Source organism: Triturus cristatus, chromosome 4_1, assembly GCF_964204655.1.
Source record: "Triturus cristatus chromosome 4_1, aTriCri1.1, whole genome shotgun sequence".
Classification (NCBI taxonomy): Eukaryota; Metazoa; Chordata; class Amphibia; order Caudata; family Salamandridae; genus Triturus; species Triturus cristatus.
Genome location: NC_140585.1, coordinates 1254988221 through 1255060309, shown reverse-complemented (window position 1 = coordinate 1255060309; position 72089 = coordinate 1254988221).

Genomic DNA, 72089 nt, shown 5'->3' with positions numbered 1-72089 from the left:
CCAAGTAAAATGATACCTCACTTGGGGTCCTTTCAAAATAGGAAATTTTGATGTCTCCACAATACGTTTTGGGTCATTCCCTGCCGCGGGTACTTGGCTCACCCACACAAGTGAGGTACCATTTCTAATGGGATACTTGGAGAAATGTTGGGTGGTAGGAAATTTGTTGTTTCTTTCTGAAGCATGAAAATGTTGGCGCAATAATGCAAGGAAAATGTGAGTCACATTTTGAGGTTTGCAGGACATTGTGGGTAAGATAACTTGTTGGGATCCACAAGAGAGACATCATCATGTACTCCCATTGGTGTTTAGTTTACGACAATATCTATAGTTGGTAGGTGTTTCTTAAATGGAATGTACACCTTAGCCGAGAGACAAGACAAATATTACTGCACAGCCATCTAATCCTCAAGCACACACACATACTGGTTGGATTTGGCACAAGGGCGAGTGATAGTTCAGTATATAGAATTTCATTAACAAGAAATTTCACAACAATGAAATGCACTGTCAATAATTGAAAGGACAAAAAAACGGAACCAATGACTCCCAGCTCGTGAGCTATAAAGCCGCATCAAGGCCCCAACAGCTTTACAGGCCATTCATGCACCTTTCATACGTGATACACAAAAGACCATTCACACCACCAGGCACGAAACCAACACATTACAACATTCACAAAAAGGTACAAGGTACACCCTTGACAGAAAAGATAAATATTTCTGCACAACCACCTATTCCTCAAGCACACATACATACCGGTTGGATTTGGCATGAGGGTGAGTGATGGTTCAGTATATACAGTTGTATTAACAAGAGATTTCACAAAAATGAAATGCACTGTTAATAATTGAGAGGCTGAGAAACTGAACCTTTGACTCACAGCTCGTGAGCTGCAAAGCCACCACAAGGCACCAACCTCTTTACAGGCCATTCATACACCTTTCATACATGTGACACATACAAAACCATTCACACCGCCAGCCACGGGCCCAGCACATTACAACACTCACACCAGCAGACAGCGCCATTCAAGGGCCCTTCACTTTCACACGCCCACATTCCTGCTACAGCAAACACACCAGCTGACGGATTGCGTGGAGTCGCGTTTGGCTAGCAGTGTGTGTAGTGACCAGCAGCAAGTCACTACTCACACACCGCCAGCCGAGCGCCAGTCCACGCACACCGCCAGCCGAGCGCCAGTCCGCGCACACCGCCAGCCAAGCGCCAGTCCACGCACACTGCCAGCCAAGCGCCAGTCCGCGCACACCGCCAGCCAAGCGCCAGTCCACGCACACTGCCAGCCAAGCGCCAGTCCACGCACACCGCCAGCCAAGCACCAGTCCACGCACACCGCCAGCCAAGCACCAGCCTATACACACCGCCATCACATTTAGGATTTTTTTATACTAAAAAGAAGTAAACAAATTGCAAATAGATACAAATCTACTTATACAAAATCTGAAACTAAATACATTGCACAAATGCCAACCTTGAAACTGAACAAAAAATATAAAACAATAGAGACCTGGCAGTTCACTTTACCACTAATGGATGTTCCCAAAAATTATTTTGCGTGTGGTACATTCTAAAACAAGCAGGCACATACAGCGCATGGTTAGAAGGACACTCGGGGCAGTACATACGAGTCTCCTTCCGCGTACCTCTTCGCCAACAGACTCTACATCGCCTACTTTTGAGGGTGTGGGAGGAATGTGATCAGGAAAGTGGCGATCTTTCAATCTACAATAATAATAATAATACGATGTCTCAGAAAGAGTGAGGGTCTTAGGGATGAGTTTAAAGACTTGAACAGTTTCTAATCCCCAAATCAACGTATAATATATATAATGAAAACGGTAAGTCTCGTATTCTGTGTGACCTTTACACTACTACAAAACATGAACTGAGTATCAATAGAGTCTGGCTACAAGCGTATATATATCAGTATATATACATATATGTGTGTATGGAAAAAGGGTTCCCATCACCCACTGGAAGTGGCTCGCTTCATCATCTGGGAACCAGGAGCTAACAAAGAACCATATTCTACTTGAATTATGTAGATATTGGTTCAGTGTATGTCCCAGATGTATATAACTTATAGTGAAGGAGACAAAGTAAGTAGTAGTTTAGGGTGATGTTTGCAGTGCAAATGATGAAAGAAAAAGTGCTATTTAAAATTGACTAACCAGGCACAGTTAACATTATAATAGCGCAATAAGCTTGCTGAGACTTAATGAAAAAAATGGCAAAGGGCCTAGTCCGTCATAGTGAAGTCCATGGTATTTCATCATTCAGCCCATGGCAGTCACTTTGAAGTTTAAATACCCATTTCTGTTCCTTCACAAACAGAAATTTAGTGATATCTGTGATGTGCGGTGGAATGAAAGGTTGTTCCAATATAAGCCATCTGAGATCTTCTGGTTTGTGATTGGATGTCAAAAAATGGTTGGTCAATCTGGTAGCTTGTTTGTTTCGCCTGATAGTGCTTTTATGTTCACTGATACGTACTTTGATCTTGCATGTTGTCATTCCTACGTATCTAAGTGAACAGGGACACGTAATCAGGTAAATGACTTTCTCTGAATTACAATTTGTATGTTTTCGTAAATTCCCTAAACAACTGCACACTAGTGTAGAAGTTAGCTACATATAAATGGTGACCTTTGATAATAAATCCTCTACCAAGTTCCCACACAATTTTCTCAGTCACTCCAAAAGTGGACGGACAACCAGGGGGCTTAATCTTGGAATCCTGACCGGTGTACACCCTGAAATTAGATACCTATCCAGTCCTACTGTCACACAGCATATACATCTTAATTCCATATCATGCCCTCTTACTAGGAATGTAGTGCCTAAAAAACCAAGCGGCTCTTCAACAAGACCAAAGACTCATCCACTGCTATTTCTTTCCCTGGAGCATAGATCTCAGAAAATCGATCTACAAAGTGATCAATGACAGGCCAAATCTTAAAAAGACGGTCACAATCAGGGTGATATCATGGCAACGCTAAACCATTATCAACAAAATGCAGCATACGAAGCAGAAGCAAATACTTATCATGACTCATGACTGCCGATAATATAGCCATTGCCATCAAGGGACTAGTCAAGGGACTAGTAGACCAATATGAAGACATTGATGGCTTCCTTAGCAAGCCCATCAAAAAAGTTAAACCCAAGAACTTCTTCATCTCTTCCAGATTTGTGGGAGTCCACCGGGTAGCTCTTGAGTCGGGCCTAAGGATAGCACTGTTGTTCCTCAAAAACTGTTCGGCATACAAATTAGTCTGCTCAACAATCTCTGCCAAAAATACATCGTCATAAACAACTGAAAAAAATGTATCTGCAAAAAGTTTTCAGTATTCACTCTACACCCTGAAACACCAGTAAAGTCTGGCAATGCCGGCTGCACCATGCCTGGGGCAACCCAGACGTCAGCACTTCCAATGGGATGCCTCGCAGTCCCAGGCTGCAGCCTAGATGCCTCTTGCTGCACTATCGGCACATCAGTGACCTCCTCTAAAACAGGCACTTCATCCACACTAAGAGTAGCTTCATCCGCACTGAGAGTAGCTTCATTATCCGATGAATCCTCGTGGACAGAAAACTCACTGCCTGAATCTTCCACTCCCTCCTCTGCCTCAGATGCAGAGTCAGTCTCTGAACCATGGTCAGAGGAAGACTCAAAAAGCATACCAACAACTTGCTGAGCAGTAATCCTGCGGCTAGCCATTATCCTTACTATGAAAGAAGACTGCACAAACAAGTCAACAACAACCAACACTGTGCCAAATAAGTAAGTAAAAAAAGTGTGTGCCTTTATCACAAAGATCTATATACTCAAACACTATACGATTCACTTGCAGGTGACAGCTACACTCACCAGCACCTACTCTGCAGAGACACAGCAAAAACCAACGATATCCCACTAAAAAGAAAAAAACAAAACCAAATGCAAAAAGTTTTTGACACTCAAAAAACAGAAGCCAAACATACTGCTATTACACCATTTGCAAAAAACGCATTCATGCAGGGAAATAAAGCTCATTTACAATGTACAAAAAAGTCTCTTACCAAACACATGCAACGACAAAAACAGCAGAACCACCAGTAAAGAAACAGCAACCTGGAACAGTCGAAAGAGCAAAAGCCTTGAACTACAACAAAAAGGGAGAAATAAAGCATTAACATTGCAATTCACAAGAAATAAAACAATTAACATTATAACACGCTATGTCACTACCCAAATGGTCAATCTGCCAGATGGGCCTTCAAATAGGGCTGAGAAAAATGGGGGGTGATCTTGCCCAAGGGATTGGGTGAGGTTGTTTGCCAGGCTGATCTGTCCCCTAGGTGGGGCAGAAAACAACAGACAGACATGTGCCCCCCTTGAAAAAGAAATAAATACCTGGTAGGGTTTTCTGCCTCCCCCTCCCACCTAGGGCAGAAAGGCCAAAAAAAGGGGCAGATCTGTCCCCAGGAGGGGCAGAATAAACATTAATCAAATTTAGCCCCCTTGGAAGCAACCATGTTGCTTCCATTACACACAAAACAAAATCCCTGGTGCCTGGTGGGGTTTTCTGCCCCCCCCCCCCCCCCGGGACAGAAAGGCCAAAAAAAGGGCAATAAACATACAACAAATATCTGCCCCCTGGAAGCGACCCTTTCCCAAGGGGTCGCTTCCATTTTAATTTAAAAGAAATCCCTGATGTCTAGTGGGGACAATCTGCACTTTAAACAAGCATTGGCATCGCCAATAGGTCTCGCTTTTGGGACCTTATAAGTATTTAGTTATGCAGCACAATATCCTTGGTGCAACAACATCAACCGTTGCATGGCTAAACACTTAAAAGGTTCCAAAGGCGAGACCTATTGGCTATGCCAATGCTTGTTCTATCTCTTGATCTGGGTCAAAGTCTGATGTGCAAAAATGAGTGCGGGTGGCCCCCACCAGTTCAAATTAAGCAGTGCCGGGCTCTTTAGGTATTTCAAAGCTCAGAAATGACAGCGACGCTGTCTTCAAAAAAGGTGGGTGGGGGTGGGGGGGCTGACTGTAATTGTTTGGCTTGGCATAGAGTAAACACTCTTAGCAATGAGCATTTGAAGAGCTTCGACCCAATCTGGTAATGTTTGTTTAAAAGTTATCAGTGTTACAATCAATGACATTCTTTATCTCGAGAAGTGATCAGCTCGATCTACAACAAGACACAGTGGCTTTTGGAGCTCGTTGGAATGAGTCTAATAAACATAAGACGCCGCTTCACCAGCCCACGGGGCACGACCGGACACAGGACTTTTATGTTGACTTTGAATAAGGGGCAAGAGAGATATGTACGAGGGTGAGGAGTTAGAAGGAGCAAAGAAGGAAAGACAAAGGGACGAGGAGGAGAGAAACGAAAGAATACAGAGAAAAAAGGGTGGAGGGGAGGGGAGAAGAGAGAGAAAGTGAGAATGGAGACAGCGGAGGATGGAGGAGAGAGTCCGAAGAAGATAAGGCGCAGAGGAGGAGAAACCAGAGAAAGAGGAGGAGAAAAGTAAGGTAAGGAAGGAGGGAGATGGGTGGTGAAGAAAAAAGTGATAAGAAAGTGATTGGAAAATATTCTCAGTGCGTTAAGCAGTACCAGCCATCCTAAGCTAGTTAAATGATGTGGAAATTAAATCCAATGTATTAAAGTGGAAACATAGAATGAAAAAACTATAATAAGTTATTATAAAAAAGAGTGATGGTGGTTTGGTGCACGAACATCAAAAGTATGGGTAGATGACTGTACGAAGTCGGTTAACAGACCGTAGATAATGTAAGCTAGAAAGTAAAGCGTCCCATGTCCTACTGGTCACTCTCATGCGGAAAGATGGAATAGCAATTTAGAAGTAACCTCCATGTCGGGGCGACAATCACAGTGAATGTAATAGAATCATGCACTGAAATAACCAGAAATTAGTGAAAGATTATAGGTTAGTAAAAAATCAAAAGTGCCAGTATACACATACCTCCTTGAAGGTTATCAGTGAGAGTGCTTCCATCAGGAAAGTAAGCGGCATGTGAAACGGCAGGTTCTACGCGGCCTGGGGTAAAGAGAGCGATGCGTGCAAATAGAAAGAGGCTAGAGCGGAAAGCCCTGGTAACAGAAAGAAATTAAGGCGCCATGTTGGATGAGAGTGAAACGAACTGTAATACAGGGCTAATCTGTATGCGGTCGTATTAAAAAAGCAACGTAAGCAAGAAATAAAGAAGATATGAAAGAGCGGGTGTCATAACTTTTAAATGCAGCGAAAACAAACTCAAATCGATAAGTTACACCAAAGTGAAAAATACAAAATAATGAATAAGAATAAATAACATAAAGTAAAAACAATGTAGGGATCAGAACAAGAGAAACTGAACTGTAGATATCATGAACAAGCAATGGCCCCGCGGCCGTGAAAGTGACACGGCCGCGCTGCGCAAAAGTGTAAGGAAAGAAATGTCCCGCTTGAGACCGCGCATGCGCTGGCTCAGGCGAGATCTAAAAAGCTGACGAAAGCCAGATGGCAGCTGTGAACATCGCGCGCACTTTTGCGCGTACCAGAAAGCTGGTGGCCGGCAAAAGCCTCTGGGTAGCACTTTCAAAACCTGCTTACTAAATGTCTCGCTTGAGACAATGCATGCGCTGGCTCAGTCGAGACCTAAAAAACACCTTCAGTTAAAGGTGTGTTATTAAATTCTGAATCCAGTGAGCCTAAACTCCAAATCTCTATCTTGTCCCAATAGAAAGGTACACTTGTAAACTGTTACAAGGCAGCTCCCGTGTTAACCTATGGGACAGACAGGCTTTAAATAGTGAAAAAGGAAATGCACAATATTTCACTTACAGGACACGTAAAACACACCAGCACATGTCCTACCTTTGACATACACTGCAGCCTGCCCATGGAGGTACCTTGGACCTACCTGAGGGGTGCCGTATATGTAAGAAAAGGGAATGTTAGGGTCTGGCAAGTGGGCGCACTTGCCAGGTCAACATGGCAGTTGAAAACTGCATGCAAAGACACTGCAGTGGCAGGTCTGAGACACATTGAAAGGCTACTCATGAGGGTGGCACAACCAGTGCTGCAGGCCCACTAGTAGAATTTGATTTACAGGCCCTGAGCACACACACTGTACTTTATTAGGAGCTTACCAGTAAATCAAATATGACAATTATGGATAACTAATCAGAAGCACTATTTACCCAGGGAGCACTTGCACTTTGGCACTGATCAGCAGTGGCAACGTGCCCAGAGTACCTAAACCAGCAAAAACTAAATACAACACATAGTCAAAAAATATCGGAGGTAGAGGCGAAAAGACAGGGGAAACCACACAAAGGATGCCAGGTCTAACACCCTCCGCAGAAAAGATAGGTCTGTATCTGTTGCACGTAATGATTACGGGCGTAACACAGTCCCCCGCATCACCCGCAGTGCGGGGTGGCCCCGACTTGCAGGGGGCCCCCTCAGCACAGTACTTATGCCTGAGCGCTCCGGAATAAATCCAGAGCGGGGGCCCCTCCGTGTATATTGCAGGGGGGCCCCTTAAACTTTCGTAACGCCACTGGTAATGATCGTCATTTGATATGGACGAGTTTGCAGTGACTGACTACCATGTACTTTCACAACCTGTAAAACACTTCATCAACTGCAACTTATTAATGTTTTGTTTGTATAACCACTGCAGCTTTGAAAAAGTAGCAGGCTTGCGCTCTAGTAAGCTGCGAAATGTGTACTGGCTGTACATCGCACACCATACCAATTAAACAAGATAAAGAAAAAAAATGAGCATATACGTTTTTCTATCAAAGAATTGTAGAAATAAACTTCTCTGTGTTTTGTAATATGCACATAAGCAAAAGATGATGATGGAAATGTATTATCTGTTCTACCCTTTTCTGTCTTATTAAGTAAACGTATATATATATATTCCTTTGGGCCAGGGGGACTTACCCACCTTAAGGAAATGCCAGAATATCATGTATCTAATTAGAGCCCTGACTTAGAGGTTTACAATAGCATATTGTATTACCAGCGATGTACACAGATAAACTGACATACTATATTGGTTTATCCAGTAAGTGCATTTTCTGAAAGAAACAAAACATAAATGTATCTTTTAAATAACGTATATTTTTCTGGGACTAATATTAAGCAACACATTGTATCGCAAGATACGTTTGTATATCATGAAAGTTAAATCCCAACCTTCAACTTTGCTCTTTTCCAGCTTGCGATATTTCGGGGGGGGTACACTCTCAATGTCCGCGGTGTGGGGGAGAGGGCGCGGACTTTCGGCACATGTTTTAGTCCTGTACGCAGTTGGGTGACTACTGGGGTGATGTTATGGATTGTTTGAACCAGGTGACGGACCGCTCCATTGCCCCGGACATGGGGGCTTGTTTGTTGCTTTGGTTTCCCCACACTCGCCGTACGAAGGTTACTAGCATGGTTTATGATCTGGGGTTGATAATGGCCAAGAGGGAACTGACTATGCACTGGAAATCCCGGGGGGGGCCTAGCTTCCTGCGATGGAGGGCGGCGTTGGCGCGATGGGCGGGGGCTGAGGGTACGCTCCGGGTGCAATTGGCCCTTCAGAGGGACGATGAGAAGGCACTAGCGACGGCCCGGGCATGGTAAGCGTTGGTGGTGGAACTTCAGGGGTTGATGTCTGATGCTGGGGAAAGGGGAGAGCACATCTGACAGGCAGGAGGTAGCGGGGAGCGGGGAGTAGAAGGGGACTGGCGGTAGGCCCTGGCCGCCCGCACCTTGGCTCGGCATGAGGGAAGGCTCTGTTTGCTTAGGGAGAGGTTGGGCTCCTGTCTCTTATTTATCAGGGAGGAGGGGCGCATCGGAAGTGGGGTAAGGGACGGGGGCACACTGACATAGGGTGGGGGAGGGGGGGTAGGGGACTGGGTCGGAAGGTTGTTCCTTCTCCTGGATAATTGGTCTTGATGATAAATATGTGGTACTTCCTGGACGGGTGGAGGCAGGGGGATGTTTGTTGAGTTGTTGATTTGGAAAACAATAAAAAACGTTTCAACAAAAAACTTTGCTCTTTTCCAGACGTACATAAAACTCTTGCGCACGTCCTTGGTGATGCTGTATGAGTAAAACATTAGCAAAACTAGGAAACAACGTCTGATGATGTACTTTACACTGAGTCTGACTTGTGAGATGTTTTTGTTTCATGTACGCATGTGTTTTTCAGGTTATGCGTGTGAAGCAGTTATAGGTAAAACCTAAGGCACTGTGTCTATTTTGGGAAATATAAGTTTGGTTCAGGGTCACGAAACGTGTTACTGTAGAAATATGGTGACTGGTAACCACAGTCCACCGTGTGTAGAGCAGCGCATGCTCCTCTAGGGACAGTATATTTCACTCTGGGACATACAACTTGGACAGGCCAATGTGCATAAACCTTACATAACGTCCCCGGGTTACACCCACTGAAGACAGGGGAGGATAACATGCATTTTACCTCTAGAAACAGTACACCAGGCCCGACTCAAATAGGGTTTTAAGCAGTTATGCTTCACCCGGGTGCCTAAAAAAGGCAGTTATGATGCTACACTCCACTGTGGAAGACAAAGATCGCAAAGGCAGAAAGTCTTCATGGGTTTGGGATGTAGGGTGGGAAGGGAGAAGCGTTGGCTGAATGGGCCTGCAAAATGCATGGATCACTCAAAAAGAGGTGCAGTAGCTGTGCCTCCAGGGTGGGAATGGGAGTGGCACATCTCCAGGTTTAAAGGGGCTGTAGGGGAGGGGGGGGGGAGGATGTGCAGGTGCTTATTTCCATCACAGTCAATCGGATTATTCGTACAGTGGACAATCCGTCAAAGCAGGATAAAAGCAGAACTACTCCTGGAAGACTTTGCTGTGGATTTCCAGTACTGCACCATGCATGAGCTCATGAGAACGACCTCTCTGGTATGGGAGGAAGGAGTGGAGAGAAGAATAGAGACATGGAGGATGTTAGATTGATGGATGCAGAGATGGATGAATGGATGCATAGATGGATGGGGAGGTGGATGGAGGGATACATGGAGAGAAGATGAATGGATGGAGAGAAGGGTGAATGTATAGAAGAGTGAATGGAAGTAGAGAAAAAATAGAGCAATTAATAAAAGTAAGGATGGATAGGCGGGGGATGGACAGCAAGTAGAAGGATGAATGATAGATGAAAAGTTAAGGAAGGAATAGAAAGGTAACGAAGGACGGAGAGAAGAAAGGCTGGATAAAATAAAGAAAGGTGGAGAGAAGGAAGGTGAGTGGATCGATGGATAGATGAAAGAGCATGGAAAAAAGGGCAGAAAGGATGGAAACAATGAAGGAAAGCAAGACGGAAAAAGACAGAAAGAAAGATGGAAAGGGACAAAAGCATGGAAAGAGAGAGGGAAGGAAATCTGAGAATTTCAGAATCGCATCAGGGGCGCAATCTCCTGAACAGGCGCAAAATTCACTTGCCTCACCCCTTCACTCATAGCTATTTGGGACATTGTTCAAAGTGGGAGGTATTTTATTTTTGTGGCTACTCCCTTGCCCACAATCACTTTGTGATATTTGTAAGGCATGTGCGTAAAGTTTGTGTTATGTAAATAAAATAGATACTCTTTTACAAAATGTAAGCAATATTGCACTATGGGGGTGTTAACTGCTGTTAGTTGCTCACCTTGGGATTATGGGTGGAGAAAAAAATGGAGACAGTATAATGTGGGGAATGAGACTAGTAGCAGCCGATGGCTGAATTGCATGCCATACTGTCAGAGAAGATAACTTTCCCAGTCACGTCCAGGTTTCACACACTTTATAAGCTTAAAATGAAAGTAAACAACATTGAAAACCTTCTGATTGGCTGTGCCGCACTAGATGCTAATGATTTAGCTTTGATTGAAAGAAAGCAAACTAAGTAACCCGTGGTTATATCCGAAACACACAATACCATTCAACGCACAAGTTAAGACATTACTTCTGTGTATAACAAGACGAAATATAATTCAGCTAATCTTTCAGTGTACCTTGCTATAGTCACCTTTGATCATTTGTGAATCGGAAGCTCTCGCTTCACAGCTATATATAGTGTAATTTGACATCTGAAACGTGGATTTTGAAAAAGTTTTAAAAAACAGCTGTGCTTATAGAAAGCCTTAGTTGAGTACAGATAGTTGGAAGGCCGCTTGCTTTGAATGTCTCTGTTTCCCATTATATGCTGCTTGCATATGCTCATTAGAAGAGCGAATTCAAGGCTCAAGCGATCCACCCCTAGAAGCAGCAGGAGTTAAGACAAGGAAAAAAGACAAGCATTGGCTCAGGGAGAGCATCAAAGCGGCCGTGTGACTGCGAAAGTGAAAGAGATCGCGATCGTGATCAGGCGCGGCGTGCGCCCATGCACATGCACTCAAGCTCTAGGCCGGCCATGGTAGCATTTTTTTAAGCCCTCACTAAAAGTCTCGCCAGACTAGCGCATGCGCTGGGTCAGGCGAGACCTATAAAAAATATGACCCCTAGATGCGACTCTTGCCCAAGGGGTTGCTTCCAATTTTTTTTTTAATCCCTGGCTCTAGTGGGCTTTTCTGACCCCGACCCCCCGGGCCAGAAACGCCAGAAAACCCAGCCGATCTGTCCCCAGGGGGGGCAGTAAAGTCTTAAAAATATTATGCCCCTTAAGGAAGAGAACCTTGCCCAAGGGGTCGCTTCCTTTAAATAAAAGAGAAATCTGTGGTGCCTAGTGGGTCATTCCTGCTGTATGATCGCGACGCCATGCACGATCGTGCAGCAGGAAAGCCCTGCATTGAGACATCAGGGGAGAGGAAAAACTCTCTCCCCTCCCCCGATGCCTCAATGCATCGCAATTCCCCCCCCCGCCCACCGGAGCACGGAAACTTACCTGTTTTCTGCTGGACGCACTGGAAGCAAATTCCTTCCAGTGCGTCCAGCTGCTCCTGAAGTCGTCCACGCTCGATGAGCTTGCTGACGTCATGGGATTGCCTGGGGGGGGGGGGGGTCGGGGGTGGCAGCGGAAACTCTTCCGCTGCCATCCCCCTTTGTGGGGGCTAGATGGGCTTCCCATGGGGTAGCACCAGTGCTTCCCCCATGGGTGGGTGCCATGACGGAGCGGTTCGGTCATGAGCACACGCCCACCTTTGCTCATGACGGAACCACTCCGTCATGAGCATAGAAAGGGTTAAATGTGGCATGTGCAATAGGAAGATTTTTAAATGCAGTACAGGAGTTGTTGAAAGAATTGGTAATATAATCTAAAATGGGCTATGGGGCAGAAATGTGATCTTATCCACCCTTTGAGGACATTTTGGAGCTCTGGAAGTCCGTATGCATGCAGAAATGTATATTTAATGTATATGTAACTCTTTCCTTATTTGGTCATGAATTAGGAGCTATTTTATAGAGTGGTACTGCTCCCACTGTATGTGTTAACAGGTTTCTATTGTGTTTTATATAGTTTTTATGGCTGCACTTTTTGTACTATTCGTATTTTTAATTGTACGCTGTATTGTGGTACTTTTTATGGCTATATTAGCCGAATAAAAATATATTGACATTTTAACCAACATGTTATTTTGTTTTCCTGTTGTCAGCAAAACATATAGGAAATAAAATAGAAACAAATTTTTAGCAAAGCTAATAAGTCATGACTATTAACATAGGCCAGCATCAATCAGCAATGGGTTATACCCAGCCTACGACCCAGGATAGAGGAACATCATACAGAGTATATTGAACTCACACTTCTACGTTCTACATGCGTACGTTTGTTTATCACACCTTTAGGCACCCTTGTCCATCCTTCTCATTCTCTTTTAAGTATGGATCAGCACACTGTACGTATTGGTTCTTGTTTATCATCAAATGGTCTACTATAGATTTCATATTTCACGAAATGCATGCCTTATTCCTCATGTCATGTGTAAGCATTTCCGTTACCATTATTGTCCAGAGTCGTCTGGAGTTAATGTCTGTCCACTTGATTCCAATCTGTTGTGTGGCACCCAATAGCATATGGGGTATTCATGTCCATTTGTTATTGGAAATCCCATCCATCCATTGCAGATGCAGGCTCAGAATCACAATCGCCAGGTCACATGGTATTGGGTAAACAACAACCCTGTTTACGTGACTCAATAATTCCTTCCAGTAAACTTGCCACATGGGGCAAGCTCTTCAGATGTGCAAGTCATTGCCTACCATAACACACTGTCTCCAACAGTTGCCTCAGTAAGGAAGCATCTTTTCAACATCTTCCAATTTTTCACATTTCTGGTAGTCTGCGTAATATTAGCGACAATGTTTCCATTGTTTTAGTGATTTTTCCCTCCCCAATACCGCAATATACAGCCTTCGGGGTGGGGCACGCTTAGATGAAAGAGAGTGACATAAATAAATTAGAAATAAAGCATTTGGTAGAATCATAAGTCCTTGTTATACCCGGCTTCCTGGGCAGTCGGGTGTTACTGCGCTCCAATCGCATTAACTGGAGTGTTCCCCACTAGTGTCCTGGGGCCTCAGTACCAGTGTACCCAAAACTGGAAACCAAGTACTCCTCTCCAGCACTTGACTCTCTCGGGGAAGCAAGACAGAGCAGTCCAAGGCTTACTCAAGGAGGTGGGGAGACATTCAGAATACAGTGCACACCGTACTACCAGCTGATAAAATCAATGTCCAGTCAGTGCTTTACTTTTTTTAATAAAATAAAGGTACGTTAATATTCACAAGAGAATTATATCACACAAAAACCTGGGATAAACAGTGAAAAACAGATGTCTCTACAACCCTCTGGGCCGGAGTTCTGACCCCAAACAGAATTGTAGTGCCTATACGCTAAGCACCATAAAACACAGTTAACATGAAGACACACAAATGGGAGAGGGGCAAAGGAAAGGCAGGGGCTAGCCTGGCAGACACTCAGCATACCTCCCTGATGCCAGTTACGGGTACTAGACCGCTAGATAGAGCACTTCGAGAGGGGGGATTAGGGACCATATCCTCAGCTCCCCCCGATACGAGGCCCAACTTAAATCAAAATCAACCCAGAGGAAGAAAAAAGTAGGTTATAAATGGGGGAGGGAGCCGTGCGCTAAATTAATGTAAATATGGTTTTTTGATGAAATGGAGCTTAGCAGTTGGCTAACAGAATAAATCTGCAGATAGGATTAATGGATAAAACTTTTAAGGGTGTAGGAAGGTGTCTTCAATCGATTATATTATTGCCTCAGAAAATCTGATACCCAGCATCAAAAACATGCAGGTACAGTCTACAGAGTTTAGTGATCATGCCCTACTTACCTGTGAATTGCGTTGGGGAGAAAATACCAAATCTGTGGAAAAGGCAGCCCCAAAACCGATCCCAACTAGATAAAATGGGTATATATTAAAAAGAGAGAGAGTGGATGACACTATTCTATTTACCTCCATTCTTACATGGAATAATTTGGAGGTCATGATGTGCCTAGATGATATTGCTACTCCGACTCAGGTGGTGGGGCATTTGAGGAAATTCTAAAAGGCATTAAGTAGTATCTAACCTGCCCATTGCCCAATAAAGAGTGTCCATCGATGTGGTGGTTTGATAAAAAGTGTTCAAAGGTACTAGCAAACCTACGTAAAGCTTTGAATAAGGTTCCAAGAGATAACTGGCTGTATGGACCCCACGCACAAGGTATAAAGAAGTAATAGATAATAGGATGAAACAGCTAAGAGAAGAAGCATGGGGGAATCTAAGGCAAGTTTCTGAGAGAAATGATACTAATGCAAGGTGGTAAATGCTCCATTTTTGAAAGATGAAGGGGAATCCGCCAATAGATGTTCACATTGAGGAGGATGGTTGGGTTACGCATTATCAAAATATCTTTCAGTATAGTAATGGAGCAATTTACCCAACCGACAGTCCGGAGTTGGTAGGCCACCCACTTTTGAAATGGCAGAAATTCAACTAGCCCTACAGCAGTCATCCCCCCCCTAAGGCCCCTGGACCTGATGGGGTTCTTGTCGATATCCTTTCTACTAATAAGACAGTGTGGGTCCCATTACTGGTAAATGTTATCAATTCTATAGCCAAAGCTGCCCCGCAAACCTCTTGGAAGCATTCAATAATTATACCAGTTTTTAAAAAGGGAGATAGATCCAATCCAAAAAACTATAGACCCATCTCCCTAGTTGATTGTACAGCCAAGTTAATGGGTCGTCTCCTACTGAACGGGCTTGTTGAATGGGTACAGGGAAAGAAGACCCTCTCTAAGGCCCAGTATGGCTTCAGGAAGGGCAAAGGAACAATAGATCAGTGCCTAATTTTAATAATGGTGGTGGCAAAATACTCCATGGTAAAGAAAGGGCAACTTTGTATTGCCTTCATGGATCTCTCAACGGCATTTGGTTGCCTGGTCCACAGTAAACTGTGAGCCATTGTGGAGAGTATGGTAGTGGATTCATCAATAATTACTTTCATAAGGCAGCTTTATGAGGGAGCAACGGCAAGTGCCTGATACGGGAGACAAGGGAAGAGCTCAAAATCCTTTAAAATTGAAAAATGCATGAGATAGGGCTGTGTCCTTGCCACAATTCTATTTGCTCTTTACACTAATAAGTTGGAAACGGTCCTGGTAGAGAATGCAAAAAATACTCCATATGTTGAGTCTCTTCCCCTATCGATACTCCTCTATGCAGACAATGCAGTGCTATTGGCTAGAATGCTTTAGCACTGCAGAGTCTCATACAGAAGTATGCGACTTTTGCGTCGAATCTTGACTTACATCTCATTGAGGCCAAAGCATTCATATTAACCACGGGGTAGACACCAAGAAATCTATGAGATTCGCCATAGGAAATAGAAAAATAGAAGGGGTCGAGAAATTCACAAATTTGGGAGTTCTTTTTGATTCCAGATTAAACTGTAAAGACATGATGCCTAATAGAGCTAACCTTATAGAAAAAAAGCATAGCTGCAGTTTATAGATTTTCAAAAGAATTTGCCTCAAAACCCATACCATAAATGTTAAAGATGTATGTAGCCAAAACCATTGCAACATATTGGGCAGCTATTTGAGTTATGGTGGATGTTGGAGCTTTGCAGCATATAGAGGATGCATTCTGTAAAAGATTACCACCTGTGTCTGCACCTGACCGAATCACATTTGCCATTCTAAATTAGGGCTATTGTATATTAGTGATTCGATCAAATTGGTCCCATATTGTTGTGGCATTCAATATGGAAAAGGGACGGTGTGAAATTGAATCAACTAGTGTTAAGAGATTGTTTAAAAATTGATTATGCACTTAGAATCCCATGGTTGAGTTATGTAAAGACCCCTCTCTTATCCCTGGGCTTACGCGATCTTTATGATACCCCCCTGTTATGCGATAACTTTACTAAGACTAATCTAAAAGAAATGTTCTTGGCTAAGGCAACAAGTGATAGGTGTGTAATAAATAAAGACAAAAGTACAGTAGTACACCATGCTTCATTACCCCCTGTGAAGAACAGTGCACTTTCTTATTTGACATATGTAGAGAACTCACAGCATCAGTTTATTCTATCATGGTTTCGCTTAAATTACATACCACTCATAGTGGGCTACCCTGCAAATTCCTAGTCACTGAATCATTTGTCACCTTTCCCTTGTGATAAAAAGTCAATACAGTCAAATTTGCATATTCTGTTTTTTTGCCCCTTGCATAGCCAACAGAGAAAAAGGTACATTGTTCCTTTATTACGTAAATATGAGTTTAGACATATGTATGTTTTACGCTTGCATCTTTTCTCTGGGTAGTTCTGAAAAGCCGACATTTATCCCAGCTGATGTGATCTTGATTTATTGGCTGGTTTGTAATCGCACTTCGAGACAACCGCGTGGAACATGTTTGCAATGTTTAACACATATCTGTACTGTATGAGATTTAAACAGATTAATTTAATGATGGCATATATGGGGTAGGTTTTGAGTCTGTTAAATACCGTACAGATACAGAGTTAAAAGCAATGGATTTTTACTCATTTTTCTAAGCTATGAATTTATGAACTATGCATGGATTTTAGTAATATAGAATTATGGCTTAAATTGTGTTTTTACCCGTTTTATAATTTTTACTTATTAGGTGGTTGTAATAATTAGCAGATAGTGTTTTACGAGTTTTTATATAGATGAGTTAATTGAGGGATTGGAAGGGGACCAAGTTGTGGGATTGTCTAAATATTGTTAAATGCTGAGTCTAAGGTTATGAATTTATTGAGTGTTTAATTTAATTTCATGATTGATGTAGGGATCTTAGCAATATAAAATTTATCAAATGGTCCCTATTATTGTTATATGCACTTTTACGCATTTTAATTGATGCAAAATAAAGTTTTCTGACTGACTGACACACAATTAGCATTGCATCTTACAGACCATGTTGCACAGGATTGCTCTCATTCGCTAGAGCCATGATGCCAATCTTTGTATTGAAAGGATATAGTTTCAACATATGGTGTGAAGTCTAAGGTTCTCAATCAGCCCCATAACGGCCACTCAAAGCAACAGAGGTGCCCTCATGTCCTGAGTTAGGACACTGCTCTAGGGGTGTCAGGGATCTGATCACAGGTGCCTGATGTGTTGGCACAGTTTACTTGAGTCCCACTAGTCCAGTAGTGACTGGCTAGCTATAATAGGGTTGTGACTGGACAGAGTTCCAGTTCACCCTGATACCCCCAGATATCACAAAAAGAAAGGTGGTGGGCCTGTTCCACCTGACTCTATTCCCCAGCTACCGCTTGTAACTGGAAGTACCACACAGGCTCCCACAGCACAGGGGAGGGGTCTGGGCAACGCAAGCTCACCTTCAAGGACTGGGATCAAGCTTCCCCGTCTCTGTCTCCATCTCCCTTGATGTGCTGCAAGCTTCCTTTCCTTATCTTAAGCAGCTGTCTGCAATTTCCTTGTTTAATGCGCCAGCTTCACAAGCCTCACAGAAACAGCTGATTCTCTCCCTGATGCTGCTAAAGCCTTTGCTCCTCTTAAAATTGCCACATTCCTTTGCAGCAGAATCCATCAGTCATTGAGAAAACGTCCTCAAGTTCCAGACGCAGTGTGCAAGCGTCTTATCTTGCCTTCACACTGAGGGTCACAGCTGGCTTCTTTGGATGGACCCGTGTGAGCCACCTCTTCAGAATCATAGACCAGTATTGAACAACAACTGATCACTAAGGCCAGACTTTTATCGCCTCTGGTTGATAAAAGTTGATCCAATCAGAGAGTCTGCTGCTTTTGAATTCTGGTTTCCCTTCCAATCACAAGGCATATTTATGGGTGGTCACAGCGTGAACAAAGCATGCCAAGGATGACCTACTGTCTTCCCTTGTACCAGACAGTGCTATTCCCTAAAGAGGAATTTTAATTAACTCCAGACTAGGAGGCACTGACCAGGGGGAAGGGTCCTCTAAGCAGAGTTAGAATAGCTAAACCCAGATAAGAGATGAGTGTCTACCCCAGCCCATCAGGCCTCTCCAAGGAATCGGAAGGGGCATGGGGGAGCTGTCCAGGAAGAACAGCTCGTGTTGCACACAATGGCTCTATTCACCATCCTTCCCCAGTGCACCCATTGGCTCTCAAACACACATCAGGTATACAAAGGCAACAGGACCCCAGGCAAGGGGGAGACTGGACGGGCTTGATCAGGAGGGTGACTAGTAACTCATCTCTCCTGACTATAGATTTATTGCTGCCTCCACTGTCATTCTACCACAGCCTGGGTAGAGCGGGCAGTAGCCACTTTCTGGAAAATAGGGGTGCAGTAGGCATACCCCCTCGACATCAGCGCCAGCCAGAGACATGCAGGTTTGTCAGGTTCACAAAGGTAGGGATCTAGAAATCATACAGTAACTTTTAAATGGCTTGCCGGGAGATCAGCATAAGGCAGGGGGAGCATTCTCTCCAGAGACATGCAGAAGACTTCCCGTCCCAACAGTGGTGAACAATTTTTCAGAGGGTGTCAGTATAGTGCCTGCCTCCTTGTTGCCAAGAGGTAACACCTAGTGCCTTATCTACAAATATCAAAGCCTAGCCTTCTGACTCAGAGAGAATTCCTCTTACAAGTATCAATGACTTGATTTTCCCCGATGAAAGAGATTCCTTAGAATTCTACATTCTCCAGCAACCCATTTTACAAACAAATTGCCAGACCTAGCAGGTGTAAAGCAGAATTATCATGTATGAGCATTTAAGATGATGGAAATGTAGTTATTCCCAACAATTGTGACACCCTGCCTCACACCTCCATCAGGGTATGTATAACATCAGACACATAATGCCACCTCTTCTCTTTCCTTCTTCAGCAGCCATAGAACATCCCATCTAGCCTGTTTCAGAAATAGCTCACTCCATATGGGGCCCATGATTTTCATTACCCTCAATAACCATCCAAATGCTATCCCCTATTGTCCTGATTTATAATAGCTGGTCTCGGTTAGTGTAGTGGGTTCGGGGCACAGAGACGTCACACAAGGCGGTTGAAGTCTGAGAAACGTAGGTTTATTTGTTAGATGGTACACAGTCTTTATCACACCAGGAACTGTTGGTGATCTGAGGTAGACTGGAAGGATATCGCCGTACGTCGTTTGCGGGCTTCGGACTCGTCGTCCCGGTCAAGGCTCTCGGTTCGGTCTGGTCTCTCGTCACCGTTGTTCCGAACAGAAGGAAAAAGGAAAGCAAGTATTAGGCGTGCTGCCTCGCTTCCGCGAATGAAGGGGCCAGGAGTGAGGGACACCGTGAAACAGGGGGGCTGATAAGTGCTCTAGTGCTCGAGGTGCTACGACAGGAGTGAGGCCGGTCGAATTTTAGCTGTGCCGGTTTTACAGGGATTTTCCCTTCCCCACCCAGCCTGCGAATTTCCCCCGTACCTGCTCCAGCCACGCTCCTCCCCCGGGAACGTGGCAGGGCGATTCGCCGGACCGTTGGCCTCCTGGCTTGTCGGGTGCAACTCCTGCAGCTTCTTCGATGTCCGCTCTTGGTCCTTCCGTCTGCTCCGGTCGCCACTCCTTTCGCCAGTCTGGTACGCTCTCCTCCGCTTTCCCGCAATCCTCCTCTCTCACCGCCGCTCTTCTCCTCCACTCCAACTCGTACTCCAACTCCGAGGAAACGCCGTCCGTCAACTTCCTGATGCGGCTCACCTTTGAAGTCCCGCCGCAGGAAACGTCATGCAGGGGAGGAGTCTCGTCCCACGGGATTCCTCTCTTAAAGGCGCCGTGTCCCTCTTCAGGCATCCAGGCTCGTGACGGGTAGGCAGACCAGTCCTTGGGGTTATCGGTTACCTCGTCAGCCTGTGTGAGGACAAAAAGGGGTACAGTGGGGTCTTTTGACCAACAGGGCCAAACAGGTGAGTCCCTCTCTGCCACATCCCCAGCCCCGTCACATACCTCCCCCCCTTGCGTCTCCCGTTCGGGGAGAGGGAAGACCCGAGAGACAAAGTCCGCATTCCCATTGTCCCGACCCTTCCTATGCTGCACCGTGAATGAATAAGGCTGGAGGGAGAGGAACCAGCGCAATATCCTGGGATTGAGGCTCCGATTTTGATACATCCAACGTAACGGGGCATGATCTGTGTATAGGACGAAGGAAGTGCCTTCAAGGTAGTACTGCAATTTATCGACAGCCCACTTGATGGCCAGACACTCTCGTTCCACCGTGGGGTATTTCATCTCCCTGGGAAAGAGCTTTCTGCTGACAAATAGCACAGGATGTTCCAACCCGTCCGACCCCACCTGAGACAAGACAGCCCCTATCCCCACGTCTGAAGCATCCGTGGCCAGAATGAAGGGTTTGTTAAAATCAGGGGAGGCTAACACCGGCTGGGACGTTATGGCTGTTTTCAAGTCTGCAAAGGCCCTTTCGGCTTCGGGGGAGGGGTGTATGAGGTCGCGGGTTTTGGCCGATTTCTTAAGCAAATCGGTCAAGGGGGCGGCCACATTAGAAAAGTCAGGGATAAACCGCCGGTAATAACCGATCAGTTCTAGGAATGCTCTTAGATCTCTCCGTGAGTGGGGGAAGGGGGTACCCTCAATGGCCCTAACCTTCTCCGTCTGGGGTGTTATGGTACCCTCCCCCAACACAAACCCCAGGTACTTTACTCGATGAAAAGCGGCTCGAGACTTCTTCGCATTGACGTGCAGCCCTGCTTTTTTTAGCGCCGCCAAGATGGTCTGGACGTGCTGTAAGTGTCCCTCCCAGTGCGTACTGTGAATGACAATGTCGTCCAGATAGGCGGAACAGAAGGATTTGTAGGGTCGGAGTAGGGTGTTCATCAGCCTCTGAAATGTGGCAGGTGCCCCATGCAGTCCGAACGGAAGAACAGTGAACTCGAAAAGTCCCTCTTCCGTGATGAACGCTGTTTTCTTCCTGTCCTCCTTCCTAAGGGGCACCTGCCAATACCCCTTTGTTAGGTCAAGCGTGGTGATATATACCGCGTCTCCGAGTTTCTCGATGAGCTCGTCTACTCGCGGGATAGGGTAGGCGTCAAACGTCGAGATAGCATTTAAGGCGCGGAAATCCATGCAAAAGCGCCTGGACCCGTCCGGCTTTGGGACCATCACGATGGGCGAGGCCCAATCACTCATTGATGGCTGGATTACTCCTAACTTCAGCATCTCGAGTACCTCGTTGCGGATGGCCTCCCGTCGTGCAGCAGGGATCCTGTAGGGTCGTTGTTTTACTCTTTTCCCAGGATGGGTCTCGATAGTGTGTTCTACCAGCGTAGTTCTACCAGGGAGGTCCGAAAAGATGTCTCTATATGGTAGCAATGCATCTCTGAGCTCCTTCTTCTGTTGTGGGGTTAAACCTTCGTTCACGACTAGCTCTTCGATCTTGTTGGTCGGGCTATGACTCGTCGGTATGAGAAGCTGTGCGGTTTTAGGGGGCGGACCAATCCATTTCTTCAGCAAGTTCACATGATATGTTTGGGTTTTGGTAGGGGACACTCGTAGCCGGTAGGTCGTCTCTCCGATCGTTTCCAAGACCTCATAGGGTCCTGTCCACTCGCTTCTTTGTTTGTTGGCTATCCCGGGTAGGAGTAGCAGGGCCCAGTCCCCTTTCTGTAGTTTACGGAGCTTGGTTCCGCGATCGTAATACTTCTTCTGTCGGGACTGCTGTAGTTCCAGGTTAGAACAGGCGAGAGCCCTCAACTTCCCTAACTTGGATCTGAGTTGCTGTGTATAGTCCAGGAGCGTCCTTTGTTCTTCTTCTCCCTCCGATTCCCATACATCTTTTGTGATCTCCAGCAGAGATCTGGGTTGTCGTCCGTATAAGAGCTCAAATGCCGAGAAGCCCAGACTACTCTGCTTTTGTGCTCTCAGGACATAGAGTGCGAGGGGTAACAGCCGGTCCCATTCACGGCCCTCAGAGGTGAGCATCTTTTTCAGCGTGTTCTTTAGACTCTGATTATACCTCTCCACGAGGCCGTCTGTTTGTGGGTGGTATACGGAGGTTCGTAACTGGTGTATATCCAGCGTCTTGCAGACCTCTTTCATAAGTTTAGAGGTGAAGGGGGCGCCTTGGTCGGTGAGGATCTCTTTCGGGAACCCCACCCTGGCGAACAACTCCACGAATTTCTCCGATATTTGTACCGTAGTCGGGGTTCGTAGCGGAAAGGCTTCTATGAATCTGGTAGCATAGTCCACTACTACCAGCGCGTACACGTGCCCCTTCGCTGTTTTTGGCAAGGGTCCGATCAGGTCCATCCCGACCCTTTCAAAAGGCGTGCCGATGGAGGGTAACGGATGGAGAGGGGCTGCAGGAGGACGATGTGTGTTCTTCCTCTGGCACGTCTCACATCTCATGCAGTAGTTGTATACATCCTTGTACACGCCCGGCCAGTAAAAGAAATGGGTTATGCTGTCCGTGGTCTTTTCTTTCCCACTATGGCCGGCGGTCAGGTGCGCATGGGCAAAGAAGAGGACTTGCTCCCTAAAGGAGACGGGAACCAACAACTGAGGAGTAGCCCCTTCTGCTCCCTCCCGGTATAAGAGCCCGTTTTTAATGAGAAAACATGGATACTGTTTAGTCCCCTGGGTGTCGGACATATGGGCGCTTTCCCAGGCATTAAAAAGGGTGGTGTCGTTGGCCTGTGCAAATCTAAAACTACGGTCCAGGACCCAGGGTTCGGGAGACATGAGGGCTGTACTGACTTCCCCCTTTCTCAGAGGTGGCACCCGACTAGACCCCGTAAATAAGGACAGAAACTCCGGGTTGTCTACCCCTAGTAACATTTCTTCGGGCAAGGACTCCACCACCCCTACTTTTACGGTACAGGGTTTTATGTCCCGGGGATGGAGAGTGACTTGAGCCAGAGGGTAGGGCCTCACATCCCCGTGTACACAGCGGATGTGTACTACAGCCCCGGGTATATACTGATTGGGTAATACCAGATGTTTTTGTACCACCGATTGTCGACAGCCAGAATCAAGCAATGCCCTGACATCCCTACCGTTTACTCGTAAACTCACATAAAAGGAGCTCCCCATCTCCGCTGAATATAGTATGGACTTGGGCAAATATCCGACCTCCATCGGTTCCTCTGCGTTGCGTTTCCGGGGACAAAGTCTGGCTATATGCCCCCATTCTCCGCATTCAAAACACTGGGGCCCTCTGACCGGGGGTCCCTCTACGCGCATCGGTCTGGGCCTAAGCGGCTCGGGGATGCCCTTCGGTCTCTTGTCCCCTTTTCCGAGATTCCCCCCTTTGGGTCCCTTCTCGCCCTCCCATCCGGCGACTCTGGGTTGGGCTCTGGAGTAGTTGGTGGCCATTTCTATGGCTTGTTCCGGTGTCAGTCCGGAGTGTTGTCTCAGCCACCTCTGGGTGGCGTATGGCAATGCTTCCATGAACTGTTCGAGGTATATCTTCGTCATTACCTCTTCCTTTGAGCTCGTCATGGGCTTCAGCCATTTGTCGGCTGCCATCTTGAGCCGAAAAAACAGAGTCTTGGGATTCTCCCCTGGCAACCCCTGTGCTTTCCGGAAACGTACTCTATATGCTTCACCGTCCAGGCCCAGGTGATCAAGGATGATTTCCTTCACTGTGTAGTATGGTACAGTTCCTGTCGGGTTAGCCACCTGATAGGCGAACTGGGCGTCGCCGGTTAGTAGGGGGGCCAAAAAGAACGGCCACTTTTCCTCAGGCCACCCCAGCGCTCTGGCGGCTCTCTCGAAGTTCATCAAATACACGTCGGGGTCATCCCCAGGAAGGTATTTTTGCAGGGCGATCCCTGACGGGCTCGGGACAGCATGAGGACGCTGTTCTACGGGCATCGTGAGGGGAGGAACAGCGCCGGCTTTCTGTAGGTGCTCCAACTGGGCATTGATCGTGGTCTGAAACACCTCTCTGTCCGCCTGGGCCGACGTCATCTGTCTTTGAATGGCCCACTCCAGTTTCTCCTGCCCCTGGACCAGGTGCTGGATGAGGGCGTCCATCTTTCCCATTCAGATGGTGGAAATCCCACTTCTGACACCAGTGTAGTGGGTTCGGGGCACAGAGACGTCACACAAGGCGGTTGAAGTCTGAGAAACGTAGGTTTATTTGTTAGATGGTACACAGTCTTTATCACACCAGGAACTGTTGGTGATCTGAGGTAGACTGGAAGGATATCGCCGTACGTCGTTTGCGGGCTTCGGACTCGTCGTCCCGGTCAAGGCTCTCGGTTCGGTCTGGTCTCTCGTCACCGTTGTTCCGAACAGAAGGAAAAAGGAAAGCAAGTATTAGGCGTGCTGCCTCGCTTCCGCGAATGAAGGGGCCAGGAGTGAGGGACACCGTGAAACAGGGGGGCTGATAAGTGCTCTAGTGCTCGAGGTGCTACGACAGGAGTGAGGCCGGTCGAATTTTAGCTGTGCCGGTTTTACAGGGATTTTCCCTTCCCCACCCAGCCTGCGACTTTCCCCCGTACCTGCTCCAGCCACGCTCCTCCCCCGGGAACGTGGCAGGGCGATTCGCCGGACCGTTGGCCTCCTGGCTTGTCGGGTGCAACTCCTGCAGCTTCTTCGATGTCCGCTCTTGGTCCTTCCGTCTGCTCCGGTCGCCACTCCTTTCGCCAGTCTGGTACGCTCTCCTCCGCTTTCCCGCAATCCTCCTCTCTCACCGCCGCTCTTCTCCTCCACTCCAACTCGTACTCCAACTCCGAGGAAACGCCGTCCGTCAACTTCCTGATGCGGCTCACCTTTGAAGTCCCGCCGCAGGAAACGTCATGCAGGGGAGGAGTCTCGTCCCACGGGATTCCTCTCTTAAAGGCGCCGTGTCCCTCTTCAGGCATCCAGGCTCGTGACGGGTAGGCAGACCAGTCCTTGGGGTTATCGGTTACCTCGTCAGCCTGTGTGAGGACAAAAAGGGGTACAGTGGGGTCTTTTGACCAACAGGGCCAAACAGGTGAGTCCCTCTCTGCCACATCCCCAGCCCCGTCACAGTTAGATAGGTCAAAACCACTCCCATTTACTCGCTGACATCTCCTTTTTTGAAACTTATGGGTTTCTTATACTCACAAATATAAAATAATCACGGGCCTTCTGTAATGTAACAATTCAAGATTATGAATATGAATTGGTAGAGCTTAAAATAAATAAAGCAACCTGGGAAGAATATTCATTTTAATCTTGGTCACTCTACCCCACCAGGTGATGAACAGAGGTTTCCATCTCTTGATGTCCCTTTAATGTCTGCCATCACTGGTAAATGCTTTGCTTTACATAATCCCTGTATCGTAGGGTTATATATACTCCTAAATATTTAAACTTCCCCGTAGCCCACTAAAATAGTGATATATTGTCCAATCTGTCAAAGATTCCCTTTTAGGCTCACACATTTGAAACTTTTTACTTATACGGGTTCACCCTAACCCTGAAACATTCCTGTAAGCTCTTAGAACCTCAAGTACTTTCGGCACTCTCTGGGTTCCCTAGTGTCAGTAGGATATAATCGGAAAATAGATGGACCTTATTGGATATTACTCTGCACAACATGTCTTCAACGTCTTTGGTCTGCCTGAATTGTTTGCAGTAATGGTTCTATTGATAAACTATAAAGAAGTGAAGACAGGAGACCACCCTGCCTTGTTCCTTTAACAATCTGATGGCCAGCGTCTTATTACAAATTTTCTACATCCTAGCCATCGGGGGTCAAATAAGTGGCCCAAATGTACCTCTGAAACATGGACCCAACCCATTCCTTTAGAAAACCTTCCTCGGGAAAGTCCAGTCAACACAATCAAAAGCATCCTGGTCTAATATAGCCATTGGTCGCTTCTGTTGCATTTTTCCATTACATGTAGTACCTGTCTTGTATGATCAAATGTCTTCAATGTTTAATAAAGCCTGAGGATTGATTGGGATCCACCGAGTTGGACATCAGTTTTTCTGAACTATTTGCTTCAACTTTGGAATCGATCTTAAGCTTCAAATTGAGGAGTGCAAATGGCCATAGAAGGCGCAGTTCTCTATGGGTTTTTCCCATTTATTATTGAAAGATATAGTGGCCTCTCTCATAGTAGTGGTAACCATTCCCTTCTCCCTAAATAAGTTCAATAATTTTAGCAGCTGTTTTTTGATCATTGAGTAGACCATTTTGCAAAATTGGACGATTAGACCATTTGGTCCCGAAGACCCATATGTTGGTTGACTTTTAAAAACGATTTTCATCTTATGGGTTGAGGCAAAGTTTTTCTATCATGCATCCCCAGTAACGGTAAATACAAACTGTAGAAATTATCCTATTGCGCCACTCGTACTAATCTTCCTCTGGTATAGTGCACTGAATAATTCAGTGAATGCCCCCTTTTTCCTGATTTTCTGAATTTGTCAGAGCCCCTACTTCCCACCAAGTCCATTACGTTCGGTATTTGTGATCATCTCTCTTTGGCCAAACACAACCTGGAGGTGAGGATCTTATCCTCCGTATTCATTGTTTCATAATATTGATGAGTAGGTCTCAGAAGGGCCCGCTGAGATTCTCAATTTGGAGTGAATCAACATGCTAACCTCTCTAAGGGTTTTCAGGGACCCCGAATTTTTAAAGCATTGTTCTGTTATCCCATGAATGGCTTCTAACCTCAGCATTGTCAAGTTCTAATTGCACCTTAAACCTGTCTTAGTGGAGACCTGTTTCTCTCTGACAGCTGCCTTAATGCGTCCCAAAGTACCTCCTGTGATGAAGTTTGCCCTTTATCACTGAATATGAAATATTACTCTATTTGGGTCCTCAGCTCCTCATAATAAACCTAATCTTTAAGAAGTTCATGATCAAAACGCCACAAACCTAATTTCCTGGGAAGATCCACACAACCACTGATTCAAATCTCAGAAACTGGACAGAAATCATGCCCTATATACTGGCATTTTGCTTTCAATTCTCGTACGTTTGGCAATCACAGGTAAGAGAAAGTCTTCTATCCTTAAGCTTAAGCGCTTGCTTGTTTGTTAAATTTGAGACTGAGGCAGAACTCTTCAAATGCAATTATTTGTGCAACTGGGTGCCAGCGAGGACCTTGTTACACCACAATGGGGCAATCATTGCCTTAACGGTTGAAGACGAGTCACTAGAAAAATATAGTTTATATTTGGGAGCTTATGAAAAAAGCCTAATGTGGTAAGTGCTTTTTTGTTCCGGTGGTTGCAGGTGGGGTCCAATTCACTCATTTTGGGGGACAGACACATTTTTCTTCACAAGAATTTGATCTAGAGCAAGGGAGAGAAGGACACAAAATGGGAAAATAGACGGAAGAGAAAGACAGAAAAAACTGTGACAAAGAGCTAGAGCACTGAAAACCAAACAACCTGCAATTGTGAGAAAAAGGGGCAAGGAGTGTATAGTGGTGGGTGAAAAGGGTATGAGTGGGAATCCAGAGTAGGCAGCCTTGTTTTCAGCAGGGTCAGCCTCGGGCTTGTGAGAAATATTGGGGTCAAGTCAGTGCCGAATTTGTAAAAGAACGATTGCTGGTGCCCAAAGCGCTGCTCAGAAACACGCAACGTCGCCCAACATATCAATGCGGCATAATCTTGAATTCACCTCATGCCTCTTTAATACACTCCCCGACCCTGTATCCTGTTTCTCTCTTTGTGACGGTTCTGACCCTCCCCCTCTTCCTCCATATTTCCCCTTTGTATGTTTTTCGTTCTCTCACTTTAATGTTTGATGAAGAACAGTAAGTGCCGGCCCCCAAAAATGGTCACCACCAGCTTAAATTAAGCACTGGGCCCTTGCGCTAAATATTTTGAAAATTAAGCCCTGCATGTTGTAAATTCGTGAATCAAAGACACACATGTGTGAGCGTCCTTGAACACTGATGGCCATTAGTGGAAAAGGTCTTGGAATTTAACATCAACGACCTTTGTGAGGTCACATACTTTTTAAAACAACAATAAGCCTCAAAAAGGGGTCTGATTACGCTTCTGGAAGAACAAAGCTGTGTTTTTCGATGCACTTTCTCTTGAGGGAGCTCTCTTTCAAACCACTCGTGCCATGTCGTGGGGTATGCATCCAAACTGAATATGGGTTATTGAGAAAGTGTAAGCACCATATTGTGGTTCCTAACCTCTTTAAGGGCACCCAGGTTTGCCCTTGAGTCAGTTGTATACTTTAGGGCAGCTCTTCTTCATAAATTCAAAAATAATCTTGAAGATCTTGGTTCGGTTTTTGTCCTCCTTTGCCTGTAGGATATGGAACATCTGAAATGGAGGGAAGATGCTAAAATCCATCACCTTTGTTTTCCGGAAGCCAAGTCACATGACTCTGTGTCCGCATTAAAACAGCGTTCTTCTGCAAATGGTTGTGCATTTCCACTCCCTTTGTTCACTAGATAATGATGCTGGAGGGGATGCGAAGCTTCCATTGTGAGTCTCCGCCAATTGAAAGCTGCGCCCTAATCTTCCACTCAGCACCTGCCACTTGGCGGGCATTAGCAGACAATAGCAAAATAACTCATTAATCTTACACTTGAAGTGGAGATTCCCGTTTTAAGTTTTCTTTCTATGATTTCTTTTTTTGTACTGGAGCTTTTGTAAATATCCTACAACTGAACAGTGCTGCAGCAGCTCAGTTGGACAATGCACGTTTTCACCCAACAACAACCTTCAGCTTAACAATGTCGGAAATCAAAACAGGTAATGTCTGTCTTCTGTCAGAACCTCTTTCAGAGGGCCACAGGCCACGCATGGGCTACTGGGCCCAACCGTGGTGGTTGAGGCCTTTTACTCCTGATGTCCTGGGCCTTGACCTACTATGGATCCTAAGCATCTGGGCACAGTACCCCTTCTGCACTTGACTCTCAGTACAAACTGTGGATGAGAAGTCAAAGGCTCCCTCAGGAAATGTAGGTACAAATTAGTGAACACGATTCATAACTTAAAATGCATGCTGTAGTGCCAATAAACGACTGGCCAGTCAAATACTTGTTTTTATATGAAAAATAAGTATTTTATTTCTAACATTTTACAAGCAAAGAAATAACATCTGTAAACAACAACACAATCCCCTTGATGTCGGGGCTCTAGTGTTTGTCAGGCAAATCCCTGTTCCCACCCTCTTCCTTGTAATGTAGTTGGGTTTTTTCCCCATTCACTAGTGGCCGCATTCAGGGAATGCATACTTGTAGGCCGTACTCAAGAGTTCCCCTTTTACTCTCGGGAATTACTCAAAGGTGTTTATGGTGTCGCAGCACCTTCAGCAGGGAGTACCATGGGGCCCAGCAGGCCCAATTCAAGTCTTACTTGCTCCTGCAGCACAGAAGCATTCAGTGGGTGCCCTGACCACGTACTCTTGCAAGCTCTGATCCTGTTTGGCGCAGTTGGACTGCTCTCTGCACACAAGGCAGCACCCGGCAGACATGGGCTTTCTCCCAGCCTGCGTAGATACAGTCATTCTTTCCCACATGGGAGGGTGGGGGGGAGAGTAGGTCTTCCAGTTCGCGACAGGAGCCCAACAAGGCTGCGTCTTCCTCTGCATCCCCCAAAGTCTTCAGGGGTCAGTCAGTGGCAGATTTCGGTTTGCAGGCTTGACCCGCTGGTCGCAGCCTCACTTTTGTCCCAGGCAATGGCCCAATCCTTTGGCAACTTTCAACCGGTAGCCCCTTCTAGGATATAGGGTTGGTGCGCTCACTACGAACACAACACAGACTCCTCCAGCGCAATCGCCCACACCACAGTGGCCCCTCCTGGCACACGGGTCGCCGCTAAAGTGTTAACAAGTCCTAGCATGCTGGCCACACAATGACTTCAATGGTGGCCCCCTCTTGTATATGGGGGCACCCCATTATGGCAGCATGGGCTTGGTGCTCCCCGCACAGCGCCCGATGCTTGGAAGCCCTCTCATGGTATATGGGGGTCCCCAAATCAATCCTGCACATGGGTATCAACCCGATCAACGCACAGCCATATCCTCACACCGGGAGTCCTCTCTTAATGGCTCACCCCCGGCCCTCGCTCCCTCGAACACCTTCACCCACGAAGGAAACTAGCAGGCTTTGGCAGATGGCAAATTTTGGGGTCTCAACCTCCCCCTCTTATAGTCGTTTTTATATACTAATAGTGATTTAGGGTCGTCTGAGTCTTTGACATTTTATGTTGGAGTTCTGCTTCTTTTGAATTGTACATTTTTCTCTGTCTTCTTTCTTCTTGAAAGGCTGTCTGTCACCACAGGAGAGACTCCGAAGCTGATAGTCCCACAAAACAGGCCATGGGAGTGATTAGAGTTCACACCTGGGTTTCAGCCACACTGATATGTGCATCAAAAGGTTAATGTCAAAAGGTTAATCTCATGCTCCCAGCCCCCCTCTTTATGCTTTCCTTATTTTCCCTATCACCTTCCTGAGATGTGTCCCTTCCTTGTGATCTATCTCTGAATCAAAGACAACCCTTTTGAAGTGTAAAGGGGGAGTTTCTTTCTCCCTTCCTCAAGTGTGCCCCACCCATCTCACAGGAATGCAACAATACACAAATCTGTCTGGGGGGATTCCTTTCATCCTCGTGTCTTCACCAGGCAGGCCTGGACTTCCCGAAATGGAATCCAAGGTCCTCTATGTAATGTTCCATTGCATGCACACTTACACTCAGTGTACATACACAGCACACATTCTGTCCAGCAATGTTACCTTCATGGATTGTGCCACCACAGACATACATTCAGCTCACGCATTCAGCCTGTGCACAATGTTCATGTGGCGTGGTGGAGAAGGCAACAGTGAGACAGGAACTGGTTTACTATAGGATTTTTATAAGTTAAGTCACAAGCACAGGACAATGTCCCTGAATAACGTAAAGTCTCTGTGATAGAACGTCTTCACTGTCTGTCAGAGAGCAGTTCATCTGGGCTTCATAGTCCCGAAGCAGGAAGAGTTGAACTCGTCGTGCAGTAAAAGGATCGGGTCCGGGAAAACAAAGAAAAGAAAGGAAGGTTTGATCAAAGGGACGTCTCTTCGCTTTATAACAAGTCAGAGAGAGAGAGTGAGGTCTAGGCACCCGACCACCACCGTGAGTAGCGCTATTGTCTGGAGAGCTTTACGAGCTGTGATACTTATCCCGGTGTACTCAGCCTATTCTGGAGCCCCAGTGCGTTCGCCCCGTAACCCCGGTCTTCCCCTACCCCAGACAGCCCCCAGCTGACCCCGTACCTTGTGAAGCCACGACCCTCCTGGGCCATGGCCGCTTTCAGCATGATGCCGGAAAGGGCCTGGCTCCCTCCTTTCGTCGTCTCCGGGTGGCGGCTTCTCCGTGGGCGGGAACTCCTCCTTCGTGTCACGCTGAGTCAGAGATTCCCCGAGTCCTGGTGCAATGATGAAAGTCTGCACGTTCCGTTCTCCAGGGGACTCTAAGGCGATCCTTCTCCAGCGTTCACCAGGCGAGCTTGGCATTCCTCCTGTTTCTTCCCTGTTGACCCGGAGGGAATCATGTGACCACATCACGTGAGCGGCCGACGGTGATGCCTTAAAGGGCCAGTGTTCATCAGGAGCGATATCCGGGGCCTGAAAGCAGAGGAGGGGACATGGAGACAAGTAAGGGGGCAAGTGTTAACGTGACAGGTCAGAGGAGGTGGGATCGTCAGGCAGCCCTTCGCCACACACCCCTACCCCAGCCCGTTCCCGATCGGAGAACAGGGAGACACGGGAAAGAAAGTCCGCGTTCCCATTCTCAGCGCCCTTTCGGTGGCGCACCTCAAACGAGAAGGGTTGTAAAGCCAGAAACCAGTGCAGGATGCGCAGATTGTTCCCTTTTTTCCGGCTCAACCAAAGGAGTGGGACGTGATCAGTATAAAGGATAAAATGGGAACCTTCAAGGTAGTACCGCAATTTGTCCACCGCCCACTTGATAGCAAGACACTTCTTTTCTATGATGGGGTATCCTTGTTCTCTGGGGTACAACTTGCGGCTTAGAAAGAGGATTAGGTGTTCGAGCCCATCAGGAGACAGCTGGGAAAGTACCGCACGCACCCCATGCTCAGATGCATCGGTCTGTAACAGGAAGGGTTTGGAAAAGGTAGGAGAGCGCAATATGGGACCAGATGTGATGACTTTTTTAACTCAAGGAAGGCTTGTGTGGCTGCAGGAGGTGGATGAAGGAGGTCCCTGGGTTTAACATCGTTCTTCAGGAGATCGGTCAAGGGGGCGGCCATTTCAGAGTACTGGGGTATGAACCGGCGGCAATACCCAAGGAGGCCCAGAAAAACCCTAAATTCTTTCTTTGTGACAGGAAAAGGGGCTTGTGTTATGGCTCTAACCTTCTCTTCTTGTGGCTCTATGTGTCCGTTTCCCAGAAGAAACCCGAGGTATTTCACCTTCTGGAAACCTGCTTTTGATTTTTTCGCATTGATATGCAAACCGGCCGATTGGAGAGCCTGTAACACTTGTTGGCAATGCTGTAGGTGTGTCTCCCACATGGGGCTGTAGATAACTATATCATCTAAGTATGCCGATGAGTAGGCTTGGTGTTCTGCCAGTACTGTATTCATGAGGCGTTGAAAGGTAGCAGGTGCCCTGTGTAGCCCGAAGGGTAAAATGGTAAACTCAAAAAGGGCCAGAAGGTGTGGAAAAGGCAGTTTTTTCCTGATCTTGCGGGTTCAGAGGCACCTGCCAATAGCCTTTTGTGAGGTCGAGTGTTTTGATGTATTGTGCCTCACCTAATTTTTCAATTAACTCGTCTACACGTGGGAGTGGGTAGGAATCACACTTTGATATCGCGTTGATGGCTCTAAAATCAATGCAAAAACTAACGGAACCGTCCGGCTTTGGTACCAGGACGATTGGTGAGGACCACTCACTCTGTGAGGGTCCTATCACCCCTAGGGCCAACATGTTTTTCACTTCTTGTTCGATGGCCTCTCTTCTGGCCACAGGGATACGGTACGGTTTCTGTTTGACCACCTTTCCAGGTTGGGTGTGAATGGAATGTTCGGCCAGGGAAGTACTGCCAGGGAGATCGGAGAACAAGGGGGCGAAGGGAGACAGTGTGCTCTGTAGAGACGTCTTCTGTTCTCCTGTAAGTTCTCGGTTGACAATTAGGTGATCGAGGGTGGTATCAGGTTTGGTTACATGGCTTACTAGGTGGAGATCTCTGCGGAGGGGACCCAACCACTTTTTCAATCGATTTATATGATACAGTTGGGTTCATCGGGGACTGAGTTGGACCTGATAGGGGCCCTGCCATGCCGATCTCACTTTTGTGATACCAGACGGTGTGAGAACCAACACCCAGTCCCCTACATCTAGGTGACGCCATTTCTTTCCTCTGTTATAAACCAACTGTTGTTTAGTTTGTGCCTTTTCTAAATTCGCGTCAGTGAATTCTCTCAGCTTCTGTATACGGGCACGCAGGCCTTCAGTGTACTCTAAAAAGGTTTCGGTTTTTTCCTCCTTCTCCTGTTCCCAGAACTCCTTGGTAATCTCCAACAGGCTCCGAGGTTCTCAGCCATTGAGAAGTTGGAATGGGGAACAACCCAGATTAGCTGGAGTCTGGCTTCGAACTACGTATAATGCCAAAGGGAGGAGCCTATCCCATTCCTTCCCTTCCACACTAAGTAGTTTTTTTAGTGTCAGTTTTAAGGTGAAATTGTAGCGTTCGCATAAGCCATCTGTTTGGGGGTGGTATACAGAGGTCTTTATGTGCGAGATGTCCAGGGACTTGCAGACTTGTCTTATTATTTTGGAGACAAATGGGGTTGCCTTGTCTGTGAGTATCTCGCGTGGGAAGCCAACTCGTGAAAACAGTTCCAGGAGCTTGTCACTGATGTTCTGGCTAGTGGCAGCTCGTAAGGGAAAGGCCTCGGGATAACGGGTGGCGTAGTCAATGACCACCAACGAGTAAAGGTTGCTCATCTTGGTTCATGGGAGCGGACCAATAAGATCCATACACACTCTTTCAAATGGAGCGCCAATAATGGGAAGAGGTTGCAGAGGTACAGGAGGGGGTTTGTATGGGTTTTTCCACTGGCATATTTCACATTCCTGACAAAACCTGGTGACGTGTGCAAATATTCCCGGCCAATGAAAGTGCCGTAAAAGCATGTCTACCGTTTTCTGTGCTCCTCGGTGACCTGCCGTTAAGTGCAAGTGCGCAAAAAAGAGGACTTAGTCCCGAAAGGACTGAGGGACCATGAGTTGGTGGGTGCTACCTCCCTTGGCTACCCTATAAAGGAGTTTGTTCTGTATTGAAAATAAGGGATACACTGGTTTCTGGTGTGGTAGGGTTTGTCTGGCAGGATCCCAAGCGGGCTGGAGAGTGGGGTCATTCAGCTGACTATAGCGGAAGCTTTTATCAGACAGCCAGGGGGCTTGGGTAAGGACCGAGAGACGGGGAGTGGAGTGTGGTTACCTGGTTCGTAATGTGTTCGTAAGGAGTGTTAGGAACGATGGGTTGTCCTGGCCTAGAATCATTTCTTCTGGGAGGGCAGGTAGTACCCCGATTTTAGCCTCGAGTGTTACCCCGTTGGGAAGGGAAACAGGTAGGGTGATTAAGGGTTAGAGCTTAACATCCCCATGTCACATCTAATAGGGACCACCTGTTGGGTTCTAAGGAGGGAGGGATCAACTAGCGATTGACGGATAACCGACTGCCGACAGCCGGAATCCAAAAGGGCTCTAATGGACACCCCAGCTACAAAAACACTCACGTAAAAGCTAGGCCCCATTTCGTGAGTGTAGAGGATGGAATGAGGGACACAGCCTATGTCCATTGGTTCTTCTGGAGGCTTTTTCCAGGGACAGTTCCTGACAATATGCCCCCATTCTCCACACTCGAAACATTGGGGGCCCCTAACAGGAATGGGTTCTGGATGATAGTGTCGAGATTTAGAAGGATCGGAACCCGGTTTCAGGGCTTTTCGCTTCACTTTTCTAGGGGGGCGTAGAGACTTTTCATTCTCCCAGGTCAGCGTACGGGGTTGGGTCTGGTAAAATAACATAGCCATTTCCACAGCCTGTTCAGCTGTCAGGCGGTTGTGTTGTTTTAACCATCGCTGTATAGGGTATGGCAGAGCTTCTATGTACTGTTCAAGATATATAAGCAACATTATTTCTGCCTTGGTGCTCGTTTGGGGCTTTAACCACTTGTCTGCTGCTGCTTTCAACTTAAAATACAGAGTCTTTGGGTTATCTGATGAAGTTCCTCGCTCTTTTCTGAACCGTACTCGGTACGCCTCTGCGTCCATTCCCGAGGTGGTTCAGAATGATTCCCTTGATCTCGTGGTATGGTGTATGGCCGTTTGCATTCACCACTTGGTAGGTGGACTGGGCTTCCCCTGTAAGAAGAGGGGACAAAAAAAACGGCCACTTGGCCTCTGGCCAGCCTGCTGCCCTGGCTGCTCGCTCAAAATTAAGTGGTGTTTGTGGATCCCTGCCCTCCACTGTTCCCTCTCCCACAGTTTCCATGCCTTCCCTTCCCTATACGTGATCGACTGATGTCCACTTAATATTCCCTGACGAAAGAATGCCAGTGGGTCTGGAGGCCATTTTAATGGAGTCCAGAGGTTATCCTTGAATGAGCGTCATATAAGGAGTTACGTGGCTGTCTGGATCCTAGACCGGGAGCAGTTCTTGATTAGGAGTGGTTCTTCGAGGCTCGGTTTCCCAGAGATGTCTCTCTCCAGTCATCTTCTTTCGTGAGTCTCAAAGTCTTTTCAAAGGTCACTGAGTGATACAGGATGAATACTCTCCAGCCACTCCGTCCAGTATTCAGACTGGGTGCAGTTCTCTGAACGGTTTCAACTCTGCATCCCCCTTATAACTCCCGCCTTTTAAAAACATTATCTCACACCTCATAAGAGCGCTGCAATCATGAAGTGAAACAATGCGTTCAGGTTTATTGTCGCATTTATGGGATTGTATTATGTGTGCAGGTGCAGACCTGTCTTTATTTTTCAGTGTGTCTTTGAGTGTTGGTTCTACAGGTCCTGGGTATTGCTCTAGAAAGCAGTATTATGCGTAAAAGCATAACTTTGAGAATCCATATGTCAAAACCTGTTTTTCACAGCAACATATTTTCCGAATGTGCCACTTTCTATTTAAAATATTTTTATTTTTGGGAGGCTAAAGGCGATCTCACACTGGGGTGCTTCAGCTGTCAACGTTGCATTGACTACTTTGGCCTCTGCTCAAAGTAGCCTCTGCCAGCAGTAACCTGGCCACAAATACATTTAAGAGATGTAAAAAAACGTTCTAATAACTCGCTGTGCAGTTAAGGCACAGCCCGTGTGTGGACCCTAACACTCATTTTAGTTCTATTGTTTGTTTTAGGTTACTTTGGAGCTGTTGTATTCGATTGTACGTTGTATTTTCTTTTTAACTGAAAGGCGCCAATAGTTTTGTGTCTCGAGGCTTCTGTTCAGCCTGGGGGAGACGAGCCTGGGAGTGGATCTAATGAAACTATGATCTGAAAAGGCGTCCCAGGGTGGAGACCAGAAGAAAGAAGAGATGAAAATAACATGTGGTTGCTTAGATTCAGTGTTTCCATAAACAGCCTGGTGGCTGCACAGCCAGTATCCGAGGTGGGCAGTGCCACAAAGCAGGAAGTAGATTTGTAACCGGGAGTAACGTGCGGCATTCAGCATGAAGCAAACAATAGGGCTGAGAAGCAGGACACACAAAATGTGCTAGTTGAGTTGATTTAGAATGTCGTGCATGAGTCAATAAGTTAATTTGACAAGAGCTGAGGAGCGACTTAGCAGGTTAGGGCGTGAATTGAAGAAGTACTTTGTAGCTCAGCTGGGAGTTTTGCTTTGATCTTGTGAAATGCCAAAATGCGCTGGATTTGAAGTGGTTTTGTCTGGGAGTTACAAAAGCAATGCAGGACTTCTTTCTGTGAAGTAGGAATAACATTGTGTACTACACTGCTTGTGTGTTATGTAGGGATACTAAGCAAGTGTGTGCCTCTAGCCTAAGAGGTGGCAGTGATATTGCCCGTTGTAAGAATCTGGGTTATTAGTTGCGGGGGTTGGTACCCACCTCAGCTAATAACCACAATCCTTTTCAGGCTGAACAGTTAAAGTAGTAACTTTCCACTCATATGAGTACTCTTTGAAGGAAAGCCAATTTAATACTTTTTTTTTAAATTCAAAATCATTAGCAGTAGTAGCCTCGGAGAGATGCCCAAGCTCAAGATTCCAGGCATACCACTGGCAAGGAAACACCCACAAAGTGATGGGTCGAATGCTTGCAAATAATCTAACCACTGCCAATCTCTTGGGGTAGCATTCCAACCTATTGTTCTTCGCCTACTGTGCCACTGTAGGCAGAGGATCTGACTTAGCGTTCGGCAGATGAAGTAAAGACCGACAGAGTGGCAGAGGAATTTACGATAGCCACCCTGCCTTTACTCTGCACTCCAAATTTTGAGATGTCTGCCAGTCCCACGGACATCTTTATATATTGACAGGATCCATCGTCATGGCGATTCCTGTCAAACGTTTCCAAAGTTTTTTTTATTTTTCAAAAACAAACTCCTACGGCAGAGTGTGTTTGGGGAAAAAAAATGAGCCTCATACTCTGGGGGGGGTGGGGGGTTAATTTTCTTCATTTTTAGGTCGCGCCTGAGCCAGCGCATGCGCTGCTCTGAGAGACATTTAGTAGGTGGGTTTCCAAAGTGCTGCCACAGGCTTTTGGTGGCCTAAATCTTGCGTGCACGTGCGCAGCCGCCATCTGTGTTTCCTTCCTTGATCGCGATCGCTTTCACGGTCCGCGCGGCCGTGTAACTTTCACGGCCACGCAGCCAGTGTCTGTTATGTAGCTTTCCCTCCCCGGAGCGTAGCTTTTATTAACAATACTTTTGATTGGTCTATTTGTATCCTTTTATAGTATATATTCAGGGAACTATTTTAGTTTTCTTTCAGCACTGTATGTGACTGCATGTGCTTTCTTGCACTTCCTCGTGTGCTACTTCCCTATTAAAATTATTGCCCGCATTATTCGTGTTGATTATATCTCCAGCCTGATGTTTTTCTCCCACATCCCTTGTCCTACACCCTCCATGTTACCCCGTCCCCTCCAGATTGAGTTACTTCTGTGCATTTCATTTTCTCTACCTACCCAAGATAATTTGTGCCCTCGGTTGCTGCACTGACACCCCGCCCCCCCCCCCTTCCACCCAGTATCGGTTTTATTGGGCTCTTTGAGGAAGATGGAAGGCTGTGATTTGTGAGTTTTTGTAACAGAGATGCTCCAGAGGGTTTGTGTTGTTAACTTACCTTAACTGTGTGTAGATTATGTGCTTTTACGGCGAGTTAGCCATACAGCAGTGGTTGGAGATTTCCATCCAGCCCGAGTAAAGGATTTTGTCTGTTATGACTATGAAGTGTTCAATTGATTTTGTGGTGGAAGCACTTTACTGTAGGTTTTGTGTAAGACTTCACATTTTGTCAGACATACAGGCTTGTAAAAACTGTTTGAGTATGTAATTCTGGGGTTTTGTTTTTGCCTCCTCAATTTCCTGTCGGGGTGTATACCTTAGTCTTCATGTTACCGTCTACATTTTCATCTGTCCCCATATCGTTCGTATTCAGGGTGTCTTGTTTCTTTTTAAAATTATTTTTAAGTTCTGGTTAGAGATGGACTTTGTTTAAAAATAAAAATAAATCTTAAATGTACATACAGTGGATTTCAGAGGTACCCTCTTGTAAGCCATTTGTTTCGCCACCCTTTGTTACAATGGCTCATGGTATTTAGGCTTCTGCTCTGCCTTCTTTTGTTTTACTGCAGCTCTTAGTGGTCTTGACTTCTGTTCTGCCTCGTCTGCGTGCACCAGTTCAAGTGACCTGTTTGTCTAGCTCCTTCCAAAAAAATAAACATATATTTTTTCCTTCAAAGCCTGGCAGCTCTTCTGATACGCACACTGGGCAACTGATTTTGTATGCAGACTGCCTGCCATCGGCCTTACCTGGAAATCACTATGAAAAGGTTCTACAGTGCTACTTTATATCTTAGACATCTTGACAATGTTGTGCCTCACTATTCTATCTGCTACTGCCATCATTGCCATTACTATCACACATCGCACCACAACCAATCACACCCACCCTCACCCTCACTTCTACAACATCCACAATGTTCTTTGTGTATCCACATTTTGGTTTGAACAGTGGTTTGTATGTTAGAGAGAGGGTGATGTGTAGCATTGCCTGGGTGGCAACTGTAATAAAGAAGGCATTAGGAAATTTGCACCAAGGATATTGTGCTGCATCACTTTGAATATCCTCATTACTTTTTTGCAAAGCTTTTCCCCGTCACAGAATTATAAAATGCCTTTTGTGAGGCAGTGAGCAGTATTTTTTCATATCAGTTACGCTCTGCTGTAGTAATATGTGAGAATCTGTGTTTAATAGTGTCCTACACCCCATGTATCATTAGATCACATTTATTTTCAATGTCATGGCATAAGTAGATTTATGTTATGTCATGGCAGTGCAAATAAATGTGGTCCAATAAGGGCAAGTGTTCTAACAAACACACAATCACACCTTTATTACTATGGTGCAAAAGTCCAATGTCATGCTCTTACCCTAGTGCAGAGTATCTGATGTGAAAAAACATTGCTTACTAGAAAAAAGTTTGCATACTAAAATCTGTGTTCTGAAGAAAACAACTGTAACCATAATTATAAGAAATTAGCCGCAATTGCTGTGAATTATGGTTTGATACTTCTGTATAACATTATTGCACATGAAAACACAACATTGTAAAAACTGTGTGTATACTTATGTGCTGTTTATTTCTACTGTTGAGAGAGGAGAAGACCATGATGAGCAATTAGGGACTTCGGGCCAGATGTACAACCCATTTTTGCATGCGCAAAAGGGTTTGCGAACCCGTTTGCGCATGCAAAAATGGTATGAGGTATGTACAAACCCTATTTTGTGAGTCGCAATATTTTGTGACTCGCAAAATAGGGTTTAACACTCACTATTAGGAAGGAGCCTTCCGTTCCTAATAGCGAGCGCAACACTATGTACAAATGTTTTGTGACCGCAATTGCGGTTGCAAAACTCTTGCAAATTACGACCCTCTTTAAGAGGGTGGTAATGGGGTCGCAGAAGGGAGGGTGGTAATGGCCCAGCAGCTGCAGAGTGCTACCTGGTCACGCATTTAAGGTTTTTGCGCTGACGTGCATTTGTTTATTGCTTTGTTCCATTTTAATTTACTTTTATAAAAAGGTCGTCCGCTACTTTAAAACAGTAAGATAAAAATGCATGTCGTACCTCAACCTGGGGGTGTTGCCATTGAAGACTTTCAACTTGACGCTCATTCTTGTCAACTGCACACGATCTCTCTAATCAATGCCCGACCAACTGTGGAGGTGCCATCATGTTTAGATCAGCCTATTTTGGGCAACTACATGGGTCACAGCTAATTTTTATGGAGGCTGTCACTTTATCCACAGTAACATCAAGATTGGAAGCCCTTCATGGTGCCAGTAACACACTCAGCATCATTCCCAGTTCAGCCTACGCTGGGCAAGCACATGGGCAGCAGGCCCCATGACTAGCTACCGAAAATTTGAGTAAATTGTGTCCAAAACCGACTGCTGATTGGCCTGGAAACTTACTACTCGTTCCAGAAGGAGATGGTCATAGAGGTTTTTCCATGTAATGCAATGGGGACCCCTGAGGCATCCAGCACTAGTGTGCAACCCATCATTATTTTATTTACACCAATTTACTTGTCCCGAGGGCACCGTGACATATTAAATAGAAGTAATTTATTGAGAGTCCTATATTCTTTGTCAGGATTGAAAAGGGTGTCCTCCCTCGACTTATTTCGAGTCTGGCTTATTTCACTAAACTTAGGGACAAAAGAGAAACCACCATAAAGTGGTGGGTAAATAAGTTCACGGTGCTTTAATCTTGGGGAGTAGTGCTACCCTTGCTAAATGGGGCATATCGGTACCTGAGGGTCTACCGGAACCATATCCGTCGGTTTTTTAAACTGCTTTTGTTGCACATATAAGTAAACAGTTTGAAGTGCTCTTCAGGTCCTCCGTCCTTGTATCAGCCTGAGGTACCCCTAGTTGCAATTTCAAGAACGATTTGTGCAGCCTGAAAATGAATGTGTAGCCATTAAAAACAAGGATGAATCTCCATAGCCCAGGCGATGCTCAAAGATTAGTCATCTCGAGTTTCATGCTACATGAGACTGTACCAAGTGGATGGGCTCGGTCCTCAAACCTACCCATCCCAGGATCATTAACTTTTGCAGCATACCTCCTATAGGACTTAGCCGTTCCCACAGCATCTGATGAACAGATAAAAGTCCTAAACTGGAGCACCGCAGGCTTAAAACAAAAGATAGAGGACAAGGATGGGGTTGCATACTTGTAATCATAAGCAATCTGTTGCTTTCAGGAGACCTCTACAATGGACGATATCACTCTGGACGGCTTCTCCTCATACAATACAAGAGCTATAAAGGAAACAAAGGGGAGACTGAAAGGTAAAACTGTCTGGGTATCCATCATGCTGGACACACTCAAACAGATATTTTATTAAATTGGCAACTATATCCAGCTGCTACGAGTTTCCAGTGACCTATTGGAATTTGACATTCTGAATGTATATTTTCTGCTCAGGCATCCATCAGATTTCTACTAACAGCTTGATGAGCGGGATAAACATGTTGGCATTCTCCAAACTACATGCCACCAGCTCAAGCCAGTCTGCCAGGGGCAAGGTGTCACATCATTTTGGGGTGTTGGGATATTAACACCAAGCCGGATGTCACACTGGTTAACTTGGATGTTTTCTGCAATTCTCTTATTTGTAGTCTGGTTTATCCAGCAACTTTGCAAAATCTTAGTTCAGGTCGAGGGGCCGATTTCTCATCTTTCATGGTGAAAAATGACCTGTTTCCCCTAAACAGATCTATGCCTTGAGACTTAAACGCACAATATACGTTCCGATCTAGGGTTTACGCAAGCCGGATAGACTATATAGTAGTCATCTGGAAGTGTGGCAGTTGGTTAATGACCTCGAAGTGGAGCAAATAATCGAGAGTGACCACAATCCACTGATAGCGTATCTAAGACTCTTGATGAAGGCACCTGTCATCCATATTTGTCATCCAGGGGCGAGAAGTGGAGCACTGCTTATAACAACAAATAGAAAGTCCATTGCATGGCAGTACAGTAATAGGGTCAACCCGCATCATGGTCCAGCTTTCCTTTACTGGGAACATAACAGCAAGGATTAATTGGTGATCAGAAATCTCCATGACCTAAAGGCAATTTCAGAATTTGAAATAATAATCAAACTATCCTGATGGAGAAATGCCCCACCACCTGTTTCATCTCATAAGTTTACTTATAGCACCAATTTTAGGCACATTGATTGGTATGATATGGAGTGCAGCAAGTTAAAGCAATCCTTATTCATTATGCAAAAATCAGGACCCAGCACCTCAGATGGTGAATCTCATCTAAAAACTCTAAGGCAGGAGAAGCATCTGGTAAAATAAAAAAGTAAACTCCGTGTAAAAGCTTGGCAGGAACTTATGGAAGCACTGAGAAGGAAGAACACCATGCGCTTCTGGGAATTAGTCAGATGGGGCTCTGAAAGGAGGACAGGAAATCTAGAATCAGTATCTTGCCAAAGTCTTGGTTCAATTACTTTTCATCAATGTACAGCATTGCCAGACACAGTACCTCCATTACTACGACGAGTGTACTGGTGATTAGGGTGGGCAGAAAGTTCCTCTCTGCTTGCGAAATTTTGGCCACTCCACATTACTCTTTAACGTGGAGTTCTGACCAAATTCCACCAATTCCCACACAAGGGAATTTAGAGGTTCCAGAATATGCAAGCGAGATTTGGCATCCCCAAGCGTGATTGTCTAATGCGGGCTGTCGCCAGCCTTCGTGAGCGATCGGGGTCACAGGGCTGCCACTCGAGTCGAATTTAAGTTGAGCGGCAGTCTACCAGCAGTTAATTGCAGCGCAAGTTTGAAAATTTCAGCCCTTTGGCAGAATTCTTCTGAATCTTGCTGGGTTTTTCTGTAACTCCGCGAGTTCAGCCTTACTGGTGAGCCAAGACCTGGCAGCCAAGGAATCTTGCCTGATGGAGACCTTAAGGTCCCCCTCAGAACATGTAAATAGGGCTTGCTTTGTGCTACAATGAATTTACAGAAGGAAAGGTTCGGGTAGCAATTCATAGTCAGAAGCAAAACAAGGCACCAAGTCCTGATGGGGTATCAGCATATATATTTTTATCCGACCTCACAGTTTGACTACCCATGTTAGTATACGCCTACAATGCAATTTTACTCCAGGAGACAGTTCTCGACTCATGGAAAACAGCCATTATTGTACCACTCCACAAGACAGGCCCAGGGTATGATCACGCCAATTACCGACTAGTTGCTTTGCTTGAAGCAATTGGGAAGATCGATGCGAAATGTCTAAATACTTGCTTGGATAATTGAATGTGTGATAATGGGGTTATCAATGTCTCACAAGCAGGCTTTTGAAAAGGCCATGACACAATAGACCAAGACATGCAGCTATACGATATTGGCTTGAAATACACCTGCATTAAAAAATCAAGGCTGTACATGACCTTTATCGATCTTAAAATGGCCTTTGGCACCTTCGACCATGAGTTGTTCTGGCTGATTCTGCTATTTTTAGGTTGCCCTGAAAAATTGGTTTCGCCAATCAAACTCCTCTGTAATAATAATATATCTTCAGTTAGATATGCCCACGAGGTAACTGACAGCTTTGACATTGCCACTGGTGTCTTGGACCCAGCCTCGTTTAACATCTTCATTAATGATGGTGATAGCTATTTGAAGGCCCTAAATCTTGATGTGCCAGTCAGTAAGGATTTAAAAATGGCAATTCTGCTATTCGCTGATGATGCAATACTTTTGTCACGCACTGAGATAGCTATGCTTAAAATCCTTAAACCATTTGAGTATCATTGTAATACCAAAAAGCTCCGGATCAACACCTCGGAAACAATATATGATCCTAAAGAGCAGTGCTAAACCTAGGAGCACTTTCAAATTATATGGAATTCCTCTAGAATGTGTGGATCACTATGACTGCCTAGTGGTGCTATTCGATGCAAAGCTGTCCTGGTCCGCCCATCTACTATAAAGCGAAGCCATGCTGAGTCAGTTTGCCAGCAGTCAGGGCTGTACATTTTTAGGCCCTGCCCTTGAGGCATACCAAGCACAAGCCATGATGGCAAGGTCCTGGCAAAAGCAGGGAACTGCTTTTTAGGCCATCTTCTTTATCTTGGCCCAGGAACCAATGGATGCATTGAGGCTTGAGCTGGGTCTTAAATCTATCAAGCAGCTTGAAGAACCATGACCCCTCCTACATCGGATAAGAATTTGGACAAAACTTGAGCTGAGGAACTATTAGGTTTGGACTATATGACAACTTTGGTCCTAGGCTAACTCAGCCAGACAGCTTTGGTAGAATCATTTGGCCGTCACACTGAACGCCATAGGCTGCCCAAAATGTTGGTACAAACCGGAGAGACGGATTGCAGCTAGTGGGCGGAACGCAAAGAGAAGATGCATAATTGTAATCTCAATCATCTGAAGAGGAAGATGGTAACTTATCTTCAAGCCTTCAAACCTTTTTCTACATTTGGACCATACTTGTACATGCTCTGTGCAGAACTGAAAAAGGCACTTTATATCTGATTTAGACCAGGTATCTTGTAAGTGAAACTTTTTACTAGCACCTGGTAAAACAGCGATAGTGACCCACTCACCTGCAAATGTGAGTTTGAGTGGATGGAATCTGTCATCCATTTTATGCTGCTTTGCTTTTTTACTTTGAAGACTAGAAGAACTTACCTCTGCCCTCATTTAATCAATCACGGCATTGACGTTGCAAGGACAGACTCTGAACAAATCTTCAGTCAGGTTTCTTCTTGAATATATGAGGCATAGAGAGCCGCTAGCTTCTGCCAAAAGTGAGATCTTGGGTATAAGATAAGAGTCCTGTTTTTCCTGGCTAAGTTGTTGCATTGTTCAAGTTCTACTGTGCAGTTGCCATTATTTTTATGTTTACATCTTGATGCACTGGTTCCATTCGATGGTATATTTCTAATGAGCACCTAGGCAACATTACACCTTGTTTTGACCACTCAACCAACAGCACTTACACTCTACCAGCACCGACTCCTCTATGCCCTAGTCCAACGCAGTACTTATCATGCGTTTTTTATTGCGGTTAGCAAGCCAGGTAAACAGCACTTTGGCCAAGTCGTCGTTTATGCACTTGTGATTTAAAACTAGCACTGTATTACACAGAAGCATTTATAGACACAAGCACTTCATTAGCCGGCTATATTTTTCAATATGTGCAGATTTATTTGCGGGTGCACTCTTAAATTTTTGTGTACAGGAATGCAACTATGTCACATGCTGTTTTAACTTAATTTTGTATTTGATCGCTGTGTTGTATATTTTGTGGCTTGTTCTTTCAGGACAAAACAATAAAGCTGATTAAGATTTCGTAATTTTTGCAATAAAGCCGATAAAGATTTCTTAGTTTTTGGTTGTAATGTCTCCCCATTAGACAGCCTCAATTTGTTTCGTAAGGGTATCCACCTCAGTCTTGTATTTCTTGTATTCTTCTTCTTTGATATCTATAACATAACATAAGCTGCCTGATCATATTATTGGAGGCTTCCTTAAGATTAGTTTCACATTTTCTAATTGTATCCAGATTGGTGATTTCCACAGGGGAGACTATTAAGATTCTTGGTCCATGTGATATATGATCAGTTTCAATATATATATTTTTTAGAGACGCAGCTCCCCGCCAATTTGCAGTATTCTTCTTCAAGGGTTTTTCTTTATTTTTAAAACTACTTTTTGCTGATGATGGATGTGGTTAACAGAATTGCTACTCATATTAAAAATTGAATAAAGGGCTTTAAAATATAAAGCTTGAATATCTTGAACCCTGTATTGATTCTATTGTGAAATAAAAAAAACACACTATATTGTTACCCGTCTACCCTATCCATTAGAAAGTGTTTCTGTTGTTTGTGGGTCTAGAGGGGTTTTGCCCACATTTTAGGGTGGACAGTCATCCTTAGCCAGTAAGCCATTAAAGGGGTAGGTAGCGTGGTCCCGAGTGTCTACCCCTCTATCACTTTAACTTTAAAATGCACTATTTTACCCAATTTATTTTAAAAGTTACTTGGGTGGGAGAACACTCCAACCCTGCTAAAAGAGGTCAGCTCACTCATTTTGCTCACTTGCTATGATTCAGGGCAAATATTATGCTCCACCGCTTTCAAAGATCATGTCAGTATCCTCATATAGATAGTATTTAAAATGGAATCTTCTGTGTTTTGATGCCATATTAATCATGCAGTTATTATGGCGCTTCGGGGATGTCAATTATTGTGATGTCATCACCGTTAAGGGCATGTGATGACTTCCAGGGACTTTTCAGAGTCAAAGGTTATAAGAGTAGACTTCCTGTAATGTAACTAAAGTCAGAGGGTTTCTGATGCCATTTCCACTAACCCTAGTATTTTTTTAATCGACTTCCACGGTGCACTGCCGTGTAAGAGCTAGCATCCCGCGGCTGCTGGCACACACCGTTATTGTTAATGACTTTGCCTTTTTTTCCCTGTATGTTGCATATGTTTAAACAAGAAAAAAGCTTGCCTAACTTGGTCAGACCTATTGGCTTTGCCAATCCTTGTTGAATGATGGCTGTAAGCTGCACATGGCACACAGTTTGCCAAGAAAACCGATTGCTATTGGCAACTGTTAACCTGACTCGACATAGTATTTTTTTCCATATTTTCAGATGGCCACCGGTATTTTCCCATTGACCAATCCGAAATTTGAATCCCCCTTATGGCCTTGGTTTTTTTGTTGATATGATTTCAGGGAAACTGCGCTTATTGTAGGGCCGTCGACGTGAGACTCGTGCCTCACCGCACCCTTCAAGCACTCCCCGTCCGCGGACACACACACACTCAGTAATCTAGGCTGACGAGAACATGACGGCGGCTTCCTCCCGCCATTCTTTGAGCGGCAGCCCATCTCCTCTGCCCGGGGCCTTTTAATTCGGCTGCCATTGACGCCACTCCGAGCCGGGCCTCCTGGCCACAATACCCAACACACCCCTTAATCCTCTGTCTTACACGCCATTGTGCATCAGTCATGTCACCGAAGAGGCTCAGGATAATTACAGTATTTTGCAGGAAATATAGAGCACGCTTTGTGCACGGAGACACTTAATGCCTCGAGGAAAAGGGAGGGAAATGCAGCAAGGGGGAGGGGAAGAAGACCGAAGGAGCCGATAAGATTCCAAGAAAGGGACCTGCACCTTAAAGGGAAGGGGATGTACTGGTGTGCAGCCGTTGCTAAGAGACAGGCTGTCGACAAACAGCACAGCAGTTATTTGGAGGACAGCCCCAGAGGAGGCGGAGGAGGAGGATGCATGCACCAGTCACACTGCAAGAGTGCAGGAGAAAACCCATTCTGGCAGTCCCTAGCGGTCTGACATAACAGAGCTATGAGCTAACCATCGGGTTCACATGCATGCATAGAGCAGAGCTAACCACCGAGTTCACATGCATGTATAGAGCAGAGCTAACCACAGAGTTCGCATGCATGTATAGAGCAGAGCTAACCACCAAGTTCACATGAATGTATAGAGCAGAGCTAACCACCGAGTTCACATGCATGTATAGAGCAGAGCTAGCTAACCACGAGTTTGCATGCATGTATAGAGAAGAGCTAACCACCGAGTTTGCATGCATGTATAGAGCAGAGCTAACCACCGAGTTCACATGCATGTATAGAGCAGAGCTAACCGAGTTCACATGCATGTATAGAGCAGAGCTAGCTAACCACCGAGTTTGCATGCATGTATAGAGCAGAGCTAACCACCGAGTTCGCATGCATGTATAGAGCAGAGCTAACCACCGAGTTCACATGCATGTATAGAGCAGAGCTAACCACCGAGTTCACAAGCATGTATAGAGCAGAGCTAGCTAACCACCGAGTTCACATGCAAGTATAGAGCAGAGCTAACCACCGAGTTTGCATTCATGTATAGAGCAGAGCTAACCACGAGTTCACATGCATGTATAGAGCAGAGCTAACCACCGAGTTCGCATGCATGTATAGAGCAGAGCTAGCTAACCACTGAGTTTGCATGCATGTATAGAGCAGAGCTAACCACCAAGTTCACATGCAAGTATAGAGCAGAGCTAGCTAACAACCGAGTTCACATGCATGTATAGAGCAGAGCTAACCCGAGGGCTCACTGGCATGAACGTAGCGGAGCATATCATAGAGTTCATAGGCCAAGGAAGACCAAATGTGCAGAAAAAGCTGCTAAATTGGCCAAAAATTGTTGTCATTTAGATAGGGGAAAGAAGAATCTGCAGGACAGACTGGACATCTTATTAATGGTTTTTAAACCAATGGCAAAAACAATGCATTTACTTTCAGCATTCTTGAATTTTTATAAAACAAAATGTATTGAAATATGAAGAGTTTCGGGTGCCCTCTTTGGTTTGTGAATCCTGACATGGCGGTAACTTCCTGCTCCACATATCTGTACAGGTCTCAACAGCCTTGGTGTGTCCTGATGCCTAGTATAAGCATTCCCGACACATTTTTCCTGTGCCCTCTATGTGTTTGTACACCCAACTGAGCACAGGAGTCAAGTCACTGTTGACTGACTGAGCTAGGCAGCATGGCCTCCATGCGAAGACTTACTCTTCATGTGCCCAGAGGTGCGGCTGTAAATAACTCAGAGTGTGGCGATGACTGGGTGAGTGGCATGAGGATCTGCTTTCATGGTCAACCCCACTTTTTGCTGGTGTCATTATGTTTTACTGACTAGTCTGACTGGTGCCCTGCTAATCAGGACCCCAGTCTCTGGGCTCTCCCATAAATTGGACATGGTGAGTACTTAGGTACACTCCAGATTGGCAACTGGTGTACGCTTATAACTCCCTAGTATATGGTTCTAAGGTACGCAGGGCATAGGTACACCAGGGGTCCCCCATGGGCTGAAGCATGTATTGTGCCACCCATGGGGGGCCACTCAAATTGTGATTACAGGCCTACCATTGCAGCCTGTATAAACTGGTGCTCGCACCACTTACGAGAGATATAAGTTTCCTTATATCTGAGGTCCCTACACTTCATACAGGCGTGTTCTGACTCTGCACACAGCCTCCTTGGGGTTCCTAGAAACTCACCTGGGCTTGTTCCTTGGGTCCCCAACTCTTCTACTTCTTCTGGGTCCTTTCTCTACTTTGTTTGTGATTAGTATTCCACTATTTTAGCATGTGGTTTGGTCTCCCCCTGGAGACCACTGTCTATTGGTGCTACTTACATGTTCTATGATCAAACTATTGTGTATATTGTGGTTACATCTCCGGGTAGGAGATATTGCAATGTGTTAGTAAGTGTTTATAATAAACACACGTTTATAACTACACTGTGTGGTTCTTTTTAACTTAACCTATACCATAAGATTAAGTACTGGTAAAACAAGCTGCTTTACACTGCTTCTGGGCTAAGCCTGAAGGCTGCTCTCCACAGCTACCCATTAGAAAGCTTTCTCAGGTTGTCTTGGACTACTAAAATCACCATAAGGGTTGTCTGGATTAGTGCAGGGTGCTATACTTACATAATGGTGTGCACCATATATTAAGCCAGCCTCCTACAGTACAGTTGTGGAAATAGCAGAGCCAGCTGGAAAGATATAGGTACTGAAGCAACAGAACAATCTAGCGGATCTACAGGTATGGAGGTAGCAGAACTAACCAACGAGTTCGCAGTCAAATGTAGGATTGAGTACAGAACATGTGTACATGGATGGCACATCTCCACAAATCGAATCAGAGACTGGTGTGTGATAGAAATGTCAGAACTGTTTCACAAATGCCATAGACAGGAGCGTAGCTTGAACAGTAAGATTGGGGGGTGAACTCCAGATTTCCCAACAATCATGCTGGCACATAATGTTAAAATACATTATACGACAAGCAGGGCGTACAAGAGGTGCTTAAGGGGCAGTGGAAAGGGAGAGGAATGCGACTTGGTTGGGGGACTACGTGAGAAAAAACAGATTATTTTGTGAAATAACCGACATTTTTTAAGACTTCCCAAACAGAGAGAAGTAGGGAGTGTGTGGGCGTATTTGTGTCTAAAAATTCCTGGTGAAATTCCGACCTACACCGTACCATACCCCACTGAAAGCCCCTTTACCCAACTATTTATCACAAAAAAACATTTATTAGGGGAATGTCATACCCCAAATCACCCCCCCCCCCCCCCTTGAAACTACGCTCCTGGTCATAGAGATAGCAGAGAAGTCACAGGTTTATAGATATCTTAGTGTTTCCATTGTATATACAGGCACGGTTGTAGCCGAGCTGTTGAGAAAGAGCTAATTATTGCATATGTAGGTATAGAGTTAGGAAGGGTTGCTAAGAGTCTACAAAAAGGATCTGAAGAGAGTGTTTACATGTGTGGAGAGTCGGCTAACCAAATTTTTCATGGGTGTAGAGACCACAGTGCTAACAGAGATGGAGTGGTTAGAGGGACAAAACGGTTAATCAGAGAGCTCAAGTGTGTGGACATCACTGAGCAAACAATTCAGTTCTTAGCTCTATATTTAGCAGAGCCAGTTAGAGAGCCCATGGATATTGACACAGTAGCGCCAACCACGAAGTTCAGAGGTCAGGGGATAGTAGACCTAATCAGAGTATTGAGAGACCTGGAGAAAGGGCTAACAATACGAACCTTGAGGCACAAATAGACAGGGTCCAAATAGTTGGTGCACATTGTGCATCAACTATTGTGACCTGCCTGTAATTGCGAGATGCATTCTAGGTGCTATTAGATCAGTGTTCCTTAAAAGAACAAGTTCTGCTTTAAAAAGAAATCGCGTTTGGACCAGTGCATGCTCTCCCTGAAGCTGGCGGACATGTTTCCTAAAGGCTAACTCGTGCCAATGGAACCCCAATGAGGATATCATATCTGATCAATGTTGTGTGACGACAGTTACAGTCACAAAGCATTCATACATATTGTTGCCATTCACAATTAGGAGATGCATGCACCTTTCATGCCTCCTCTTAACTGCAATTTGGATTGAGTCGCAGAACCCCTTTTACAAGTCAGAAAGGCTCTTCCAACTTACAAATGGACGTTTAATTACTGATACAAAGAAATTTCTGTTCACATACCCTGCGATTTTAAGAGTCATAAGGTTTGCAAAAGCGCGTGGTATTCCAGGCCCACAATTTGCAGAGGGTTCATAGGTTTGTAGGTGATAGAACAAACCACAGGGTTCATAGTTATAAGAGAGTAGAGCTAGAAAGATCGCACCTAGCGACGAGTTCTGCCAGCATCATGTGTGGAGACAGCAAGGAAAACACTGGGAGTTCCCAGGCATAACACTATAATTATAGAATTTTCCAGGCAGTACTGTGTCACACTTGCAATCTACTTTAAAAATACATCTGTGGGCGGTGTTGTCTTTGTGCTGCTGGTATTGCATAGCAACCTGTGATGGGCAGTAGTTAGACCCATTGCCTTGCCAAGGACAGGCCATCTCTCTCCCCTTTTGAACTGTGTGGCCTATCCTGTTGGTTCCAACTGCTACTCGTTAATAAGCCAGGTGAGACAATCTAAATTAAAAGTGCGTGATTGGATATAGCCCCCAAAGGATCCATCTGGTGTGTGATCTGGAATCCAGAATCCGGGAGCTTCCGACACCCTGGGTGTTGCTACAGATTTTTAAAACCCTGCAAGTATTCCAGCACTCCGGTCACCTCCCTAAAAGCCATGCAGCCTAATTCCAGGTTGGTCTTCCCAGTGGATTTTATAGGAGTGACTAGAGGCCCCGTTTTAAAACTATAAGGAAGTCTGTTGGTACAGTGTGTAATCCAGGCCCCATTTGACATGCCACGAGACACCAGTGTCGAGGAAGGTTCCCTGGGTGCAGGAGGTAGCAGGGTGCTGGAACATTAGGAGCAGGCTTCCTTGGCATCTCTGGTGACCAAGGGTCATAAGTCCAACAGAGAGCCTGGCACAGTAAAGAAACAGGCAGCTGCAAAACGAATATGCAGCACCCACAGAAACACGCAAGATTGAGGTTGTAGGGGAGGAGCCTAGCGCTTGACCAAGATGGCCGGGTGAGCTCTGAGCTCCCGAGACACTCGTGCCCTCCGTCGACTATCCTGTCTCTAATCCTGTCGGTATGCATGGCATCGTGTGGATGACCTGTCAGGGAGGCGATTGATGCTACCCGCGGTCGGATCGCCCACCGGGAACCGGACTTATGCCTGGCGGAAGATTGCGGCCTATCTCCGAGGGATGCCAGGCGCTAGAGTTGGCAGGATGCCCGACTTCTAGTTGAACAACAACGGCCAGGCGAGGTGTGAACAGTCGGACGGAGGTCCCCGTCCTTTCACTTTCGCTTTCTCTCCCTTTGTCAGCCCTGCCCCTGGAGAGCTCTTGGTGGCTTTATTACCCTATGGACGCTCTGCAGGCTACTCTGGTGGCCCACTGCAGAACTGATCACCCCTGATTCCTTTCATTGAGAGGGACCCGTCTTATCTGAACCGACCTGCTTGGTATCAACCATGTCGGGCAAAGCAGAGGTGGATCGGCTGAAGGCTAAGTCTACCAGGCGGGGAGCCTATACCCAAGTCAATAGTATGGACCGCTATGCTCTGCAGAAGGGATCACCGAGTGGGTCGAGCCAGTCGCCGGATACCCAGAAGGAGGCCTCGCCTTTGGCCCCGGAGCTCTCACTACAGGATGTCATGGGCGCGCTCGAAGGGATGCAGACCTCAATTGGGAGACAGTTCGATGCCCTGGCGCATAAGGTGGATGCCATCTTGGTGGATGTTAACCTGATCCGTGCGGACTTGGGCAAAACGAATGAACGGGTTAGGACCCTGGGCCTCAAGACCACGGGCCTCACCGAGGACGTCACGGAACTGCAGATCGAGGTTCGTAAGCTGAGGACCGAGAGTGATCTCGCCGCCCGCCGGCTGGAGGATTTTGAGAGCCGGGCCAGGCGCAACAACGTGCGCGTCATCGGGGTCCCGGAGTCCTCGGATGAGGCTTCGGTTGACCTGCTTGTCGAGGACTTGGTGCTTAATCATCTGAAGCCCAAGGGTCTTGGAAAGTTCTTTGCGGTTGAAAGGGCCCATAGAGTGCCGGGTGGGAGGCCCAAGGTGGGTGCCCCACCGAGGCCGATTGTCGCTCGGCTCTTTCATTTTCGAGATCGGGACGCTATCCTGCAAGCATCGAGGGTGACGGGCCCGGTCCCCTTCCAGAACGCGTCGGTGAATTTCTACCCGGACTTCACCCAGCAGGTGCAGAGGCAGAGACAGGGCTTTCTGGGGGTGAATAGGCGGCTTCGGTAGAGGGATCTGAAGTATGCCATGCTCTTCCCTGCCAGACTACGTGTGGTGCACGAAGATCGGACATTTTTCTTTGACTCTCCTGTTATGGCCGATGAATGGCTGGACGCTTTGCCCCGACAACGGACGGGGGAGGACATTGCCGAGGATGGGGACAGTGGCCGGGATGGGCAGGGCTGATTTTTCGGAGCCGGTCTGACTCGATTTGGCTATATTTGAAGACTTGAATAGAGTGCAGTCAATGCGGAGGGCGGCGGGAGGACGAGGGGTGCTCTTTTCCTCCCTTAGGGTACTTTTTGTAGATTTTTGGGGGTTTTTGTAGGGCGACAGGCACACTGCAAGTTGGGGGGGCTTTGTAAGCTGCCGCAGGGGTGCAGGGTGGGGGGGGTTCCTGGGATTTTGGGTTTGTTGTTGGGGGGTTTATTTCTGCAAGGCATGATGATTCTTTCCAGGACTGTTCCATGGTGGCTCTTCGGGAGTGGGGTGGGCCTCTTTCCGTTTGAGGATGGGGGTAGGGGTTTAAGTGTTATAAGCTGGAATGTTAATGGTTTGGGGGATCGCATTAAGCGTGGGATTGTTTTGCAATTCTTGAAACGGTCAATGCCGGATGTTGCCTTGCTGCAGGAGACGCACCTTATTGGTAATACGTGCTATGCTCTGAATAGGAAGGGTTATAAATTCATAGCACATTCGGGATTCTCCTCTGGGTCCAGGGGTGTGGGCATCCTAGTCAGAGCCTCGCTACCATTTGAGGTGGACTCCACCATTGTTGATGATAGGGGGAGGTTTGTAGCGGTGGCGGGGCGGTGGGAAGGAAGAACTTTGGTTTTAGTTTCGGTTTATGTCCCGCCGGCCCTGCAGGCCTCCACGTTCACAGATCTGGGTAGGGCCCTGCTGGATCTCCCGGGGGGTATGCTTGTGGTGGGAGGTGATTTCAACGCTGTTGGCTCTGGCCTGCTGGATAGATACCCGCCCAGAGACACAGGGGGGGCTCAGAGGTGGCTCCCAGACTTCCTAAACACGCTTGGCCTGATAGACTGCTGGAGGCTCCGGCACCCCACACAGAGCCAATACACGTTCCACTCCGGGGCACATGGTAGTCTCTCCAGGATTGATTACCTACTCACTCTGGCTGCGCATGCCTCATTGGTCTCCGAGGCGAGGCACATGGCGCGTGGTATATCTGACCATTCGCCAGTGTGGATCCGGCTGGATCTAGGTCGGGAGGGAGGAGGAAGGGTGGCCCCTATTAACCCGTGGTATTTCCGAGACCCCAAGATGCGCAGCGCGCTGGTAAAGAAAGTAGATAATTTTTTCAAGGATAATCAGGGATCCGTGGACTCGGCAGTGTCGCTGTGGGAAGCATTTAAGACCGTGCTCCGAGGGGAAGCCCTCTCCCTAGTAGTAGCTGCCAAGCGGCGGAGAGATGGCGAGGTTCTGCAGGTTGAGGAGGAGATCGCGGCTCTGGAGGGAGCGCTGGAGGAGGAGGTTACAGAGTCCTCACTGCATGAGCTTTGCTTGAAGCAAGCTGAGTATAAGGACCTGGTGACGAACGCCGCTAAGACCCTCAGCAGGGAGCAGCAGGGCAGATTGTATGATGTTGGGGACAAGGCAGGGAAACTCCTGGCTTGGCTGGACAAAAAAGAACGGGTCAATAGAGTTGTGCCAGAGTTGACGGGAGAGAGGGGAGAGGCGATTGTGGAACCTGAGAGGATTGTACAGTGTTTCTCGGACTATTTCTGTAGGGTTTATGCCTCAGTGTCGGATAGGCCGCCCGAGGACTCGTCTGACCTCCTCCGTGATATCGAGTTGCCCTGTCTCTCCGACATAGATAGGGACGATCTAGATGGTGACATAACGGTTGACGAGGTGGCGGGGGCTATCCGCGCGTTAAACTCGGGTAAGGCCTCGGGACCGAACGGTTTGCCGGTCGATTTGTACAAGCTATTTCCGGATAGGGTCGCCCCTCACCTGCGCGCCATGTTTATGGAGGCGCGGGGGAGTGGGACCCTCCCGTTGGACCAGCGACTGGCGACGATCGTGGTTATACACAAAGAGGGCAAACCCCGAGATAAGTGCGCCTCATATAGGCCTATCTCACTTCTTAACGCAGAGCCGAAAATTCTGGCTAAAATCCTGGCGACCCGATTGATTAGGGTACTCGGTGACTTGGTCCACCCGGATCAATCCGGCTTCATCCCGCACCGAAACACGGCGTTAAATCTTCGGCGCCTTCATGGTGTAATCGCCAGGGCGGACACACTGCGTGAACCAGCTATTGTGGCGTCTCTTGACGCCACGATGGCATTCGACACGGTGGAATGGGCATATTTGTGGGCCGTGCTGATCAAGTTCGGCTTTGGCCACGGTTTTGTGAGTTGGGTGAGGTTGCTGTATGAGGGGCCACTTGCGAGTGTGGTGGTGAATGGTCGGGCGTCGACTCCGTTTCAGCTCGGGAGGGGTACCCGGCAGGGTTGTCCCCTGTCGCCTTTGTTGTTCGCCCTCGCCCTTGAGCTGCTGGCTGCGTGGATACGTTGGCACCCGGATATACGGGGCCTTAGATGGTCGCCTGAACACGAGGACCGTATTTCGCTTTATGCCGATGATATCCTGCTGTATCTTGCCTCACCCAAGAAATCACTTATAGTGGTCTGTGACGTACTCCCATCTTTTGGTAGGAACTCGGGCCTTGTTATCAACTGGAGTAAATCATATTTGTATGTTCTTAGTGGCGAGGTTCCCCCGATCCCTAGAACATGTTCGATACAGGTCGCTCAGCAGGGCTTCGTGTATTTGGGGATTTTTATCTCCATGGACTCTGCTGTGCGATATGAGAAGAACCTGCTCCCCCCCCTGGCACGCCTGAGGCGGGATGTTGAAGGCTGGCGGAGGCTGCCGCTCTCCCTCGTTGGGCGTGCGGCCCTGTTCAAAATGATGTCGCTTCCCCGCTTCCTCTACGCACTGCAGAATACTTTGGACTGGGTTCCGGCCAAATACTTTCGGGAGGTCGAAGGCCTCCAACGAACGTTGCTTTGGGATGGGCGGCCGCGAATAGCTATCGCAAAGTTGACGCTTCCATGGTACGACGGGGGCATTGCGCTCCCAGACATCCGTCGGTACTATTGGGCCACCCAGCTGAGTGCGATCAATCATGGGTTTTATGGCCCTGCCCTCAGCCCTGGGTATGCCATGGACAGGTGGTTGCTGCGTGGTGGTAACTATTACAGGGCGTTGTATTCGCGGTCATTGGACTCGTCCCTCACGGGGCCCACTGCGGTGGCGGTGCGAGTGTGGAAGATGGCAACTGACTCGCTGGGCTGGAAGGGTAGGCTCACCCTCGCTACCCCGCTATTTGAATCTGAGAGACTGGGTAGGCTTTGGCACACAAAAGGCTTTGACAAATGGGACTTGATCGGCATCTCCAGGGTCGGAGATGTCCTGATTAAGGGGAGGGTGAAGTCCTTTGAAGAGTTGCAGAAGGAGTATGAACTGGGGCCATCTGAGTCTTTCCGCTATATTCAGGTGCGTCACGCCCTCCGATCAGTCCTCATAGAGGGTGAGAAGGTGCCTGAGTCCTCTCCTTTGGAGAACCGGGTCCTTGATGGCCATATTCCCGAGAGCACGATCTCGCTCATCTATAAGAAACTGATCAACGTCCGGGCGGATATGCTTCTGGGGTTGAGGGACCAGTGGGCTAGGGATGGCCTCGAGTTGGATGACGAGGATTGGCAGTCTGCTGTTTCCTCTCCTAAGGAGGTTGCGATCCCGTCGCGTCTGAGGCTGGTGCAGCTTAAAATACTGCATCGAGTGTATGTGACGGGGCCAAGGCTGGTTCACATGGGATTCTCGGAGGACGGCCTATGCAGGAGGGGTTGTGGTATGGTGGGTACTTTCCTGCATATCATTTGGGAATGTGGTGTCATCACGGAATTTTGGAGGAGAGTCCATGCAGTGATGGGGGAGGTGACGGGCATTGCTATGCAGCCGGAAGCGCGGTGTTGTCTACTGAATGTCTGGGGGCCCACTGATCATAATGCGGCGCAGACCCAATGGGTGACTCTGGGCAACATGGTCGCTAAGAGAGATATCGCGCGATTGTGGGGCTCTGCGGGGCCCCCCACATTGACCGCGTGGAAAGAAAATATGGACTGGAGTATGTTAAGGGAAAAGACGGTCTATTGCGCTAGAGGCCGCCCCCGGAAGTGGCACGCCATATGGGGGCGGTGGAATCAATACAGGGGGGGAATATGTCTTGCCCCGGATCTGGATCCTCCCGAGGAACAGCTTTCCTCCTAACCTTCTTTCCAGCTCAGTATGGTTTATGGACTTTTTGGCCTCTACAGTCCCTCTTCTTCCTCTTTACTTTGTACTGTAACTGTTAGATGAGTGGGGTCCGGCCTCCCCTGGGGGGCTCATCATGGGCTTTCAGTGTTCTTGCCTTGCTGGGGTTTGTTGTGCGTTTTTGTGTTTAATTAAAATTGAACCTTTGCACTTCGGGTTGTCGGCTGAATAGCTGTGTCCTGACTTTTGAAAATAAAGGTTTTTAAAAAAAAAAAAATAAATAAAAAAAAAAGATTGAGGTTGTAGCATGGTCATGATGTCATGAACAGCAGTGCCACAGAAGACTTTCTCTGCATCTATATATCTTTCAGTCTTCCTGACCATCCTGAAAAACGTGGATAGTCCAACTTGCGATCCTATTTTGGTATGGTGAAAGACTGTCCAACAGGTTTTGAAAATCATTAAAAAAAATCTATAGATATATCTATCGCAGGTGGGTTCGCGAACTAATATTTGATTCTCAGGGCATGGTTGGAGGCTATGCCACAAATGCATTCTTCCCCTTCTCATATAGATGTGCCCAGTGCCAATGCCCTTGCGCGTGCTCAATGCAGGTGTGTCTTATGCCCTTTTAAGTAGCATGTACTAGATAGAGCCTATGGTCTTACCCTGTGCACACTACATCCAAAGCTTTTTTAGCAGCCATGCCATATGTTTCGGTATGTAGCGAACACATGGTATGTAGCGAACACATGGCATGGCAAACCATGCCCTCAGCAACCTACAAACCAACTTTACACACAAGCTGTGCCATGTGTCCCTCATTATGAAGGAGGCCCAGTGCCTGGATATTACCCAGGGGCGTTCCACTGAGAGTTATAGTTAGGGACACGTTTATATAGAAAAAGCATTTTTTGGTTATCCAATAACTTTGGCACTGTTTGATGGATCCTCACAAAAGTTTCCAAAAACAAAGTTCATCCACTCCAGCTCCTCCTTGCTGTTAATTTTTGGAGTAATCTATCTAGCGGGGGCTGAGGAAAAAGGAGACCCAAAACGCTTGCAGGGGATTGGGCTGGCCTGGCCCCGCTTCCAACATGATGACGCACCCTGCAATGGACAGATTATTTTACGTTTAAAAAACAAAGAGAATTTCACAGAAAAAAGCAAAGGTTAAATGGATTGCTACCTCACGTTATATCACTCATTACATGGTCTATGGCATCTTTGATAACATCACTGCAACATCTGAAATGACATCATAAATTACAACTCTAAGTTTGGCAGGGGTGTGAGTTATAGTTACTTTCGGACACAAGTTATAGTTGCTTGAGATAACTATGGTGAATTTCTGTGGTTTTGTTAGTGTACACAGTATGTGGTAATGTCTTTTAGGTTTTACACATATAATTATTCTATTAGGTGCTAAACTAATCACAGACCTAAAATACGTCAAAAGACAAGCTGCAGCTATAGACTATGGTGTATTTTATCACTGAACACAAATTAAATGGATGAAATATGGTTTGATATGGTTTTTGCAAGACTCTCTTGTTGCGGCTGCGCAGCATAATGTTAAAGCGAATGTATGTCATTACATTGCATACCAATACCACGCGTGCCATTACAACGCGGGTATTACTACGCGATGTCAATGACAACGACATGCCATTACATCACAACCTTTTACCACGAGTATGCTTTTACCACGCATGCCATTACAACGCAAAGGCATGCGTGGGAAAGCTATTCTAGTGGTTAAAGTTTGCAAGGTAAGTGACTCTACACTACCCCTGCACAACCCTCTCCGACCCCCAGTCCTCTCCCTACAATAACACTACACTACCCTGCACAACCCCCTGACACTACCCTAAAACACTACACTACACAAACACTACAACACTACACTAAACCCTAAAATACTACACTACACAAACACTACAACACTACCCTAAAACCTAAAACACTACACAACTACACTACACAAACACTACAACACTACCCTAAACCCTAAAACACTACACAAACAGTACAACACTACCCTAAACCCTAAAGCATTACACTACACATACACTACAACACTACCCTAAACCCTAAAATACTAAACTACACAAACACTACAACACTACCCTAAAACACTGCACTACACAAACACTACCCTAAACCCTAAAACACTACACAAACACTACAACACTACCCTAAACACTAAAACACTACACACACTACACTACACAAACACTACAACACTACCCTAAACCCTAAAACACTACACAAACAGTACAACACTACCCTAAACCCTAAAGCATTACACTACACATACACTACAACACTACCCTAAACCCTAAAACACTACACAAACACTACAACACTACCCTAAACACTAAAACACTACACACACTACAACACTACCCTAAACCCTAAAGCACTACACTACAACACTACACTAAACCCTAAACCACTACACAACACAAACACTACAACACTACCCCTAGCACGACCCCCTACACTACCCAAACACCACTACACTACCCTAAACTCTAAAACACTAAGACACTACAACACTACCCTAAACCACTACCCACACTACTCCCACCCCTACACTACCCTAACCACTAAAACACTACGACACTACAACTCTACCCACACTACTCCCACCCCAAGCACAATCACCTTTACCTCTCTTTCCTCGTGCTTCCTCTCCAGCGCCGCCGTCTCTGCTCCTGGTTCCTGCTTCACGTCGAGGCGCGGTGCACGTCGTTGTGAGGAAACGAAAGAGCCTCTGTTTCCTCACAACGAGGTGGATCGGCATTACATCGCATGCGTTGTAACAGCGCATGCGATGTAAAAACACGCGTAGTAATGGCTATGCGTTGTTACATCGCATGCGTTGTTACGCTTGCGATGTAATGGCATTGCGGGGAAACTGCCGCGTTGTAATGGCTGTTTCCATGTTAAAGCATGCCTTGCTAGCTGAGACTTTCGCCTGCAAATCACTGGGCAGGAGACAGACCTGAAATACATTCTGAAACAAAGCTGGTGGGTTGGTCTGAAGATGAAATTAAGGCCCAACTGAGTCAATTTCCGTTGCGTATGCTGGCTGACTTTTTCAGCAAATATAAGTACTACATTGTTTCCTTTTATTTCGCTGAAGGTACTTATTTTAGTACTCAAGACCTGAATTGCTGGACGTTGGACCTTGCGGTGAATGATGTGTGCTGGACGATAAATTGCAGTGATTGGCAGAGGCGTAGCTAGAGCTTGTGGCGCCCGGGGCTATCCCTCAGATTGCCGCCCATGGGGGGCGGGGGTGGTTTGCTGGGGAAAAAGGACGGCAAGCACTTGAAAGAGGACCGAGAGACACGTAGTATCGCCGCTAATAGTTACCTCGATCATGCAAGTTACATGCACATACATGACACGGTCCAAGGCTACACAGTTGAATACACCGGTGACTGGCAGCGACTGGCAGTACAAAAGAGAACACACATACTGCATGATCTATCTGGGGACTCAGAAAAACCGCATGTGACATCCATCAGAGAGCTGTGTGAACAATTACCTGGTAATCCCCTCAGCACAATGCAAACATGCACATACATGACACTGTTCAGGGATCCCATCATCTACAGCTGACATTAAATGACCATTCATCATGGTCCCCCCATTAAAGCAGTGCACTTTGTGATCTGTATGGTACATGTTCTTTGAAGCAGGCATATTAACCCTCTAGGCTACCTTTCCGGGAGTCAACCCTTCCACTAGACAAAACTCGGATCTCTCTCTAGGAAGAACATTAATCACCGAATTTATCATGACATTTTTATTGTTTCTGAAAATTGCTGGAGGCCAGGAAGGTGGCAGCAAGCTTTTTTTAAACCATAATATACTTGCAAACACTACGCACCCACCCGAAATAGGTACCCAGTGCGGTCACACCGTTTGCACCGCCCTAACCTGCTCAAGGTTCATGTGACCTCAGTGACAGAGTCACAGTGACTGGATCACTGTTGCTCTAGGGTGTGCTGCTTCGTATGCCTGCCCGCAAGACTGGAGATGAACTTCAGTATGGATTGTGGTGGACAGGCCTTCAAGGTTACCTCACAATTGACACCACTAGGGTACACCTGCTTGTGCTAAGACATCAAGCCTTCTAAGGTATAGTGGATCCTTGTAAGGTCTAGCATGGGAATATGCTCCCTCAGTAGAGTGGTCTGGTGGACTGGTCATAAAGGCTGAACCCAGTTCCAAATTCAACAGCTCTTGCCATAGTGCCACATCCTCTCCCCCACTGAACACTATACTGCCCCACTGAGAGAAATTCGCACTGCCTTCAGCTACAACCTAATTGTACCCGCTATAAGCACTTGGATATGGCTCAATTCAAATTATGCACTTGATAAGAGTAATATGCTGACTAAAAAAAAAAATGAAAAGCAAACACTCATAGGGAATGCAAGATTAATTAAAGCATGTGAAATGTAAGCAGAAACAACATGGTTACCTTAACGATCTCTCACTCACTATTCAGAAATCAGCGAGTGGTTTTACCTGAAAAGTTAAGGACATGACTACAGGGCCCTGATGGGAACCGTTTCAATGTCCATTGCTTATATCCTTAATAAACCTAAGCAGCATGGTTTAAAAAGACCACATCCATAAACAGAGCCATGGTACACATTTTGTTTTCCAATCCATCCATCAACCAGGTATTGCAGTACCTCCAGGAATGGTGCACTTCCCCACCTGGGGACAACAATGCTGTTCAAAGAAAGACGAGAAAACAAAAGTAGCGCTTCACTGCAAACTCTGTAAAGTGAGGCTGATGTGTTTGGATGTGAATAAAACCAATCTGGCCACTTTGCAACCACTCTGTCTTGCTTTATTTAGTTATGTATTTATTTTTCATATTTAAAACCTTCTATTTCTCTCCATCCCGCTGCACTTTGGAATAGAAAAATGTCAGAAAAAGGGCATTTCCCGCAAGAGTGCTTTTCTTTTTTGGATCCATTTCACAGGGAAGCAACTAAATGAAAGAAGGAAAGAGTTTGTGAACTGTTTCTTCAAGTTATGGTTTTCAGTAATTGAGGAGCAAGACAGAAAGAGAGGGAATAATAGGAAGAGAGGGGGGGGACAGCTGCCAGCACAAAAAAAGAAGAGGACGTTGCCCGAGTCCTATTCCTTCTCTGCCCGTCCTCGAACGTCCACGAAAGCAAGCCGAGCCTTATCTGAATGCCTTTGTCCGCCCCCAAAATAGTGTCGCCTGGGGCGGACCGCCCCCCCTAGCTACGCCACTGGTGACTGGTTGGGTTTAGTGTGCTACTGTTTTGATGGAATCACCTGCCTGCGGATTCCTCACCTTTTGAATTTACCCCTGCACCAGCATTCCACGTAAACCTTTTGCTTAGCTCTCCCACATTGATGAGGACGTCACAATTGCACGGCTCCGCTCACGCTCCATATGATGTCACTTGAGCCATAAGAAGTCTTTGTCGGCGTACTGACGTCAGTTCCCTTTTCTCCGCGCCATTGACGCATAACAGTTTTTCTGGGACTCTCCATTTCTGTAGATTTACATTGTTTTAGTTTCATTAGCTGTGGTGTAGCAGTGCAATGGCTACATAAAATAAATCAGTGTTCAAGCTTTTTAGGGAATGTGGGGGTCATATGTCCATCACGGACCCCCACGCAGATTGCCTTTGGTGCCTGTCGTCGGATCACACATCAAGGGATGTTCATCTTGTCGAAGGATGAATGCAAAGGCACTTAAAGAGAGGGAGGCTGTTATTCATGGCCCGGGCAAGAAAGGAGAAGAGAGGCCGCAAAAGATCCAAGTCGAAGTCGACAACACCGCACACCTCGAGTAAGCCTGGGCGAAGCACTACGCTACGCTCGCGTAGTTTGCGATGTTCACGCTACTTCACACTACGCGAACTGCACGAAGCACAGTGCGAACACGCGTAGCGTAGTGTTGCGTAGTGCTGCGGTAATTTTTTGCTTGCTCGCGGTCCTCAACGTCAAGTTGGCGACCGCGAGCAAGCAAAATGACATCCCGACGAGACTTTTTCCTTGTTCGCGATCAGCAACATCAAGTTGGCGATCGCGAGCATGGAAAATAAACCTCCCGGCGAGATTCCCAACGCGAGGAGGTCAGGTTCTCATTGCGAGGGGTCACGTATGCTCGCGACCGCTCGCGATGAGAAACTACCAGTTCGCGTTGAGAAAGCTGCCGCTCGAGTAAAAATCTACTCGAGCAGCAGAAAACTACAGCTCGCACTGTGCAAGATGCCATTTTCAATGATTGCACAGTGCCGGTTGCTTGTCCGCTTACTGTGCAGTCATTGAAAGCAACATCTTGCACAGTGCGAACATGTTACTACGCAGTTCGCGAAGTGCTACGCGTAGCTCGCGTAGTGCGAACTTCACTTTGCGTAGCTTCGCGCAGTGCTACTTCGCGAACTACGCCCACCCTTAACCTCGAGGTCATCGAAGAAGCACAAGAAGAAGCGTCTTGATGGGTCATGGTGTCGTTCTTCGAAAGGCAAGTCTGTGAGGCCGGCTTCTCTGGTCCAGCGGCGTCATGGTAAAGATGTCATCTTACCTTCTTCGCAAGCAACTCCGTCCCATTCTCCGGCGCCGAGAGATTCGCCGACACCCAGGGAGGGCTTCTCCAGCACCTCCTGCGCCACCTCCTTTGGCTCCAGGGTCCCCGGGGTCGCTGCCACAACCTGCTTCACGGCCTCGGTCGGATCCAGACCACGCGGCTCCGGATCCATACCCACCCATCCGGCGCGCCGGCTGGCCCCATGGGTGCTCTCTCTCATAATTTGGGCATCCCACAGCACTATGCCCAGGCACATTTTGTGCCCTTCATGCCGATGACTCCATCATTGCATATCTAGGCGCAGAGATTTTCGACACCGATCCCGCAAGTCTCTCCGGCGTCTTCTGGATTTGGGCCGACGCCGTCCCGGCTTCGTGCGGTGTCGATGACTGCTAACGCGAGGACCTCCTTAGACGCCGGCTCTGATGTCACTGGTGCCGCCAAGGCCTTTTCCGAAAATGCGCTCAAGGAGAGAGACTCAGAGGCTGCTAGAAGAAGAGGAGTTCCAGGGTCAGCAGGAACAGGCTGGGGAAATTCTTGACTCAGTGGATGACTTCAAGAGTCTACAGAAAGCAAATGGTTTGGACACTTCCCCAGAGTGGGAGCTTTCTTCCCCTAAGACACTGCCTTCTCAGGATGTGGCTCCTTATCACACTGTTATAAGGAAGGCGGCTGACCTTTTAGATCTGCAGTTACCCACGGCAGAGGTCAGGTGTAACAATCTGACTAAAGTTTTGCACTCTCCTTCTTCAGTAGTAGAACCTTTGCTCCCATTCAATGAAGCTCTGACAGAGCCAACTTTGGAAGTGTTGGCAAAAGTCTATGTTGGCCCCGGCAGTATCCAAGACTGTGACAAGACGTTATAAGGCTGCTCCTGGTGATCCGGCCTTTTTAACATCTCACCCTTCATCAGAAAGCTTGGTGGTTCAGGCTTCATGTTTGTCCAAACAGTCAGCAGGATCCTTCCCTTCCACCCCTGGGGCTAAGGATTCCAAAAATCTGGAGCACTCAGCAAAAAAAAGTGTTCTCTTCCGCTAGCGTGGTTTTAAAATCTACAAACACCACATGCTTGTTGGGAAGATATATCCACGCTTTGATGGACACAGCCAAAGATGTGGCTCCTAAACTGCCTGAGGATGTTCAAGGTCACTTTCTGGAGATGTTGACTGATACACAGGCTGCAACCCGTCAGGTAATCCAGTCGGGTCTGGATACAGTGGATTCAATCGCCAGGGTAATGGGCTCTTCGGTGGCTAGCAGGAGGCACGCCTGGTTAAGAAGCTCAGGGTTTTCTCCAGATGTGCAAGCCACTCTGCTTGATCTCCCCTTTAATGGTTCCAGGCTTTTTGGGACAAAGGCGGATTTTGCTCTGCAATGTTTCAAGGATAGCAGGGCTACTGGGAGATCCTTAGGCCTTCAGTCCCAGCCTAGGGGTTATGGGTATAGAAGATTTTGAGGATTCGGGTAAGCAGCTTCTTTTTGAGGCCGTCAGCAGCAGCACCCCCTCTACAAGTCGTATAGAAGGAAGGGAAGAGGCCGCCTGCAGGGGGCCTTCCGGCAGCAGTCCTCCTTCTGTCCCCCCACATTGGATCCGCAGAGAAGAAGCTCTAGATCCCCCATCTTAGAGCATGTTGGTCCTGCAGGAGGCCGGGTGTCCCATTTTCTACAAAATTGGAAATCTGTTACATCAGATCTTTGGGTTTTAAATCTTGTAGAAAATGAGTACGCCCTTCCTTTCCAAGAGTTTCCTCTTCCTTACCCTACTCACCAGGGCTGGTGTTCAGAGGACCATCTTTTGCTTCTGCAGCAGGAGGTCCTGTCCTCATTACAGAAAGTTGCGATGGAGGGGGTTCTGGTGCAGGAAAGGGGTCAGGGGTGTTACTCCCAATGTTTCCTGATCCCCAAAAAGGATGGGGGGTTGAGACCAATCCTGGACCTCAGGGTCTTGAATTTTTACCTCAAGCAGGAGAAGTTCAAGATGCTGACTCTAGCTCAGGTTATTCTGGCACTGCAGCAGGAAGACTGGATGGTGTTGATTGATTTGCATGATGCGTATTTTCACATTCCCATCCTGAAGTCACATCAGAAGTATATCCATTTTACGGTGGGATCTCAACATTATCAGTGTGTGGCCTTACTTCCGCGCCTCGGGTCTTCACAAAGGTGATGGCGGTGGTTGCGACTCATCTCAGAAGGTCGGGGATTCCGGTATTCCCCTATCTGGATGACTGGCTGCTCAAAGCACAGTCACCAGAGTTGGTGCTGCATCACCTGCAAATAACGACTCTGCTGTTGTTCGACTTGGGTTTTTCAATAAATGTGCCCAAATCTCACCTGGTACCCTCTCAGCGCAATCTGTTCATAGGGGCAGTGCGCGACACTATTGTGAATCATGCCTTCCCGTCTCCTCAGAGGATTCTGGACATCCAGGCTATGATTCCATTGTTTCAAGAGGGTGCGGCTGTTGCAGTCCTGAAAGTCTTACGTCTGCTCGGTCTGTTCGCTTCCTGCATACTGTTGGTCAACCATGCACGCTGGCATATGAGGGCTCGCCAGTGGTGCCTCCGCAGGCAGTGGTTTTAACACAACGGAGATCTAAGGGAAGTGATTAGAATCTCCAGAGACACTGCAGCGGAGCTGTTATGGTGGAGTGTTTCTAACAACCTGTCCGAAGGGAAGCCATTTCACCCTCCTTCTCCGGTGGCCATGGTGAAAGCAGATGCCTCCACTCTAGGGTGGGGAGCTCATCTGGGTGATCTAGAGGTCGAGGGTCTTTGGTCTCCAGAGGAAAGAATGCTTCATATCAATCTTCTAGAATTGCGGGGAATATGTTTGACTCGCAAGGCCTTTCTTCCCTCCCTTCACGGACAACCAGTTCAGGTCCTGGCCGACAACACGACCACGATGTGATACATGAACAAGCAGGGAGGGGTAGGGTCGTATTGTCTCCGCAGATAGGCTCTGCTGTTATGGTCCTAAGTTCAGGACCACCAGATTTGCGTAATTGCAAATCATCTGGCTGGAGTGCTGAATGTGCGTGCGGACAGTCTCAGTTGGCAGTACTCGGACGATCATGAGTGGTGGCTTCACCCAGATGTGGTTCACCGCATTTTCAGGATGTGGGGGTTTCCTCAGGTGGACCTGTTTGCCACTCACGAGAATGCACACTGCCCGCCGTTCTGCAGTCTCCAGTATCCAATGCGGGGAGCGTTGGGGGACGCGTTTCAACTAAATTGGAGCTTTCAGCTTCTTTACGCGTTTCCTCCCATACCCTTGATTCCTCAAGTTCTGAGGAAGATTCCCCAAGACCAGGCCCAATTCATTTTGATTACCCCGGATTGGCCAAGAAGGGTGTAGTACACAGACCTTCTTCACTTCTCATAGCACCCTCTGCTCCGTCTCCCTCTAAGGGCAGACCTCCTCTCGCAGTTGCAGGGGCAGGTTCTACACCCCCACCTCCAGAGCCTGCACCTTCATGCCTAGAGATTGAATGGGGCAACCTGTGTTCTTTTTCTCTCCCGCTGGATGTGGTGGATGTTATATTATCGGCCAGAAGACACTCCACCAAATCTGTCTATTCCTGTAGATGGGCCAGGTTTGTTAGGTGGTGTGGAGAGAGTTTAACTGATGCCTTGAAGGCCCATTTGTCTGACGTTCTTAGTTTTTCTCTTTCCTTGGCCCAGCAAGGGTGTGCTGTGGCGACTGTTAATGGCTATTTGTCGGCTTTACGAGCCTTCCTTTGTTTGCCAGACCAACCATCATTGTTTAAGTCTCCCATAGAGACTTACAAGCGCTTAGAGACCTGAAGGTGATTTTGCGCTGTATAAAATGCATAAAACATAACATAACATAGTTATGAGGTTCATTAAGGGCCTCACTAATAGATTTCCTCCCACTCCCTTTATTATGTCTCAGTGGGACTTAAATCTGGTTCTTACTTTCCTGATAGGTTTGCCTTTCGAGCCTCTTCATAGTAGGCCTGGGCAAAAATTTCGTTCCGTTCGCGGAAATTGCGATAATTTGACATTTTTGCGTTCCGCGGAGAGCGCGAAAATGTCAAAAATTCCGGTTTCCGCAGCTTGGCGATAATTTGTTTCTTGCTCGCGCTGTAAAATGATACATTCTCGCGCGCGCGCGATCGCCTTACCTGAATCCCTGCGTTCGCCGACAAGTTTTCTTGATCCGGTCGCGTTCTCCATGAGATGTTGTATTGTTTTTAGCCATTTGCGCTGTCTCGCGACAGTTCGCGCCCGCAGTGACGTCATGCGTCGCGCGATCACGTCTTTCTTCTCGCGATCATGCACCGCGAGAACAACTCAAAACAAGATGGCCGCGCCCGCAAGCAGCCACATGGGTAAGTTGGCGACCCGCAACCATGCAGAAAATCGCGCGAACATGCCGGAAAAAAACTTCCGCATCTTCGCGATATTTCTGCTTGTTTGCGATAATTTTAAACATTCTCGCGATAATTTGCGAAGGTTAATTCCGCAAATTCCGCCCACCCCTACTTCATAGTTGTCCGTTAAGTCTTTTTACATTTAAGACTGTTTTTCTGATTGCTATTACCTCTGCCAGGAGGGTAAGTGAGCTTCAGGCTCATAGTTCTAAGCCTCCTTTTACCACCATATATGCAGACAAGGTGGTTCTTAGGACCAGAGCTGCTTTCCTGCCTAAGGTGGTTACACCTTTTCATCTAGGGCCGTCTATCACATTACCCACCTTCTATCCTCCCTCTCACCCTTCCAAGGAGGAGGAAAGACTTAATCGCCTAGCCCCCAGAAGGGCGGTCAGCTTTTACTAGGACAGCACCAAGGACTTGAGGCTGGACGATCTGCTCTTTGATGGTTACGTGGGAAGAATGAAGGGCAAAGCTGTCCACAAGAGAACGCTTTCCAGGTAGATCATCCTTTGCATCAAGATCTGCTACGCCTTGGCCGAGAAGGAAACACTTGAAGGTATTAGAGCTCATTCTACTAGAGCTAAGTCTTTTTCTTCAGCTTTGGCTAGAGGTGTTCCAGTGGCAGACATCTGTAAGGCGGCAACTTGGGCCTCCTCCACACTTTCACGAAGCATTATTGCTTGGATTTTGAGGTGAGGAGGGACGGCCATTTTGCACGTTCTGTACTGCAGGATTTTTTGGTATAGGTAGGTGGACACCCTCCTCTGAGAGAAGGACAGCTTCGGGATTCAATTAAAAAGGTGAGAAATCCGCATGCAGATGTATCCATCAGAAAAACAAGTTACTTACCTTCGGTAATTCTTTTTCTGGTGGATACATTATCTGCCTGTGGATTCCTCACTGACCCTCCCCGTTGTCTGCCTACGTATATCGAAAAGACTTTTGGGCATGACATTCTGGTATTTCTTTGTCATTTTCATTGTTATGATGCTTATCTCTAGGAAATGTATTGGCTTTGGCTTTTCCTTTTCTCTTTCTTCTTTCATTCATATACTGTGTATATTTTTGTATATATTGTATGCTGTGTATACTTGCGACATGTTGGTTCGCCCGTTTGTCTTGAAGGCATGGAAAAAATGTGTGGAACTGACGTCAGCACGCCAACAAGGTCTTCTTATGGCTCTGCTGATGTCATACGGAGACACAAGCGGAGCTGTGCAATTGTGGCGTGGCACGGTCTTCCTCGAGGAAGACCGTGCCACGTATACCGTAACAAGCCGATATTGAGTGCTTCTTCGGCACCATTTCCAGATACAATATATCCGTTTACTTACATCACATGAAGGCACGGTAACTAACTACTGAGACAGCATTCAAGGTCTCATGAATTTTTTTTTAAATAAATATAGACTGTGTCGAGTTTGAAGAAACGTTGTCCTGTGGTCCATTTAGACCCGGATTTGATCAAATACAAGGGAGTGCGTAACTAAGGAATCTCCGAAGAAAATACATATAATTGAATGTACAGAACTGTTGGCAGGATCCACATGGACATTGCTTACTAAAATACACATGATTCTAATTATTGGGACTGTATTGTACTTTTCCTGAAGAAGGTGTTGGCTGTGAATCTTGGCCCACCGAAACGCGTCGATGCTTTAAAAAAGGAAACCTCTCAAAATCTATGAATATTGGTCTGTGTGACATATATTCGAAAAGGACATTAATCTGGGTCACAATCGATAAACTTCTTGATTTGGTGATTTCCTTAAGTCAATAGGATTATTATTATAATTTTTTCCTTTTATGTTGTTCCCAATTTTAAATGTTGTGTTGTGTACTATTGTATAGGTCTCTCTTATCTTTGATCAGATTGACTGCTTTTTAATATCTATATATTGATATGATGACATTGTCTTTGTTCCATTATTAACTATTTGACTCTGTACATCGTTTGTATCTGTATATTATTTTATACTATGTTTAATAAATTTGTCTGATTTATTTCTTCTTATTGGTTTTTAGGCTGTTGCTGTCCATCCTCATCCTCTTGGTACGAAAGGTGTGTTGGTTTGAATGCTTTGGTGACAAGGAGGTTTTTTCTTGACTAAGCTCGTGTAAAGTGCTCCAATACCTTTGGTTCGAGTTCGCACTAAATAAAACTGCAACAACAACAAAAACGCATCAGGCAGCAATTTTTACAGCTAGGAGCATTCAGTGATCCAATACCAGGGCGAAGCTGAAACAACATCAGACACACATTGAGCCCAATGACCTCATTAGAAGTGACATCATATGAACTTTCACATTGACACTGTAACTTACCTTTGAAACCTTTCCTGAAAACTGATTAGACAAGCACGCTGATAAACTGTGACTGAAAGTAGAAAAGATCAACCGTTAAACTCAGAGGTTGAAGAGGGCAGGAACTACTGAGAACGTCGATGCCGGTTTTTTTTTTTTCGTTTCTAAAACAGTTCTCACACTTTTCTGATAAAAAGGCAGTTCCCGAACGATGAATGCCTACCCGAGGCTGGATGAAAAGAGGGGTGGCATGTACTGTTATCGAAGATGGGTAGAAAGACGTCAAAGAACAGACACTTGAACCCTTTCATTCCCTGCTCCCCGGGGCACCTTCTTTCCAAACGAGGCGTCATGTATTAAAGAGGGTGATTCCCAAAGCTTTAGGTGATGCCAGCTTTGAAGAGTCCATCGTTGCCTGTCAAGTGGGGGTGATGGAGGTGGGGGGTGCACGAAGGTCAGAGCCTGCTGTATTGTGATGACGTGCCGAATGTCTTCATTCCTCCCAATCCAATTTTAAATCTGTTTTGTTGCCTTCATTGGAATGACCTTTGATTTAAAATGAGATCACGGTGACAGAGCACTTTCCAAGGAAATTAATTTATACATTAACAACTGA